The sequence below is a fragment of the Palaemon carinicauda genome, chromosome 5 (assembly GCF_036898095.1).
Source record: "Palaemon carinicauda isolate YSFRI2023 chromosome 5, ASM3689809v2, whole genome shotgun sequence".
Taxonomy (NCBI): domain Eukaryota; kingdom Metazoa; phylum Arthropoda; class Malacostraca; order Decapoda; family Palaemonidae; genus Palaemon; species Palaemon carinicauda.
The window spans coordinates 77,746,837-77,818,642 of record NC_090729.1 but is presented as its reverse complement, the minus strand read 5'-3'; the positions used below and the strand labels follow the sequence as shown (position 1 = coordinate 77,818,642).

General features: G+C 42.1%; 1 protein-coding gene across 1 annotated transcript; it reads left to right on the top strand.

Moving 5' to 3' along the window:
- Nucleotides 1-24,784: 24,784 nt before the first annotated feature.
- Nucleotides 24,785-40,107, top strand: LOC137641349 (uncharacterized). The gene is made up of 2 exons (XM_068373814.1): nucleotides 24,785-24,807; nucleotides 34,407-40,107. The coding sequence occupies exon 2, from the start codon at nucleotides 34,901-34,903 to the stop codon at nucleotides 35,711-35,713; it is 813 nt and encodes a 270-aa protein (XP_068229915.1). The 5' UTR covers nucleotides 24,785-24,807; nucleotides 34,407-34,900; the 3' UTR covers nucleotides 35,714-40,107.
- The last annotated feature ends 31,699 nt before the right edge of the window (nucleotides 40,108-71,806 follow it).

Genomic DNA, 71,806 nt, shown 5'->3' with positions numbered 1-71,806 from the left:
TGAGAGAGGATTTTAATTCTTTCATTCTACCTTGTTTTGAGTATTGTTCTCCTGTCTGGTCTTCAGCTGCTGATTCTCATCTTAATTTATTGGACAAAAACTTACGGTCCATTAAATTTCTTATTCCTGATCTAGATATTAATCTTTGGCACCGTCGTTCAATTAGTTCATTATGCATGTTGCATAAGATTTTTCATAACTCTGACCATCCTTTACATTCAGATCTCCCTGGACAATTCTATTCTGTTTGTAATACTAGGCAGGCAGTTAATTCTAATAGCCAGGCCTTCTCCATCATGAGGCTCAATACTACACAGTATTCTTGAAGTTTTATTCCAGCTGTTACCAAGTTGTGGAATGATCTTCCTAATCGGGTAGTTGAATCAGTAGAACTTCAAAAGTTCAAGGTTGGAGCAAATGTTTTTATGTTGACCAGGCTGACATGAGTCTTTTTATAGTTTATATATGACATATCTGTTTTTGACGTTGTTAATAGTTTATATATGACATATCTATTTTGACGTTACTGTTTTTAGAATAATATATTGTTAATTTGTTTTCATCATTTATTTATTTCCTTATTTCCTTTCCTCACTGAGCTGTTTTTCCCTATTGGAGCCCTTGGGCTTATAGCATCTTGCTTTTCCAACTAGGGCTGTAGCTTGGCTAGTAATGATAATAATAATAATAAGTTAAAAAACACAATAAACAAAACTGTATTATACTGTATGTACGAACGCACAATGCTTCTACATACAGTACGCTAATCAAATACGTAAGTGATTTATTTTTCTTTCATTTTGGTAAATAAGTAAGAGATTGTAATTTGTATTTCCTGTTAGTCTAATAGTTATTTATTCACAATTAATTTTATATCAATAAGTACATATTTAAGTTAAAAATCACAATGAACTGTACTGTGGCACATACAAATGCACAATGCTACTACGTATGCATATCAAACGCATTAGTGATTTATTTTTCTTTAATTTCGGTGAATAAATAACAAATCGTAACATATTTTTCCTTTTAGTCTAATGGTCATTTATTTACAATTAATTCTTTATCAGTAAGTACATAATCAAGTTGAGAAAAACATTGAACAGTACTTTCTGGTATGTACGAACGCACAATGCTACTACATATACATATCAAACACATTAGCAATTTATTTCTTTCATTTCAAGAAATAAATAACATCATAACATATTTCCATTTAATAAAACGTTTATTTATTTACAATTAATTTTATATCTTGGTTTTCATACATTTTGTTTAAAGCAATTATTATTAGTTATCATAGGAATACTCTCTCTCTCTCTCTCTCTCTCTCTCTCTCTCTCTCTCTCTCTCTCTCTCTCTCTCTCTCTCTCTCTCTCTCTCTCCAAAGTGTGTTAAATGCTACAGAACACATAAAATAAACTTATACTTTGCTGAAATCTATGTTTGATTGTAAACTAAGGCTTGAAATGCGGCATTGCTATTTCGTCAGCTGATTTCTAGTTCTAGTAGATAACGTTATTGCATTCTATAAAATCATACTTTTAAAGAATTTAATTGTTCTTTATAAAGCATTTTTTATTTGTACTATATTTTAAAATGAAAATATTTCAAAATATACTGTATCAAAACAATAATGTCTAAAGAAAATAAAAAATGGCCCTGTATGATAGGTGTGTAAGAATACTACCAGTGTATGTCCTGCTTGTTGTAGAAAGCGACTAAAAGTACAGCTTCTGTCTCATAGTCTTGCTTTTTAACAAAGGAATTGGCTCACTGCCAATTACTGTTGAAACTGCTGCCTTGCAGTTGGGCTATTTAGTCCAAGGCTTGTCGCATCACCAATAACAATAGTTGATGACTGCGATAATAAAAACCCTCTGCCAAATTATGAACCATGCCTGGTGCTATTAAAAATATGGATGCAGCTAGGGCATCCCCTGTAAGCGATGCGCGTTTGAACCCCCCTACTTGTGTGATAAATGAACGAGGGTTACCGCAGGGTTCACAACTACGGCCAAAGAAGCTGGTGACAAAATGAAAAATTAGACAGGGTAATTGGAATGTTGGTACACTAACGAGAAGATTTGAGGGAGATAGTTTATGTGATGGAGATGCGGAAGATAGATGTCTTGTCTGTGCAGGAGACTAAATGAAAAGGAAGTAGAATGCAAGAGATAGAAAATGGGTATAAGGTCTGTATTACAGCAGGTCATGAGATGAAAGAAACGGAGTTGGAGTCATATTAGGCAATAATTGTAAGGAAAAAGTGGTAGAAGTAAAGAGAATAAATGATAGGCATTTAAAGATCCCAATGATAATAGGGAATCAGATAATAAATGTAATTTCCGCATATACTCCTTAGATGGGTTGTCAAGAACAAATAAAAGGGATTTTGATGAAGGAAAAATATTTCTGGGCGAGAGACCTGTGCCGTCCAGTGAAATGCTCCTTTTGCATCATTTCTAAGGTATATAACTGCTATGAATTTACCAGAGAAAAAAGTTGCATAGGAATGCCAGGTTGAACCCAGCTCGCTCACCTATTTAAGGTGTCGGTATAATACTGGGGCGTGATAAATCACAACCAGAGGTCTCGCACCATTTAGATATCTCCTCTTCAATATCTCTGTTACAGCGAGGTGCCGTTCAACACCCACCACCGTACGCTACTACCACCAACTCAACCCACGCCAGTGACGTCACTCCTCATAGCACCCAAGTTTGGCCCCATGCTGGGAGGGAAGTGAGGGAGGGTTCACTGGGCGGCACAGGTCTCTCGCCCAGAAATAGATTTTTCCTTCGTCAAAATCCCTTTTCTGGGCTCTACCTGTGCCGCTCCGTGAAATTATACAAGAGAAATGGTCCCAAAACTTGAAACAAATACCTGAGGGGAAAGTAAATTAAAGTCAAAATAACAAAAAAGGGATTTTGACGAAGGAAAAATCTATTTCTGAGGAGAGACCTGTGACGCCCGGTGAAAAGTCCTTCTTTGTACTTTTTCTGATATAAATCTTCCAAATATACCAGAGAAAATTAAAAGCATGGAATGCAGGCCATAAAACGTAAGTGATATAACCTAGATGACAGAGTACCAGATGGGCAAAAATAACTAGAATATTTACCGAAGCGAACATAACCCAAAATCGCTTCCAAACTGAAAACCACCATATTGGAAACAGAACAAATGCCCGGTACTGTCATAAGCTGCCAAAACAAACTATGGTACTTAACATTGGTAAGGGTGAAGTAGCAACGTCAGTTATGTTGAAATAACGAGAAACTCTTCGAAAAAACACTGTGCCCAAAAAACTCAACTTGTTTGCAAGTTCCAAATCAGAAGGATGACCTGGTGAGCGCGAGTGGTAGGTGTCGGTAGGGTAACCCAACTGTATTCTCTAGGGCCTGTCACGGCCCTCCCCCTTTGATGAAGGGATTATCTAAATGGAAGACAGCCTGTGAATAGTGTTTTACAAACGCCCTTGTTAGATATACGACACCAACAAGGTGCTCGCGCGAGGGTTGTAACCTCTGCATTCCATGCTTTTAATTTTCTCTGGTATATTTGGAAGATTTATATCAGAAAAAGTACAAAGAAGAACTTTTCACCGGCCGTCACAGGTCGACCCAGAAAACATGGTTTAATTCAAAGAAATAGGACATACTAGGAATCCAGTGAACAAATACTTCCTTTTCATAAAGGATAGAATGGTAAGTAACAATGCAGCAAAAAATCCCAAACTAAGGGATGACAAGTGAATGCAAGGTAAAATAACAAACTGCAAGATCAAAATTAATTTTCAATCCTGAGGGTAAAAACAACAAAAATCAACTCTTGGGAGATTAAGGCTATAAATAGGCATGATAAAATAAAAATACACCATAAGGGTGTAGCTCAGGTAAAAACAAAACCAAAAACTAAAGTAGGGACAATAAGTAAGGCAGGTAGGAGGAGGGAGGATAGAGCAAGACATTGTGATTAAAACTCATTACCTTCAGGAGGAACCACATTCCCTGCTGCCACTGTAGCAAATTTTAGGGCTTACAAAGGTTTCAAATTGTGGCGTTTAAATACTGTCGGAGACTTCCAGCCTGTATATTTCGTAAGTTCATCAAACTTCATATGGTGAAAGTAATTAACTGAAGTAGCTACAGCTCGTATATCATGAACGTGTGGGGAATGATTCAGGGTTAGCCTGTTTAATAAAATATAGAATTTGTTGTCTGATTCCTTTCAGGGTGATGATTCCTCCGTTTTCTCTAATGAATAAGGGCCCCAAGGACTTGATGGAAGTTCTATTTAAGTAGGCTTTCAGAGTGTTTACTGGACATAACGATGGATCCTGAGGAAGTGGAACAATCTTCTAGGGGGACCATCTTCTGGGGGTCCTCATTTTTAGCTAAGAAAACTTTGTCAGGGGAGAGAAGGACTTCCCCTGACAAGAGAAATTCAATATGGCCTGAATCTCTAGTCAAGGCTGAAAGTTCTGATATTCTGGCACCAGAAGTTAGGCTTATTAGGAACAAGGTTTTCCTTAATAAAGGTATGTAATTACAAGATTCGTTAAGAGTGTCAGAAGCCAACTTAAGGACATCATTCAGAAACCAGGAAACTGAGCTAGGGCGAGTTGATGGTTTCAATCTGGCGCATGCTCTCGGGATTGATGAGAAGTATGAATCCGTAAGGTCAATATTAAAACCAATATGGAAAATCTTTTTCAAGGCTGATTTAATGGTAGTAATTGTATTGGCCGCTAGGCCTGATTCAAATAGAGTTCTGAAGAAGGTTACTGTCAGATTCATAGTCATCAACTCAACCTGTGAGTACCTTAAAAACTTTGCAAGTTTTTTAACAGCCGAATCATATTGTTGAAGGGTGGATTCCCTTTTATCCGATTCTAAAAATAGGGCATTTTGAGGATCAATATCTGCACCTCTTTGAGCTGCAAATTTCATGAAGTCCATAAAGTTAGGGTACTCTGAATTTTTGAGGAAGCTAACACATTGCGAGTTTGTACTACTTGTGTTAGTATTGGATTGGGTATCTGTCGAGGGTGGAGACCCAGTTCCACCAGCAGGGGAAACCAATTGCTCTTGGGCCAGTTGGGGGCTACTAGAGCAACCTGGCCTTTGAAAGTCCTGAGTTTGTCCAACACTTTCATCAACAGATTTATCGGTGGGAATAAGTAAATTTTCTCCCAAGTGTTCCAGTCTAACGACATTGCGTCTGTGGCATAAGCCCGAGGATCCAGGTTGGGGGCTACGTAACACTCTAGTTTGTGGTTGGACTCTGTTGCAAACAGGTCTACCTAAAGACCCAGGACCTGAGATAAGATCCATTTGAATGATTTTAGGTCCAGTGACCACTCCGACTCCAGCAGAGTTGTACTCGAAAGTGCGTCCGCCACTACGTTCCGCACTCCCGCTAGATGGACTGCTGACAGATGCCACTGGTTCGATGCTGCCATGGAAAATATTGCTAACATCTCATGGTTTATGTGGCCTGACTTGGAGCCTCCTCTGTTTATGCGGTGGACTATGACTTCGCTGTCTAGAACCAATCTTATATGTTGGTTCTTGGCTGGGGTCAGTCATTTTAGAGTTAGGAATACCGCCATGGCCTCTAGGACATTGATATGAAGTTGTCGGAATAGTGTCGACCATAGTCCTTGGACCTTCCTGTACTGGGAGTATCCCCCCCAGCCTGTTAAGGAGGCGTCTGTGTGAATGATGAGTCCTGGAGACGGGTATTGTAAGGGAACTGACTTTGCCAGACTTTTGACCTTTGTCCATGGCTGAAGTCTCTTCCTCAGAATTGGTGGAAGTCGAGCTCTTTTGTCTTGATATTTCTCGTTTGCCCTGGAGCGCCATACTCGGTTTATGTCTTTCAGTCTGGCCTTCAGGACAATATCTGTTACTGAGGCGAACTGCAAGGAGCCCAGGATTCTCTCTTGATTTCTCCTGTACGTCAATTTGTCCTTGAGAAAACGTTTCGTGTTCTTTGCTATTTCTGCCGTCTTGGCTTTGGGGAGACATAGCGTATGAGAACGTAGATCCCATTGTAATCCCAGCCATTGAAACTTGGTCTCCGGGACCAGGCGAGATTTCTCAAAGTTGATCTGGAACCCCAACTGTTGTAGGAATTTTATTACTCTGTTTGTTGCCGTGAGGCAGTTCTCGACGTTGTCTGACCAGATAAGCCAGTCGTCCAGGTAAGCTACTATTTGAATTCCTTGGGTTCGCAATTCTTGGATTACTGTCTCTGCCAGTTTGGTGAATATCCTGGGTGCTATGTTGAGTCCGAATGGCATTACTTTGAATGCATAGGCTTGGTTGCCTAGTTTGAAGCCTAAAAACGGACGTAAATGCCTTGCTATCGGAACGTGATAGTAGGCATCTGTAAGATCTATAGAGGTGGTGACGGCCCCACGGGGAAGTAAGGTCCGCACCTGAGAAACGGTTAGCATGTGGAACTTGTCGCATCGAATATAAGAATTCAAACGGGACAGGTCCAGGAAGTGGAAAAATGGGGGGTGGTCTACATATGTAAATATAAACTCAATATGTAATGACCACGATCATATCATTAAACCTTGCATTTTTAAGTGAAAAGGTAGAGATGGAAAAAATGCATTTTAAATATTTAATAAATTTAAATTTAAATAGTTAGACATTTATGAATACATAATTTAAAATTATATAAATTTCACTGTAGCAGCTGGTGGTGGAATGACGTAAACGAGTCTTCGAAGTGCACTATTATAAGAGATTTTAAGGTTCACAACTGCGAGGGCTTAACCTTCTTCCTTTCACTCATCCGCTAAAAAATACAAGGTAAAGGAGAATCAACCACGGGAAAAATCAGAACAATAAATACAACACTAACAAAACGTAACTAAAATAAATCAACAAAAATTTAACACTAATCAAAATATCAATTACTGTAATCGCCTCACTAAAATCTACAATTTTCATATAAATCAAAATCTTGAAATCAACGAATCACCGAAAACAGCAATTAACTAATCACGAAATCACTCACGTAAATATTTGCTCAAAACACCACTAAATCACAACAGCTCTCAAATTATCAGTAAAACTACTAGCAAATTTAACGAGTTGTCAAATACTTAAATAAATTTATAGACTGCATAGAAATCACAGGTTCAATCTAGTAAGAATTTAATTAATTAAAATACTTGAAATTATTCTCAAAACACTGGCATATAGAATATGTAACGCAAGAACAAGCATTAAAGCCCCTTATGCTTACCCTGTTGCGATAAAAGTTCTGGCGAGTGTGGAAAAAATCATTCAACAGACGATCATCGCGAAGCAGCGTCCGGATCCCATCCTCGATGAATTAGTATGTACTTATTTCCATGGTAGAGGAAAAATCCATAATAGTTAATCCAGCGTTTGTATAAATCCTAAAATCCACTTGAATAATGGAAGAGAGGGAAAGAGGGCTGCTCCTCCTCACTCCCGAGTAAGGTTGCTGAAGACTGTGTCTGTGTGAAAAAACTTCACAACGACGTTAACGGCAGGCAGATATAACTGGATATAACTACTGTATAGTAGTTACTATCTAAAGGCAAAGGGGCAATTAGCGACACTTCTGTATGCCAAATGTATAAACAATGAATATTCAAATTAATAATTTGAAGTTTTTTCAATCAGGATTACTCTTCGCTTGTCTGAGTCTTTCTTTGGCAAGCTGAACAAGCGACCTAGAAATTTTAAGTGATTTACCTCTTTGATTGCGTTCTTTTGCAATAGATCGTTTGCATATAAGGCTAGCTCCTTCTTTGGAAGTTGATGGAAACTGGTTGGTGGAGGGCGTTTGTAAAACACTATTCACAGGCTGTCTTCCATTTAGATAATCCCTTCATCAAAGGGGGAGGGCCGTGACAGGCCCTAGAGAATACAGTTGGGTTACCCTACCGACACCTACCACTCGCGCTCACCAGGTCATCCTTCTGATTTGGAACTTGCAAACAAGTTGAGTTTTTTGGACACAGTGTTTTTTCGAAGAGTTTCTCGTTATTTCAACATGACTGACGTTGCTACTTCACCCTTACTCCACCCCAGACCTTTGGAAATTATGCTGAAAGCCCAATTGCTGAACTTCCAACGATTCTGAAAGATGTAGAGTCTTCCCCCTACCCGAGGATTTTCAATGGTTCGCTGCGGATTTGCCTCCTCGGCCTCCGCGGAACCCTCTGCCTCGGGAGAAAGTCCTTCCGCCACCTCTGTTGCGAAAAGTACCTCTCGCACCCGAGTTTATGGCGCGTTGGTAACCTTGGAACGCACCTTGGGTTTCATAGGTGGGGTTAAAGGCAGGGGAGGTAGCATACGAGGTCGTTGCTACCTGAGCCTGAGGGACCAACACATACTGGTGTTGGGGTTGTCCCTTTGAAGTAGACGGTTGACTAGCCTGCGACATCGGGATGGTTTGGACCAACTGAAGTGGTTGTCAGTTTTGGGAGGATTGGAAGGGCCTTAACCTCTTCCTGCCTCGAGATTGGGTGCTGGCTGGCTCAAACTTTCGTTTGGGGACTAGGCCCCACCGAACCTTGAGGCTCTGGTTGACCCTGGCAGCCTCGCTGAGGACGTTGTTAACGAGATCGGGGCTTTAATGAGCTGCTTAGGCTCATGTCTGATGGTGGCCTCAGACAAGACGTGTCTACGGCAACGACGTCTGGCTGCAAGGAAGTCGTAGGCATCGGTTAGCAAGGTCTGAAGCAGGAATTTGGTCTGAACCTTAAAGAGGGGCTCCTCCTCGTACATTAAGGAGGTCATCTCAGCCATTGTAGCCGAGTTAATTGACCTGCTTAGCCTGGCCCGGGCTTCGAACTCGAGGCGGATCAAAGAATCCGGAAGCCTGGGAAGACGTTAGCTAAACTGTGTGGAAGCACAGTCAGCGCTTAGTTTGCCCGCTGTGAACGTGGCTGGGGCATTATGCCAACACTCGTGATCTCCCGGGAACAGGAGGGAGGTCAGGTCCGTTTCCCGCAGTTGCGGTAACGGTTTGTCCTCGTTGATGGCTTGATGGGCTAGGTCCATCATGTTGGTGACACACGGACTGGGGGTTTGCTCGTCTACCACGAATATCGTGTAGGAGTTTTTGTGGGGTGTGAGCATGGTATTCACACACTCCCACTCGTTCAGTGTCCTAACCCAGGTAGACTGGGCCTGTTCCTTCGGATAGATCACCGTCTCCTTGGGAACTTTATCCAGTCTAACAAGAACCTCCTCAGTTAGACGAGCAAAACCGGGGAAGGGGAATTGGAGACCCGGCGGGTAGAACTCTAAGTCCTCAATAGGCCGGGTGCCACATCCTCGATGGTCAGCATGCCATCTTTGAAAGGAGAGTGCTAAGCCATTCTCCATGGGTTGTTCTTAGTGAACTCCGGGAGCTTGGAGGTGTCCGGGATGGCGTACTGCTGTTGTTGCGGCAACCCCGAACGCATGAGGCTCTCCACGAGACACTCTTGGTTCTGCATTCTCTCAGTGAGGGACGTCATCATAAAACCGATCTGATCCAGTAATTTGCTGGAAAAGGCGTCCGGATCAAAGGAAGCCACCGGGATAGTTGTGGGGGCTGTCTTCGTTCTCGATCCATGAGAGGAAGAAGAGGCGACAGCTGAGTCTTTGGGGACTCTAGAAGAGGAAGCCTTGACTGACTTCGGGGATTTGGAAGACTTGCGGGTCTTCAGCAAAGGTCTACGTTGAGACTTAACCTTCGGGGTAACTGGACGTGGTCTGATATCAGCCCCGTGTTTCCCCGAGAAACCCTGAAAAGAAGAATTAGCTGAGGATGTAGAAAAAGACGGACTAAGGAGAGGAATCTTATCCCGGGACCCACCTGCCTCACCTACCTCCCTACCTAGCTCCGGCTCGTCGAGAGCCATAGGCTCGAAGTCGAGGTTGATGGCTGCGACGTCCTCCACGATTGCTTCACCCATCACTTCCTGGTCCTCAGATAGGAGCAAGACTTCATTAATGTTGGCTATGATGGGGTCCGCTACGTCCTTGGGGACCGCAGCCGAGGTCTTGGCATTAGGGTAAATCAAGTTACACATCTCCTCGGACAAGACATATGGTTTCTTGGCCTTGACGTTGCGGGCGAACCCGCCGACCCATACCTTAAGGGTCGCCAGGGCTGAGGTCTTAGACGACTGAGAGCTCTGAAAGAAAATAGACCGTTACTAATGGCAAAGTGACTTCGACGAAGGAAGTGTAAAAAACATGTAGGCCATGATAAAAAGGTTAATTCGATCAGAGATTACAATGGAAATAACAGGAAATTCCAGGGATTATATCAGAAGTAAATCAAATCTAGATAGTAACGACAGGGACACCTACCGAGTCCGAGGTGAGCATGGAGACCAGCCCGTAGCAGACTACGCAGTTGTCAGGATGCCAGACGATCAGGTCGTCCACCTGGACAGCACAGTGGGTATGCGACCTGCAAACATCGTGGCCGCACGCTTACTGGAGTATGGCCGCACAGGCTGTCATCCGACAGCGGACCACCTGTAATAATAAAGATACATAAGTATCCCATAGTAGGTTAGTATCCCAAGGGGAACCCGGGTGCTCCAGGTACTAAAATTAAACAGGTATAAAACCGGGATAGAAACTAAGAATAACATTCCGAACTGTTATAATAATCGGGGTGGAAAAAACTTAGCATAGGTAATAATGAAAAGTAAAACAAATCCGCATTTAGTTATGATCATTCAATAAAAGCATCGTCAAGAATGTGGGGAGATATACTATCCCGTCGGAACCGGGGAAGTATAGAATAAGTTATTATAATATTGACATTTTATACCGTTGGCTCCGGGGAGACAACTGAGGTGGACCCGGGGGCACCACCAGCCTACCAGGGTAGGCGAGTCAAAAAGGGAGGGAGGGAGAAGCCAGCCACAAGGACCTTAACGAACAGAGACAATAAGCAATAACAAAACTCAATAAAACTCAATAATTAAAAACTCTCAACGAGATTCCCCGCTAAAGAAAAGGGACTACTATCGTAGGGGTTCCGTGGGGTGCGGAACGTAACGGAGGGAATCACGCTGTATAACCCAATACACAGCCGAGATCTCCCCAGCCGACCGATGGCCAATTAGAGCGGCGGAGGTAAAATGGCTACGACATGGCATGTAAGTGAGCGTACTAGACTAAAACCTCGCTAGTTGTTCTCGGCTCCGACTAGGGAAAGGAGTCAGTAGGTATCCCGGGAGAAGGATGGGATGGGGGGAAGACTGGGGAACGAGAGGGCTCGACCCGTAAGGCAAAACAGCTGACTCCAAAGTCTCTGAGAGACGTGAGGTATCCCTGGAGTGGGGATGAGGGTATGGGGGGCCATACACCGATAGGGGGAGAGGGAGGATGCAGCGAGAACTAGCCAATAGGGGAGCTCGAGGCGATCACGTGGGACTGAGTGAGGACAGGAGTACCAACCTGACCGATGGAACCACAAAAATAACAAAACGGAATGATCATAAACGGATAATAAAATGTAAAATAATATAAAATAATGTGACACATTAAACTAGGTTATAAGGCATGAGTAAGCTAAAATAAAATAGTAAGAGAGGGACGCAGGGAGAGAATAACCAGCCGAGCCCTCCAGCGCGGGTAAGAACCGTGCTGGACAGGGGGGCCAACATAACTTCTACATCGGGTAGATGCCGATCGGTAGGATAACAAAACTAAAATAAAAACTGCCCAGCGAGAGTCCCACTTGAACTAAAGCGATAAACATAACTAGGTGGTAAAAGTAATAAACACTGGATAAAAAAACACCATAACGCGGTAGCAAAAACCATCTAGGAACGCGCCCGAAGGCAAGCAAGCAAGCCAACCTAAAGTTCAAAATCTATGATACGTAGTATAATATCATAATAACAAGGTGTAATCTGTGAGAAACTCCAGTGTAAAAGGTTCGAAACGAAAAACAATCAGTATAGAAGACTAATTGTAAGACGTTAAGAACGAGCGAAGGAGGTAGCAAGCCAGCATGCCTGCTGCGAAGCGGGGCCAACGAATGAAGAAAAAACAAAAACTTAAATTAAAGTAAAAATAAGGGCAATGCTACCTCCAAAAGATGGGGAGACATGGGAATCCGACATCTTGCACAAAAGCGGAGTAAAAACCACCGAAAACACAGCAACAAAAACACAACAGCGAAAGCTATGGTGCTATGAAAAGGAGGGACGTCACTGGCGTGGGTTGAGTTGGTGGTAGTAGCATTCGGTGGTGGGTGTTGAACGGCACCTCGCTGTAACAGGGATATTGAAGAGGAGATATCTAAATGGTGCGAGACCTCTGGTTGTGATTTATCACGCCCCAGTATTATACCGACACCTTAGATAGGTGAGCGAGCTGGGTTCAACCTGGAATTCCTATGCAACTTTTTTCTCTGGTAAATTCATAGCAGTTATATACCTTAAAAATGATGCAAAAGGAGCATTTCACGGAGTGGCATAGGTAGAGCCCAGAAAGAATTTATTTAGACATGAGTTTGAGGTATCTTTTAGAGCATTGAAAGAGGAGAAGAAGCTAATCGTAGGAACAGACTTGAATGGTAGAATGGGGAAGAGAAGGCATGGATATGAGAGAGCACATGGAGGCCATGGGTTTGGAATTAGTAGTGAGGATGGGGAGTATATATTAGAGATGGCTGAGAGTTTTGAATTGGCATATATGAACACCTGGTTTCAGAAGCTGGATAAGCATCTGATAACCTGTGAAAGTGGAGGAGTGGAAAGCCAAATTGATTATATATTGGTTAGAGAAGCAGACAAAAAAATATAATGAAATGTAAAGTGATTTTGGGGAAAGCATGTGTTAAACAACAAAGACTGGTAGTGATGAATTTTAAAATGAGAAGTAGAAAACCCAAGAAGAGAAAGAGGAAATCTAGAATTAAAGTTTGAGACTGAAGGAGAAAAGTGTGAGCAATTCAGGAGGACTGTGAGAGAGATAACTGGAAAGGTTGAACTTAGAGATTGAGCAGGCAAGGGAGTGGAAAATATCTGGGTTGGTATAAATGAAATGTATGTAGGGAAACAGGAATTAGTGGGAAGAACCAGTGGATGTTGTGTGTCAAAAGGAGAAATGTGGTGGTGGGACAGATAGTTGCAAGAATCAGTTAAAAGAAAATCAAAGCTATTTAAGGACTGAAAAGTAAGATAGGCACAGGGAGCAGAGCAACAGTACAGAGAAGAGGAAAAAGATTCTTGGAGTAAAGTAGGTATAGCTATTGGAAGAGTGGTAGAGCAGTTAAATGAAAGACCTAGAACAAAGGAAGGAGAAAGAGATATATCTAAGATTTCAAATGTAAGGAAAAGGCAAAGACAGGATTTGGGGCAATTGGTAGTCATCAGGAATAGAGATGGAAATATATTGCATAGGGATAATTGCATTAAGAGAAGATGGAGAGAATATTTTGAGAAACTATTGAATAGTGAAAATAAGAGAGAGGAGCGGGGGGAAGCACAAAGGTGGAGGGGCCAGTAATGTAAATACTATACAGAATACAGAGGTTAAGCAGGCATTGAGTAAAATAAAGAATGGTAAAGGACAAGGTCCATTCGAGTTTCAAGTCAAAAGGGCCAAGATACTAGTTACAGAGGGGGAAGAATGGTTGTTGGATTTATTTAGAGTAATATGGGAAGAGGAAATAATGCCTAAAGACTGGCAGGAGAGGCTAATTGTATCTATATTTAAGGAGATAGGTGACATCATGGAATTTGGTATCTACAGGGGAATTAAACTAACAGAGCATGGTTTAAAATTTAATGAGAGGGTACTAGATGTGAGATTGAGAGACATTGTAAAGATTGGGAAACGGCAGTATGGATTCATGGGGGGTGGGACTGTGGATGCCATTTTTATAGTAAGGCCCTTACAGGAAAAGACTAGAGGGAAACCAGAAGCTCTTCTGTTCTTTAGCAGATTTGGAGAAAGCTTATGATAGAATACCAAGAGAAGTTATGTTTTGGTCCTTGAGGAAGAGGAAAGTCCCAGAGAAGTTGATTAGAATGGTAGAGATGTACACAAGAACAAGGTCAAAAGTAATAACAGCTGTTGGAGATACAGAATTCAATGAGGTAAGTGTTGGATTACTCCAGGGGCTAGCATTAAGCCCATTTTTATTTGTGCTGTATTGGATGTGTTAAGCGAGGAGACCAGAAATATAGAGTTGTGCGACTTGCTATATACAGATGATTTGGTGATTACTGCTGAAAATGAAGAATTACAGGGAAGGGTTGTAGAGTGAAAAGAGACTTTAGAAAGGGGTGGCTTGAGGGTAAATTTGGAAAAGACTGAAGCTATAAGGAGTTTAGGAAAGTAGGGACAGTATACCCATACCTGAAAGTAGAGACTTATAAAACAGGTAGAACAATTTAGATACTTGGGATCTACTGTAAGTCAGGAGGGGGTATGTGAGGCTGAAGTTGAGAATAGGATAAAAGCAGCATGGGGAAAGTGGAGGGAGGTAGTAGGATTGGTATATGGTAAGAAAATGCCAATCAAGCTGGAAGTCAAGATCTGTAGCACAGTAACAAGACCAGTGTTAATGTATGGATTGGAAACTTTGACTCTGAGGCAAAAAGAGGAAGCAAAGCTAAAGAGAACAGAGATGTGAATGCTAAGGTAGATTATGGAAATATCACTGCTTGAAAGAATGGAAAATGATGAGATGAAATAAGAAGAATGACAGGCGTAGTAAGGATTACAGAAATGATAAGAGAATCATAACCGAGATGACATCGGCATTGGTTGATTATTGATGGTGGGGAGGGGTTGGGAGGAATCTGTTAAGGGGAGAAGATCAAAAGCGAGGTAGAGAATCAAGGTAACGAGATGAAGTGAAGGATGATATGGGGAGAAGTGTTTTGGTGGAAGAGGATGCCTTCAATAGAAAGCATATACCTCACCATCCTGTTGTTCGTGAGAATAGCAATTCTATTAAGGTTAGGCCTGTGGTTAATGCCTCAACCATTGGCTTTGATATTTCCGTAAATGACTCTTGAATGTGGTTCTTCTCTGAATCCCAATATTGTTGGAGTATTGTTAAGATTTAGAAGATGGAAGGTAACCTTAACAGCAGACGTTACTAAGGCTTTCCTTGAGATTAGGTTTCAGAGAGAGAACCAAAATATGCATAGATTTTTATGGAATTGTGATGGTACTGTATGTATTATGAGATTTGTTTGTGTCCCCTTTGGTAATATGAGTAGCCCATTTTTATTAATACTACCATTAAGCATCATTTGAAAAATTATCCGCATTCTGAAGTTGTTAATTAATTATATAACTGGTATATAAATGATTGGTTGTCCGGTGCTGACAGTGATGCTAATGCATATGTTGAAGTTCAGTGAGCCAAGCAAAATTATGGCTGAAGCTGGTATGTCATTGTCTAAAGGGAATTCCAATAGTAAAGGTTGAAAGAAGAGATTCCTTGAGTTTTTTTTTTTTTTTTAATTATCTGGTGAAGATGAATCAGTAAAAATTCTTGGTATGAAATGGCTTTCTGGAGAAGATTTTTTTTTACATTATATGAGCTTATTTTTTAATCTCTTTTTGAAGTGATATCTACTAAGAGGAATGTCCCAAGAGACATAGCTAGATGCTTTGATGCTTTTGGTTTGATTAGCCCATTTATCTTGCTTACTAAAATTCTTTTTCAGGATATACAGTGGAACCTCTACATCCGAATTTTCCAACATCCGAAATAAAATTCGAGCAAATTTTGACTCTACACCCGAATTTTATTTCGACACACAAAGTAAGCAATTTTCGTCGTACCGGTTGTATCCAAATTTTTCGACACGAGAAGTACAATTCGAACACGTTCCTACTCAACACCCGAATTTTTTTTTTTCGACACCCGAAGTAAACAATACTCATACGCGTAGTCGGTGCTCATAGCGCCTGAAGTGTTTTTTATTTCCGCCGATAAGAAGGCAGCACTTCGACCTCAGAGGGACCCTCAATTAGCACGGCTTGGGTCAGTCCTCTGTTCTTGTCGGCTTCTTGCGGTTGTGCCCTGTGCGTTCTGCTATTAACTGTGTTTTAATCGTGATTTTTTATGTGCATCCTTTTACGGTAATTCACGTAAAGTATGGGTCCTAAAAGGCTTAGTTTTGCAAGTGGTAGTGGTAGTGGTGAGAAAAGGAAGCAGGAAATGCTTTCTTTAGACGTAAAGCAGGAAATTATTGAAAAACATAAGCGTGGCGTCCGCGTGAGTGAACTTGCTATACAGTATGGCCGTAATATGTCGACGATCTCAACAACCCTTAAACAGAAGGAAGCTATTAAAGCAGTGAAACCTTCTAAGGGGATCACCATTATTTCAAAACGCCGTAGCCCTATCATAGAAGAGATGGAACGACTTCTGCTAGTGTGGATCAAGGACAGAGAGATCGTTGGCGACACCATCACCGAAACCGTCATCAGCGAGAAGGCGCACGCCATCTTTACGGACTTGAAGGAGGAGAGTTCTGGGGGTGATGCTGGGGAGAGTTCAACCAAACCTTCCTCAGACGATTTCAAGGCATCTCGTGGCTGGTTTGAGAAATTTAAGAAACGGTCCGGGATTCATTCAGTTGTTCGCCACGGAGAGGCTGCTAGTGCGGACACAAAGGCTGCAGCTGACTTTGTCAAGAACTTCGAAAGGATCGTGCTGGAAGAAGGCTACGTAGAGCAGCAAGTGTTTAATTGTGATGAAACCGGGCTGTCTTGGAAGAAGATGCCCAGTCGAACCTACATCACCGCCGAAGAGAAGAAATTGCCTGGGCATAAGCCAATGAAGGATCGGTTGACTCTTGCCCTATGTGCCAACGCTAGCGGGGACTTTGAAGTCAAGCCCTTACTGGTTTACCATTCGGAGAACCCTAGGGCCTTTAAGGCACACAACATCGATAAGGACCAGCTTCATGTTTTCTGGCGATCCAACTCGAAGGCCTGGGTCACAAGGCAGTTCTTTGTGCAATGGGTTAACCAAGTTTTCGGCCTTCCGTGAAGAAGTATCTTCATGAACAGAAATTGCCTTTAAAGTGCCTGCTATACCTTGACAATGCACCCGCTCACCCCCCCGGACTTGAAGATGATATCTTCGATGAATTTAAGTTCATAAAGGTGCTGTATCTTCCATCGAATACCACCTCTATCCTCCAGCCCATGGACCAGCAAGTCATCTCTAATTTTAAGAAGCTGTACACCAAGCACTTATTTAAGCAGTGCTTTAATGTCACGCAAAGCACCAACTTAACTTTGCGTGAATTTTGGAGGAGCCATTTCAACATCGTGCACTGCTTGAAGATCATAGATCAGGCTTGGGAGGGATTAACTCGACGGACCCTCAATTCTGCCTGGAAGAAGCTGTGGCCTGATGAAGTTTCTCCCCGAGATTTCGAAGGTTTTAACCACGAACCTGATCCCGTGGTGGGTGCAGCAGAAGACGTAGAGGAAATCGTCTCCCTTGGCAAGTCCATGGGTCTGGAGGTCGACGCAGATGACGTTACGGAACTCGTCGCCGAACATCTCGACGAACTTACCACAGAGGAGCTCAAGGAACTCCATGCTATGTCTGAGCACGAGTGATGACAAGGAAGGGAGCGAGGAGGTAGAACATGTGTTAGGTTCGGCGCATATAAAAGAGGCGTTAGGAAAATATCAAGGCGTGGTCGACTTCATCGACAAATACCACCCAAAAAAATTGCAGGTTTGTTGTGTAGTTTCGCAGTTTGATGATGTTTGCCTAACTCACTTTCGAAACATTCTGAAAAGCCATACCAAGCAACTATCTATCGATAATTTCTTTAAAAAACTACGAAGCGAACTCGTGATGAAGAGGATGTAAGTGATTCAAAGAAAACGGCAAAGAGTGAAGCGGAAGAAAGTGAAACAAAGAAAACAGCAAAGAGTGAAGCGAAAGAAATTCAATCAATTTTAAGCGTAGAGAGTGAAAGTGATTAAAATTAATCATCAAAAAGAAAAAAAGAAAATGTAAAAGAAAATATAAAATATAAAAAAAAAAAAAAAATAAGCTAAGTTATGTTAAAATTCACTTAGTGTAAGTTAGAATAAGTTACGGTAGTGTACGTTTATCGTAGTTAACTTCTCTACCTCCTCGCTGCCCGTCCGTCTCCTCTCTGCGTAGCAAGACCAACAACACCTGCGCTGGAGTTTCTAAGGTAAAGTGACGCTAAAAACCCGTTTCTTATTTATCATTTTTACTAATTCTTCTTTTTTTCATGTCTATTATCTAATTTAGTGTGCATTATTCTCATGGGAAATTATGTGTAGTAGTTTATTAAGAAGTTATCATAGGTTTTTGGGCTCAACCACGGATTAATCCTATTTCAATGTAATCTTATGGGAAAATTCGTTTCGACATCCGAACATTTTCTACATCCGAAGTTGGTTCTGGAACGGATTAAATTCGTATGTAGAGGTACCACTGTATTGAGGCTTGGGCTTAACTGGATGAGGTATTACCAGAAGAGGTGAATTTTAAATTCCATCATTGATTGAAGGCTTTCAAGTTACTTGACTCCATGAAGATTCAATCAAGTTATTTTCCTAGTCTACAATGTTAGGCTATAAAGGCTTTAGGACTTATTCCATTGAGGGTGCATCTGAAAGGGGCCTGTGTGTATGTAAGAGCTCCTTTGGGAAATTATCTTTTTCAGGTTTCTATTGTTTTGAGAAGAGGTAAGGTAGCCCTTTCAAGAAAGTTTAATTGCCTGGTTTAGAGTTGTTTGGTGCATTATCTTGTACATGGTTGTTGGTATTTGTGAAATCTATGGAAGATGTGTCTTATTACTGTTGGAAAATGTGACTGTTACTTTATCTCTGATGAGAGGAGACCCTATTAGATGGAAGATATTCGTAGCAAATAAGAGTTGCTGAGATTCAGACGTTAACCTCTCCTAGTTGTTGGTATCATTGCCCAGGTAAGGAGAATCCTGCAAATCTCTCTAGAGGGGTAGCTGCTCTGAAAATTGTGCTTTCTGATACTGTACAGTATTCGGTATTTCAGTCCAGCTTGGCTTAAAAGGTTCTTAGCTCTCCAACATAAACAAGTGGAAATGTCTTCAAATGATGATAGAAAATGTAATGAAACTAGTAGCTTGTTTAGTAGTAGAACCTTTTCCCCAAGTTTTTTAATTTTTCAGATGGAGTAAATATCTTAAAGCTCTCAATATTGTAGCTTGGACTTCAAGATTTATTAAGAATTATAAACTTCAATCTACCAAGTACTTTGGTCCACTGACTTACGATGAATCAACTATGGCTAAGACTAAATTGTTTCAATGTGTAAAGGGAAGCATATCCTCAGAAATCCTAGCCTTAACTCAAGGTAATCAACTTAACAAGGGAAGTCCTGTAAATAAGTTGACCCCTTTTTGGATAATGGTATTCTTTTGAGAATCAAAGGTTGTTTAGAGTACTCAGTTCTCTGCTATGAAAACAAGCATTCTATTATTCTTCCCCAGCTCATACAGTGAAGGTTTTATTTCGCTTCCAACATGCTGATGCATCTACCCTTAAGTCTTCTTTGAGAAATAGTTATTGGATTGTTCGACTTTGGAGGTTAGCCAAGGCGTTTTGTAGAGAAGATTCAAAGGCCTGTCGTCAGCCAATTGTAGCTCCTCTTCCTGAAATATGAGTTACATCTGCTCCTCTCTTTACTGTAAGTTGTTTGGATTGTTTTGGTCCATTTTTTTTGTGTTGGCTTGCCCTCCAAATAGTTATATATGTTACTTTTTACAAGTCACGAAAAATAAATAACTCGTAAGTTATCATCCACCCAGAGGGGGAGAGGTGAGGGAGGGAGAACCCGTTGAACGCACAAAACGGAAAACGGGAAATCCGCTCCCCCACCGAAGCTAAGAAAGAAAACGAGAGAAAGGGGTAACTCGTGACTGCGAACAGAAAACGGGGACCCCAAGCTCTCGCTCTCTTGGACACAAAAACAGGACTAAAAATCACACAACACTATTATAAACGTATAAAATAAAAATGTACATCCATATAACACTACGATCGAAGAATAGCATCTGCAAAACTTGAAATAAATAGCACAGTCGAGTGACGAACGCCTCGGAGGGGCGGGTACTAAACAAATACAAAGCTAGATCGCTATCTCGTTCGTAGGCTGGACTTGCTAGCAAAAAGTACCATGAGCATAAATACACAAAAAATAATAACGGTTCTAAAGGCATAAGGCCAGGGACTTAACCAAGAACCTAAGTGACAGAGTACTAAACGGGCAGACAAAGATGAATTCCCAAACAAGTGAACAAACAATGGCCGCCATGAAAGGCCAGACAGGAATAATAAAACAGACTATACTGGATATAAAACAAAAGCCCAGTACAATAAAAAAACTGTCAAAACAAACTATGGTACTTAACATTGGAATGTGTGAAGATGGAGCTTCGGACATGACAAAATAAATCCACGATTGATAAAAAAGACCGAGAGCACCACAAAAAAATACAACACTTAAGATTCCAAAAAGAAGGATGATGTTCAGATGGCGCTTGCATCGTGGCGTGGGTGGTGTGGCGCTGGGGGTTGGCTAGGGCCTTTGTATCGGCCCATCCCTTTGACGAAGGAATTAACTAAATGGAAGACAACCTGTGAATAGTGGATTTCACGCGCCTTTGCTTTATACACGACACCCAAAAGGTGCTCGCGCGAGGGTTGTAACCTCAGCATTCCATGCTTTTATCTTTCTCTGGTATAATTGGAAGGTTTTATCAGAAAAGATATATAAGAAGGACTCTTTTCACCGGCCGCCACAGGTCTCTCCCCAGAAATAGATTTTTCCTTCGTCAAAATCCCTTTTATGTACATTTAGAGCTTAGTGTTTCTCTATCTCTGCCAGATTGTCTTCTTATCATCTGTAGATTTACATTAAGGCTTGATATTCCTTAAACATTTTATTCTAACAATGCAAAAACATTTTTTAGGGCTTCTCATGTATTACAACAACATTATGGCCCACTAGCTCCTTAGTGGAAGTTTATTGTGCCCATGCTCCTAGTGGGGAGATTGGTGGTAGCATCTGATAAGATCAGTTAAGTCGGCTCTCAAGGAAACTTTGAGTACCAAATGCCTGTCTAGACGTGAATTAGAAACTACACTGCATGTAGTTGAGGCTTGTATTAACTCTAGACCTTTAACCTTTGTGGGTGAAAAATTTTATATTTGTAATTCATTGACTCCTTCACATTTTCTTATTGGTCTTACTACTGGTTTTCAGCCTAATGATACAAATGAACATTCTTGTGTATCTTCTAGAGATTTGTGTATGCAAGAATGCACCCCCCCAAAGGCAGTTAGATCATTTTAGGAGGAATGGATTTTGAGTGTAAAAAGAAATTTGTCCTTTAGTATTAAAGGTTTTGTGTTTTAATGTAATTTAAAGAAACGCTCTTTGGTGTTGATCATTGAAGATAATGTTCTTAGGCTGTTTTGGTCAATTGAAGTTATTATAAAAGTGTATCCTGGTAAAGATGGTTTTATAAGAAGTGTTGATGTTAAAACATAAGGGTATCAATAGACATGCAAAAATTGCATATCTTGAGATTTCAAGCACCTCTGACCTAGTGTCGGCATGTAATGTACCTTATTGTGGTATTTATGCGGATTCTAAGCCTTTGTCTAAACCGGTTTCGGTTGATTCTTGTGACGATGAATTTAGTACTGGACAACCTGTTGTTGAACCTATATTGTCTTACACACGCAAGGGTCATGCTGTAAAGTCCCCTGTGAGATTGAGTGTGTTGTACTGTACCTTATATATGCATTTAATCTTTGTGTATATAGATGTATTGGTAAGTACTCCAATGGTGGGGAGGATGTTGGATATGACTAAAATCCTATTCGATTGATTTTTATTTCATGAATATTTTTCTTAAAATTTTTCTTAACTGCTTTTATTCATTAGGATGGATATTATGTTTATTTCTATTTGGACCATTGATATTTATTTACTAAGCGATCTGTGAATTTTGCACTTGAACTTGACAAAGGAAAAAAAATTAGAAGAGCTCAGAAAGTGGCATCTTTCTTTGCTCCCATTTAAAGGTTTAAAGGCCACCCATGAATGGCAGAGGCAACGAACAGTGATGTTGCCTTATCAAGAAGGACAATGCCCAAGAGACTGACTATATATATACATATGATCAGCACTCAAACCCCCTCTCTACCCAAGCTAGGACCAAGGAGGGCTAGGCAATGGCTGCTGATGACTCAGCAGATAGACCTATAGACTCTCCTAAAGCCTCAATCCTGAGCTCACAAGGATGGTAAAGTTGCAGCGACCAAAGGAAACAACAAGTTTGTGCGGGACTCTAACCCCAGTCTGGTGATCACCAGGCAAGGATGTTACCAACAGGCCACCAGTGAAACAAAAAATTTGGTGAACCTTTCTAAGTAGAATATCACAAACATCATCTTGCCTTTTTATCAGGCATTGAGTACACCATTCCTGATGTCTTTGTTAAAAAGTTGTGGAGGACTAGTGGACACAGAGTTGAAAATCGTGACCCTTGCTTATCAATATTGCATCATGGCTTTTATGTGTCCTTCCTTTCTTTCTGTGGAGGATGGAGATGATTTGTGACGGTGCCAGGCCTCAGACGTCCTCTCAAAGACACCAGTATTTTTTAACGATGCACATTTTTCACTGACATTATTTCATGGTAGATGATAGCCCATTGTGTAATGTATTGCTTTTGCTTAGCATGACCGATGACATCATTGCTGTACTTTGATGATAGTTTGATTGCCTGTTCCAGCTTTTGATCACTGCCAAGTGCTGAAAATTTACCAGGTTTTTCCATGATTGAGAAGGAATAGCCCTTATAGAAGTTTCTGAAGACTGTTGATGTAGGGGTGGATAGGTTCTTAGCATCTTCAAGTATGCTGAGCCCTAGCGAAGATAAGTTGTTGAATCCCGAGCAGAAAATTTGGAGAATGCACATTGCCTTACCTCTAGATGCAATTCCCAGGACCCCTCTCAATCTGCTCGCAACAGATCAAGTACAGTTGCATGGCATTCCGGGAACTAATACTAAAATTTGAAGTTCTCATTTAAGGCCGATCGTCTATCAATAAAGGCGTTCATTTCTTCAAGTTTCTTAGATGATATCTGGAACTAGGCCAAGAGACTGACTTTCTGATATACCTTTCTTGAGTTTATCCACTATTTCTAGTTCCCCAGTAATTTGAAACTTCTCATTTCATCAGGAATTCCTTTACAACAGGCATTGCATTGTTTCAGCCAGTAGTTGTTGACATTCCAGTGAGCAACTATAGTGGCCGCCATTGAGGAAAGAGTTCTAGATCACTATTGATCCAAACATCCGAGTCTCAAGCCATACATATTCTGCCCCATTTCCATCTAAATATTTTCCAAATTTTTATGGTAATTTTAGATATAATTTGCATATTTATGACATCCTAATGAATCAAATCAAATCAAAATTATGATATTTGTAATCCTTGACCTCTAAAACATAGGATTAGGCACCTTATTTGATAAAATCGGGTTGGAATGGGCAAAACTGTCAGAAAGAAAGATTTTTTGTGGTAGTCAAGCGCAAACTTCGTGGGGGTCTATAGAAAAATGTCTGTTGATTTGGGCAGCACCCAAACTTTTATAGATCTTGATATGCTCAGCAATAAAACCATGGGTTACTTAGTACATTTGAGATGAACGTGATCTCTCCCTCAGAACCTAAATTACAAGTAACCATAGTAAATAAAATAACCTGTTTGTAAAATTTGTATTTTGCTTGACCACTGATAATTTGAAGAAACTTTTTACCAAAAGGTATCCTCATAAACAAATAGAATTCTCTCCCATTTCCTACAGTTACTACACATTCAGGTATCCTCATAAACAGATAGAATTCTCTCCCATTCCCCACAGTTACTACACATTCATAGTCCACAGAAAAAAATAAAGAAAGTAATACATTTGTCATGGGAAGTCCCAATTATCTTGTGACACCTGTTGTTAACAGCTAATCAACTATTGTTTTCTTTCCCCTTCATTATAATGAGTAAATATAAGTTTGCACTTATGAAACACTATAGAATAGATTGAAACACTATAGAATAGATTGAAACACTATAGAATAGATTTTGGTGATTTGCATTCGTGCTGGGAAAACATTAACAAGTATTCAATCCTTGGAAAATGTTCAACCATTCATGGCCACATAATTTTCTGTACAATATCAAGCTTATATAATTTGGTTTCTCCATCTCCCTGTGTATTGCTCTCAATATGAAAGAATCTACTGCACAAATCTAATTGAGATAGTGATGTGATAATATGGTACACACTTTTCCCTTTTTTCAAAAAAGGGCCTAGTAGCCGTGTTGCTTTCTTGCATTTATTAGCTCCCTTATAGTAACTTGCAGAGTTTCATATACAGTATATATTGATGGTACATGTTCCCTTGTAATAAAATACTTTTTAAACCATTTGTTGTTTATACGCACTGCACCTTTACTATTAAAGTTATTGCAGTGAATATCTCTTCAGAATTAAAATAATCATTACTCAGCAACTTGATATCTATAATTTCAATAATGTATTACATATTGTCATTACATGAGTGTCTGCCTAACATTACTCACAGTCTGGAATGGCTGATTATGAGTTGACTGATCTTTTAAGTAAATATAGTTTGCATTGTTTTAATAAATTTTATTGTGTGCATTATTTTGTAACAGGACTCGGCCAGGCTCAATGGTAGGAAATATTATTTGTGATATAATGTATTTTAACAATGCATGAGCTGTGAATGTGTTTGTGTTCCCTTTTAACATGTACCTAGTACAATGAATGAAATACACCAGTTATGCATTTTAATTTTCCCAGTTTTATATATAGTTTTAATTTGCAAATTCCAGTTAAAATTTCACAGAAAATAATTCATTTTATTACAAATGAATGTTAAATTTAAAAGTACTGTATGCATCAATTTAGAATGCTAAAACACTTACCAGCACCATATATTTATTAGCATGAAAACTTCCCGTTTCAATAATATAAAAGTACCAGCTTCAATTAAGTTTTCAACTTTTCCTTCGTGCCTAGTTGCAGATTTTATGCTTATATGCTAACTGTCATTATTTTTTTGCCATATACAGTACAGTATGTATATATATATATACTGTATATATGTTTATATATATGTATATATATAAATATATATATATATATATATATATATATATATATATATATATATATATATATATATATATATATATATATATATATATATATATATGTGTGTGTGTGTGTAAAGTAAAGAGGAGAACAAAGAGTCTGGACAACATCTCTCATATTTATTGGTGTCAACGTTTCGGGACTCAACCCATTATCAAGGCTGAAAAAGACATTATAAAATATTGTAAGTAAAACTCAGTAAAATATGAATCACAAAACAGTTTAAAATTATATTTGTATATACAGACTCAAGTAAAAACAGTAAATTAAATGAAGTAAATAAAAGAAAAGTATCTTAAAAAAAAGAAAAAAAAAAACAATAAAGTTGTCTTAAAAGTCCAACCTGTCTTGACCAGACCAGAGAACTGAGTGACTATCGGAAACATTGACACCAGCATATATATATATATATATATATATATATATATATATATATATATATATATATATATATATATATATATATATATATATATATATATCTATATCTATATCTATATCTATATCTATATCTATATACATATCTATATCTATATACATATACATATACATATACATATACATATACATATACATATACATATACATATATATATATATATATATATATATATATATATATATATATATATATATATATATATATATATATATATATATAAAATAGTTTGTCTTCCAGTTAAAACATGTTACTTAGTAACATCTACCTTTTATATTCTGCTCTGTCATGTATCAGTTTAACAATGCAATGTGATTACCTTTGTAAGTATTAATTGTTTGCTTATTTTTTTTATTTTGTGCAGACTGGCTTCACACTTAAAAGCAATTTGAAGAGAAGAATGCATGGCTAATTCATATTTTTATATACATTTCTTTCATTTTTAGTTACTTTTTCTTTCCATATTCTCTTAAATTTGTTTTTTTAAATATTTCAATTTACAAATGAATAAACAGAATTAACAACTTCTTGTAATAAAGCTACATCATTGGCAATTGGCTTGGTTAAGTAATAACCCTCAAAAAAGTTGTAGAGTGGAATCTGGTGAAAAGATTGTATTAAACAAATATGTTTATCATTTGATTTTTCAAAAACAAATGTAATATATTCATCTGATGTTTTTATATTACATTAGTTCTTGCAGTCAGAAGGTAATAGTGAATATTACAATTGTTAGTAACCTAATTAATGTTATAAAATTAAGTATTATTTTTAAATTTTTGCCTGGAACCTTGTATATTAAATCAGAATGTTTTTTGAAAAAATTCTGTTTTTCAATATTAAACTTAGCCGGTGATTATATAAGCTGCAGCTCTGCTGCTCAACAGAAAACTCTACGTTCAAAATCCGCCAGCGATCGCTATGCAGGTAGGGGGTGTACTTCAACAGCGCCATCTGTCGTGCAGGTACTCAGTACTCAATGTAAACACAGAACTCAATTTTCTCTCTGTCGTGCCACCGGCAAGACCTACTAATTCGCTGTTGCTAACTGGATTGGTTTTCACAACTTTTTGGTGAAGTACACGTTTCTAGTTTTGAGCTTTCGCTTTGCAGGCTTTATCTTCAATACATCCTTGCATTCTTTTGTTGATATCGGATTATTTGTTGATGACTTTGGATAGTTTTTGAATTCCCCTTTGACTAATTCAAAATGGCTGACCTTTCTCAAGTCCCTAAATTCAGGAAGTGTAATGCTAGGGACTGTTCAAGGCGTCTTCCGAAGGCCTCTATCGATCCTCACACCGTTTGTTCCAATTGTCGGGATAAAACCTGTCAATTGGAAGATCGGTGTGAGGAATGCGTTGGGCTTTCGGAATTCGATTTTATCGAATTCCAGAAATATACACGTAGGCTAGAGAGAGATAGAGTCAGGAGAAGTTCATCTCGCTCCGTTGAATTTTCCTCTCCTCATGCCCCACAACCTATTCCTTCCCCTGTAGTGGTCGCTCCTGATCCCCCTTCTAGCACTCAAGAACCTTCGATGGCAGATATGATGCGTGCCATCCAAGCTCTGGGTGAAAGAGTCGAGTCCTTGGCTAGTGACCGTAACCAGCTCATGGCAGACGTCTAGGAGCTGAAGTGTAAGAGTGCAGTGGGTAGTGATAAAGTGAGTGATAGTGTTGTGGATAGTGTTGCGCTTGAGGGTTCGTCTGTTCGTGCCTGTCGTCCTCCCAGTCCGGGACCTCTTGCAAGCTCCCAAGTCCAGGGGAGAAGCAATGTCGTACGACCAAAGGGTTCGAGAGGCTTTAATCAGCGAACAGACGTTCCCTCCGTGGTTTCGGGCGTATCTACCCAAGATCGCCCCACCCACACAAAGACGAGAGAGCCCATTTATTCCTCGTCTGCGGAAGAGGTTTCTCGTAAGAAACCATGGACCAAGGTCTCGCGGCCTCTTAAGCGCAAGTCGGTCCCTTCCGCTCAAGTCCAACGGCCCAGTTGTAGCCACTGGGTCAGCTCGGACTCGCTGCAGTCTTCCGACGACTGCTCACCTCCTAAGAGAGGCAAAGCGGTACCGCATCAGGCAGTCACACCGTCTGTTGCCGCACCTGCTCCTGTAGACCCTAAGTGGTCTTTGCTGCAGACCATGCAGTATCAGTTAACGTCATTGATGCAGGACTTTCATGCGGAGAAGGTTGACGCTGCACCAACCTCTAGCCTACAACCACCCACGGTTGTGCGTCCTGTGGACGCTGAGGCGACCTTCTGCCGCACTCCAGCTGAGAGAGTCCCGCCACCCATGCGTTCCAGTGTACCCTGCCAGCCGCATGTTGACGTTCAGCGACGCACAGAACCTTCCGTTGACGTTCGCGAGGTACAACAACAGTCTAAGTTGTTTTGTTTTGACGCGGTGCGTCAACCTCCGCAACCCAGTGTGGTTACCTCTGCGCGCCCACATCAGACTAGACAGTCTGGAGTAGACGCTATGCGTCTCCGCGCTGCTATGGTTGTTGCCAGTTCACAGACTGGGCAACAGTTCCATGACGTTGCGTCCGGTTCAGTCACGCGTGCACCCGTGCTGCCGGACTCAGCTGACCAGCCGATTCCTACTCCTTTTCCGCTTCCTCCTCAATTCTCGGATGATGGACTCTCTGATGATGACGACGCGGCACACATTGATGACCCACATTTGGACCTTGACGAACCCAAGACCACGCAACCCTCTTTGGACTTTAGAAAAGTTCTTGCTCTGTTCAAAGAGATGTATCCGGACCAGTTTGTGTCTGCGGCTCCACGCTCTCCTCCGTCAGAGTTTGCTTTAGGTACGCAGTCATCCGCGCCTGCCTTTACGAAACTCGTACTCGCCCGCTCGTCCAAGAGAGCTTTACGAGTTTTAGGAGATTGGATGCAGTGCAAAAAGAACCTAGGGAAGACAGCCTTTACGTTTCCCCCTGCGAAACTCTCTTCCAGATCGAGCGTCTGGTATGCCACGGGAGAAGTTCTCGGCTTGGGAGTTCCTGCCTCTGCCCAGGGCGACTTCTCAAGTCTGGTAGACTCTCCCCGCAGGCTAGCCATGAGACGCTCTAAGATATGCTGGTCTCCTTCGGACCTAGACCATCTGTTGAAAGGAGTATTTAGAGCCTTCGAGGTCTTTAACTTTTTGGACTGGTGTCTGGGAGCTTTGAGCAGGAAGATCTCCCCGTCTGACAAGGAATCTTCCTTGCTCATAATGTCCTGCATGGACAAGGCCATACGTGACGGATCTAGTGAGCTTGCGGCTTCGTTCGTATCCGGGGTCCTCAAGAAACGGGAGAACCTTTGCTCTTTCCTGTCAGCTGGAGTAACACCGTGTCAAAGATCAGAACTTCTTTTTGCTCCTCTCTCAAAGTGCCTTTTTCCAGAGGACTTGATTAAGGAGATTGCTGCCTCTTTGATTCAGAAGGACACCCATGACCTGGTTGCGTCCTCTGCCCGCAAAGCCACCCCTTTGCCTACCTTGTCAAGACCCAGGATGGACACTCCAGCGTCCAGATTCATTCCGCCCTTTCGTGGCAGAGCCTCCAGCAGAGGAGGTGCTCGTGCCGAAGGGAGATGTGGGAAGAAGAAAGGTACCAAGTCCTTTAAAGGCAGAGTCTGACTGCCACCTTCTTCAGACAGCAGTGGGAGCCAGACTCAAGATCTTCTGGCAGACCTGGGAGAAAAGAGGCGCAGATGCACAATCTGTGAAGTTGCTCAGAGAAGGGTACAAGATCCCGTTTGTACGAAAACCCCCTCTAGCAACGTCTCCCATCGATCTCTCTCCCAGGTACAGAGAGGAAGACAAGAGACGAGCTTTGAAGCAGGAGGTGTCTCTCTTACTAGAAAAAGGAGCGGTAGTCAAAGTCCGGGACCATCAATCCCCGGGCTTCTACAACCGTCTCTTCTTAGTGGTAAAGAAGACAGGAGGGTGGAGGCCGGTGCTAGACGTCAGTGCGCCGAATGTCTTTGTCACAAAGCAGACGTTCGCCATGGAGACCACAAAGTCCGTTCTAGCAGCGGTCAGAAAGGAAGACTGGATGGTCTCTTTAGACCTAAGGGACGCATACTTTCACGTCCCCATCCACCCAGACTCCCAACCTTTTCTGAGATTCGTTTACGAAAAGGTTGTCTACCAATTTCAAGCCCTGTGCTTTGGCCTAAGCACAGCTCCTCTTGTGTTTACGAGGCTGATGAGGAATATAGCCAAATTCCTTCATTTAGCGGACATCAGAGCCTCCCTCTATTTGGACGACTGGCTTCTAAGAGCTTCTTCCAGTCGTCGCTGTCTGGAGAATCTAAAGTGGACTCTAGATCTGATCAAGGAATTGGGTCTCCTGGTCAATATGGAAAAGTCCCAACTGGTCCCATCCCAAACTATTGTGTATTTAGGGATGGAGATTCACAGTTAAGCTTTTCGGGCTTTTCCGTCGGCCCCCAGAACAAGTCAAGCCCAGGTATGCATCCAGAACATGCTGAAGAAGGAACGATGTTCAGTCAGACAGTGGATGAGTCTGATAGGGACACTATCATCCCTGGAACAGTTCGTTACGTTAGGAAGACTACACCTCCGTCCCCTTCAATTTCACCTAGCTGTTTACTGGAAAAAGGACAAGACGCTAGAAGCGGTCTCGATCCCAATTTCCGAGAAGATAAAGTCGTCCCTGACTTGGTGGAAGGACAGTATCAGCCTCAGAGAGGGTCTGCCCCTGGCTGTTCAGACTCCCAACCACGTTCTCTTCTCGGACGCATCGGACACGGGCTGGGGTGCGACATTAGACGGTCGGGAATGCTCGGGAACTTGGAACTCGAGTCAAAGAACGTTACATATCAACTGCAAGGAGCTACTGGCAGTTCATCTGGCCTTGAAAAGCTTCAAGTCCCTCCTTCAAGGCAAAGTGGTGGAGGTGAACTCGGACAACACCACGGCTTTGGCGTACATCTCCAAGCAAGGAGGGACCCATTCTATGACGTTGTACGAGATCGCAAGGGACCTCCTCACCTGGTCAAAAGATCTAAACCTTTCTCTAGTAACGAGGTTCATCCAAGGCAACTTGAATGTCATGGCAGATTGCCTCAGTCGGAAGGGACAAATCATTCCAACAGAATGGACCCTACACAAGGATGTGTGCAAGAGACTGTGGGCCACATGGGGCCAGCCTACCATAGATCTCTTCGCAACCTCGATGACCAAGAGGCTCCCAATATATTGCTCACCAATCCCGGACCCAGCAGCAGTTCATATAGATGCCTTTCTACTGGATTGGTCACATCTAGACCTATATGCATTCCCCCCGTTCAAGATTCTCAACAAGGTACTGCAGAAGTTCGCCTCTCACGGAGGGACAAGGTTGACGTTAGTTGCTCCCCTCTCGCCCGCGAGAGAATGGTTCACCGAGGTACTTCAATGGCTAGTGGACGTTCCCAGAACTCTTCCTCTAAGGGTGGACCTTCTACGTCGGCCACACGTAAAGAAGGTACACCAAGGCCTCCACGTTCTTCGTCTGACTGCCTTCAGACTATCGAAAGACTCTCTAGAGCTAGAGGCTTTTCGAAGGAGGCAGCCAGGGCGATTGCTAGAGCAAGGAGGACATCCACTCTTAGAGTCTACCAGTCGAAGTGGGAAGTCTTCCGAAACTGGTGCAAGTCAGTATCAGTATCCTCGACCAGTACCTCTGTAACCCAAATAGCTGACTTCCTCTTATACCTGAGGAAAGAAAGATCTCTTTCAGCTCCCACTATCAAAGGTTACAGAAGCATGTTGGCATCAGTCTTCCGTCACAGAGGCTTAGATCTTTCCAACAACAAAGATCTACAGGACCTCCTTAAGTCTTTTGAGACCACGAAGGAGCGTCGTTTGGCTACACCTGGTTGGAATTTAGACGTGGTACTAAGATTCCTTATGTCAGAAAGGTTCGAGCCACTACAATCAGCCTCCTTTAAAGATCTCACTTTAAAGACTCTTTTCCTGGTTTGCTTAGCCACAGCTAAAAGAGTCAGTGAGATTCACGCCTTCAGCAGGAACATCGGATTTTCATCTGAAACGGCTACATGTTCTTTACAGCTTGGTTTTCTAGCCAAAAACGAGCTACCTTCTCGTCCTTGGCCGAAATCGTTCGATATTCCAAGCCTTTCAAATATGGTTGGAAATGAACTAGAAAGAGTCTTATGCCCTCTTAGAGCTCTTAAGTTCTATTTAAGACGAACTAAACCTTTACGAGGACAGTCAGAAGCTTTATGGTGTTCTATTAAGAAACCTTCTTTGCCTATGTCAAAGAATGCCTTATCCTATTATATCAGACTGTTGATACGAGAAGCTCATTCCCATCTGAGTGAGGAAGACCAAGCTTTGCTGAAGGTAAGGACACATGAAGTTAGAGCTGTCGCAACTTCAGTGGCCTTTAAACAAAATAGATCTCTGCAGAGTATAATGGACGCAACCTATTGGAGAAGCAAGTCAGTGTTCGCGTCTTTTTATCTTAAAGATGTCCAGTCTCTTTACGAGAACTGCTACACCCTGGGACCATTCGTAGCAGCGAGTGCAGTAGTGGGTGAGGGCTCAACCACTACATTCCCCTAATTCCATAACCTTTTTAATCTTTCTCGAAATGTTTTTTATTGTTGTTTTTGGGTTGTCCGGAAGGCTAAGAAGCCTTTCGCATCCTGGTTGATTTGGTGGGTGGTCAAATTCTTTTCTTGAGAAGCGCCTAGATTAGAGGTTTTGATGAGGTCCTGTAGTATGGGTTGCAACCCTTGATACTTCAGCTCCTAGGGGTCGCTCAGCATCCTAAGAGGATCGCGAGGCTCCGTAAGGAAGACGTACTTAAAAAGGCAGAGTAATTGTTCAAGTCGACTTCCTTACCAGGTACTTATTTATTTTATGTTTGTTATTTTGATAACTGCTAAAATAAAATAAAAAATCCTTAGCTCATAATAATGTAAACATTTATTGCTGGTCTCTACCCACCCCCCTGGGTGTGAATCAGCTTATATAATCACCGGCTAAGTTTAATATTGAAAAATGTTATTTTTATAATAAAATAAATTTTTGAATATACTTACCCGGTGATTATATATTAAAGGACCCTCCCTTCCTCCCCAATAGAGACCCAGTGGACCGAGGAGAAAATTGAGTTCTGTGTTTACATTGAGTACTGAGTACCTGCACGACAGATGGCGCTGTTGAAGTACACCCCCTACCTGCATAGCGATCGCTGGCGGATTTTGAACATAGAGTTTTCTGTCGAGCAGCAGAGCTGCAGCTTATATAATCACCGGGTAAGTATATTCAAAAATTTATTTTATTATAAAAATAACATATTGTACAAATGCTGTTCCTCATTGTAGGAAAGCCTTGAGAAATTTAGAACACCCTTAATAGGGAAAATCATTGGCATTCAGATCTTTCCAGACTGTACCATCCTGTGTATAGTACTAGGTATGCAGTTAGTTCTAACAGCCTTGCCTTCTCCATCCCAAGGCTCAATACTACACAGATTCTAGAAGTTTCTTCCTTACCAGGCAGTTGAATCGGTGGAACTTCAGAAGTTCCAACTTACAGCAAATGATTTTATGTTGAACAGACTAAGTCTACAAGTCTCCCTCTTCCTATTTTATATATTACATATCAATTTTAATGTTGTTACTGATCTTAAGATATTTTTTATTTATCCATCACTTTACATATAATTTATAAATTGCCTTATTTCTTTTCCTCATTGTGCTATTTTCCCTGTTGGAGCATCCTACTTTTCTAACTAGGGATATTTCTTAGCTAATAATACTAATAATAATAATAATGATGATGATGATGATGATTATAATTATAATAAAGTGAAGATGCTGATAAAATCAAAGCTGCAGTTCCCATAAACATGTAAAATTTGTAACCATTCCTGTCAGTGATTATTTAGCATCCTTATAACATATCATCTTTCACAAATAGAAGATGTTATTAAATGAATTTGGTTACAGGAAATTAGAACATTAAACTTTTTCTTACCAAAGTAAAGTACTGTAATTTTAACTCTTCTTGGAATATTGAACTGCTCTTGGAATAGGTAACACCCATTTTACCTACATATATTTTATGAATAACCTTTATAACCCTGTGCCTTTATACAGAAAATATCATTCTACAACAACAATTGACGATATTTTATGTTAATGACAAAACTTAATTTTTTTTTTTTTTTAGAAATTGTCAGAGAAATGCCATGAGAATCCTATTTTTTATTTTTATTTTTCCAAGTATCTAGCTTTTAAAAAATTCTGAGATATATTAGAATTTTGCTATTAAAAAGAAACCACCAAGGTCAGCCCTATTAGAGATGAGTATTCTAGCTCAATGATCTTGTTGCACTGCTAAAATGGATTGATGATTTTCAACTTTTATTTCTTACTTCCATAAACTTTATACTGTATATTTTTGTGAATGTTTTCCCTTCACCATTGCTTACCTTTATTTTTTGTGCTCTTATAACATTTAGAAGTTAGGTATTTACCAATGACTAAGTGATTACACAAGGCTCACACATTCATGTTGAGAGAAATAATCTGATAATGAGCTGTTAATTTTTATTTTGATGTTGGAATTTAATCATTGTATACTATTAACAAAAAAAAAAAATTGTGACCATACAAGTATTCTTACTTTGTCTTACAGCATCACATCGTAACGGTGGTGATCGCATCATCCTTGGAGCATCTGCACCCCGTCCCACTGTGATTGGTCGTGAGGATTTGTTTCTAAGGTATGGCGAAAAAGAAAAAGCTGCCCTGCAGGAATTTGAATTCTTGTGTGACTTTTCCACATCTCATTCAGATCTTGGATCACAGGATATCCTAGGTGCCTGTAGTGGGCCAAAAGAAAATGACCCCAGTAGTTCATTTTTTCTGTCTAATGTGGGTAAAGATGTTGGTGCTGTTCCTAATAATCTAGAAAAATATATTCATTATAAGAGTAAAAAAGATGAGAGTAGAACTTCAAAGATAGCCAGTGTTAATACAGCCAACCCTAGAACATCTAAGATTGACTCGGCTAATGCTAGCTTCGTGGAAAAAAATTTTGCCAGTGACAATGGTGTAGATACCAGCAGCATTTGTAGTGTCAAAGCTGTAATTCGTCAGCTCAACAAGAATATTAGTCCCAACTCAGGAATGAAGCAACCTGCCACAACACCTATCCCAGCTAATAGAAGTGCTTCCAGTACAAGCTATAGCAAAATCAACTCCTCCAGTAGTACAAACAAACAGAAACCATGGCACTCGGCAAGAAGTAAAGTGATTGATGGGAATTTTACAAGCAATGTCAAACTTAAACCAATGCATACTTGGCAAGGAAATTCCACTTCCAGTCGTACTCCTTCTCCTCAGCTCAGAGTAAAGGACAATAATAAGTGTAATTCAGGGGTTGCAGGTAGTGTATGTTCAAACTTGGTTGATAAGATACAAGGGTCCAGTAGAAGAACCACTAGTAAACCCAAAGTCAGCAAATGTGCAACCAAATCAGGCTCTCCAACTCGTATCCCACGCATTCAGGCTCCACCTACGTCTTCCAAGAAAACACAGATAGATTCTCAAAAACCTCAGGCAGGAGAAGAATGTAACAAAGATCCCAGTAGTGAACTTTCCAAACAGTCAAGACAAAGTAAGAGGGCCTTACCTCCAAAGGGATTCTCCTTCCGAGCATCCAAGCCTTCACCTCGTATACGTACTTGTGTGTCTCTTCAGCAACGGCATTTACTGCGATCACAGCAACAGAATCAGCAGCTGGGTGTGGGAAAAAGTCCAAGAGTTAATAAGTTAAGAAAAACAGACCCTTTAGATTCTTTTGTAGGTAAACCTTTGTGTGATAGTGGATCGAGTGAGGGTTCTGAATTGTGTGGAGGGAGGCTGTCCCTTAGTGACTCATGTGCAGAAAACTTTTCACCTCTTGACAGTGGGGAAGAAGTTTTTGAGAAAGAATGTTAACAAGCTTTTGATTGTTATGTTGCATTATCTCTCGCCAGATATGGTGCTTAAAGGAATCTGTTTAATAGGTTCAACCATCATTTTGTGTTCAATACGCATAAATGTCCCAAGGAAATTATCAAAAAACTCTGGTGTTATTTATTTTCTTTATATCACTTTATCCCAGTATGCTATCTGTGAATAAAGTACATTCCAGTTTTGTGGCCAAGACAGTGTTAGATGAATGGTGCATTTAATAGCATTTTTGTTATCCCTGTTTCATTATGTATAATGAAGTTGTCTTCCACAGTCTTCTTGATACAATGATGATGATACTGCTTAAGGTTATTTAAATCTGCTTTTTCGTTTGGTAATTTGCCAAATTATATGAGATGTACTTCGATATGTGTTATATTTCTTGAAGGTATATTAAAGTGCAGTGATGTGTTAACACACAGTGTCAGGTTTGATGCAAAACTAGTTTTCTCTTGAGGGGATTGGTTTAACAGATGGTGTTTTATAGGAAGGTTAAAAATTTTAAATAGAGGGCTGCACTTTAGCAGTACTGTAACCCCTAAGCATTTTGTGCTAGTCACTATCTAATAGAATGCAGTTTATTGAGTAAATATATATACATGTATGCAATAAATAACATTGTTATATACTTCAAACTACCATCACAGATTATGCAGAATCCTCTGGTGTCTGATCATGAACTATTTTAAGTAATGTAGGAAAGTGCTAAATTGTTTTTTCATTATTGAGCACTGTGACATGTCATTTTGCCTTATGGCCCAGTTGCCAAATATTATTACTAGCCTCAACATTACCTCAGGTTTTGCAGTTGCATTGATTTGCACAGCTATTTATGAGTATTATTTTAGTATTTAACATACTGATATCCTTTTGAATGATGCTCAACCTGTATGTGTAGAATTCCAATTATTGCAGTGTTACCTAATTAATATAGCATTTATTTTTTTTTTCTAGAAATTGGTTCATTGCATTTAATTCAGTATTGCTGTGTAAATGTAGATTAATGTACAGACAGTCTGGATTGTAATGTTGTAAAGTTAGTACCATCTGATTTTTCTTGGCTGTTAATCACATATTGGAAGTACCAGATAGCAATGAGAAATTTTGTCAAATGGTTTACCATTTAAATTATCAGTATATATGTGTTGGGTAAAGGTTATCGTAAATATTTCTCGAGGTAAAAGAAAATTGCACTTTGGTTATATTATTGAAATTTTTTGGTATTTATTGGAAGACATGTTACCTCGTAGTTAGTACTGTTTTTCCCATTAATGTGTTTTTATTCAAAACAGTGTAGGAAACATGAATAATTTTGTAACTCAGCCATGTATACTAAGATTGAAAGACCACTTAAAATTCATCACAAATATGTTTTTTTGGTTTCATTGAAGATTTCTCAAGGTTTTAAATAAGCATTTAATGTATCCACAATAGAATATTGATATTTTATGTTTGTGATATATCTTCCTGTTATGTATTATTGTCAAAAGGAAAGTTTTTATCAATAGAATATGTTGCAGTACTTTCTGATATTTATTTAATAAAATGTTGCATTTCTACTCTATCGATTATGCATTTTTTTTCTTTATTTTATTTTGAGAGAGATTCTAAAATAACCTTCTTTAATGTAAGACTTTCTTTAGAATTTGTAGACTGTTTTATATACCATTATACCTTACAATGATCTCATATCATTGTGTTCATTATGATGGTTTGGATGTGAATCTTTTCAGAATTAAGTGTGCAATATTATTGCTGGTTCATTAAAAGAACAAGAACTTGAGAAATCATCGGTGAACTCGGATAGTTTTCTGGGTAGTACAGTATTTTATTGCTTTTAGGAATTTTCAATACTTTAAATGTGCTGTATATCTTAATGGACCAGGATAACAAATAATTTTTTTACATAAATACTTCATTTTAATTGTTATTACTGTGGTTAGTAGTAAATGGTGCAACCTCTGATAAATATGCATGATAGTTGGGGACGATAGTTGCCCCTATTTCTGCGAGTTTACAGAACATAATGGCTGTTGTGAAATATGCCCCAGTGAAGTTATTCCTTCTTGTGATTAATCAGTGGTTTCCATTTATCATATTCTACCATTTTTATTTTAGGTTTTAACTGGCATTCCTTTTATTAAAAGAAAAAAGTTTGTTTATTTAAAGCAGGTTTCACATCCTTGATGAATCATACTGTACAAGAAAGTAGTATAAAGTCATCCCCATGCCGAATATTCCCTTACTATAGAAGAACAATGCCAGTTATAGGAATCTTTAACTCCTGTTTTCATATTCTTCCTTTTCCTGCTTTTCTGTCCAACATCTTTTGAGTAGTCTCTCCTTAGTAATTGCATCTTTAATTTTAAAGCATTCATTAATTCTATGCTGGATAATATTTTTTCAAATGAATCATAATTTGGGTTCCTATTCTACCTCTTCTATTTTATGAATTGTTCTCCCCTTATTATTTTGGCAAGTCACATACTAGACCAGTGTTTTTTGGGAAAGCCGCACTTGCTTAAAGAAGTTGGGACAATTTAGTGGAATGACTATTGCATATTAAAGTGCAATTTAAGAACATTTTTTTTTTGGCTGTTACAGGCTTCAATAGTTAGTATAATGTCTAACTGTAGAACCATTCATGTATAGAATGTAGGTAAAATAAAACAATTTATTTTTAGGAAATTCCTTGATTGCACTAGAAATATGTGATCCTTTTCAATTGTTCATTGACCTCTGAAGTCCGGTGCGTTGGTTATACAGTAACTCCTTTTTTTCTGTAACTACTCACAATTCTGTCATTCCTGAATGAATGCCTACCATGAATCTCTCCATGTTAAAGGACTAAAGTCTAATGCTTGTTGTTTTTATGTAACCTCAGTCTTAGTCCGTCTTAAAACTCGTTGCCTGTAACCTCTTGCATTAGGGATCTAATTTCATGGCAGTCAATTTACCATTAAAGATAGTTTTGTGAAGGGGTTAGCAATAACTTTGATGATTATTTTCTGTTTGTGTGTTAATAATAGAGGAATATGAAAGATAGCCTGTTTGGTAAGAATGTGAATATTGAAAGTGCTACTCGTTTTTTATGAAAATTTTTGAGAGTTAATAGTAAAAGCTGCTCCTTAAAACCATAGGTACATACAGTATATGAACAATGGTGCATTTCAAATCAGTATGTTAATATGATTTTTATAGATAATAGACCATTCCAGATTCAACTAGCAATCATAGCTTTAAGAGTACAAGGAATGATTGAGTCATTGTTTTACTCATGAAATTTATTTATATATTTTTTTTGTTAAGTTGAAGAAGAGTAGGTTCTAGGATGAAACATTCACATTTTATATTTATAAGATTTGCAAGTTTCAGAATGCCTTTGTATGATCCGGTTAAGTATGGCCTTATGCAGCTAGTTTTGTGATTATTCTTTTTGGAAGGTATCAATAAAAATGACCAGTTCTGCATTTAAATTAATAGATTCGGCATTATCATTTTATTTTATACAGATTGTGTTTTATTAGTGATAGTGTTTTTTTGCAATATAAGTATTATACAATAAAATCCCATTTTGGTCACATTTTCAAATGTAATTAATTTCCTTCTATCATTTACTTTGATGACAGGTAATATTTTTTAAACAGAACTTTTTTTTATTAAGAATTTGTCATGGAGCTGATGAATTTAATAAGTGTTTTTCCTAGATGACATGATATTTACTTTCAAAAAAATTATTTTGTTAGGTAAAGCGAGGGAATGTTGAAATTTTATTTAAATTTGTATGTTAAAGGTGCTCACAACAATTTAGATAGATATGATATTTATAGTTGTTTTGTACATAATTATAACAAAGAATTACAAATATATTGCTTAGAGAAAACACTTTAAAAATGTAAGTGACACATTTGCATAGATTCATAAAAGGAAATTATGTTCTCTTATTCACTGTTGATTTTGCAAGTAACTCTGCATCCGTTAGTCAGTTTTTTAGGTAAATTGCTTGCACTTTAACAGTCTGTGATGGAATGTAACATCACATATCAGTCACCTGTCTTATGTTTTGCATTTTCATTATGTCTTTTCCTTGTCAGTTTTGTGCATGAAGTGAAGGCATCATGTCTTTTTTTCAATTATTTTTTATATTGTATGTTCATATAACACAAATTTCCTGCCTTCGTATTGATAGTTTATAACTTTGTTTCAACCATGATTCGCAGTCTCTTTGAGGTAGATCTCAAATCTTTTATAACAATCATGAAATGTTTTGAATCAAGTGCATTTCATTATGTAATTAACTTATGTAAGATAGTAGGCAATTAGTGTAAATAGATTTTGTAGTTTCTTAATTATTATATCAATATAGTCAACATTTGTCATTTTTTAGTATCATTATCCTTAAATTTGAAAGTGGTTGAGTCTAGTGTAATACCATCTATCATAGTGTAATGTTGTACTGTACTGAAGTTGCAAGACTATAAATACAGTAGGTTATCTAATTGAGGGGCATTGTCATTGCCTACAGCTGTACCTAATGTTGCATACTAAGAGTGTGCTGAATGTTGTTTGCTGTGTTTTCTCATCCCCAGCTACAATACTTTTTATCGTGTAATTTCCAATCTCTTTTCACACCTTGATATGATCAAAACCTTTAAACATCAGGGGATGATAAAGTGGATGACATTTTTCTGAAATATCCTTATGCTCAAAATCCTTCACAAAGATCATGTGTATGATTATAATGATAGTTCAAAGTAAATAAAAAATGGCAGTGGATGGGGTATATGTAGTCCATAATGATGATTTATATTTAACTAACTTATATGACTGTGCCTCTGTAATTATGGCATAAGTAACAGCATTATTTCTAACCTCTTGAAAACGATTTTGTCAATATTATTCCAAAAGTGCATTTGATGCACATAATTTTTGATAGCCTGTACATAGTTTAGAAAGCTTTAGAGTGGCTCTTTTAAGGATCCTGTCACCACAAAACTGTTCTTTGGTACAGTAATTTGCAAAATGAACAAGCAGACAGGGAAACAAAAGAAGCTACCTTGAATAACAATTACAAATTGGATAGTTTTAATAACTTCATTTTATGAATAGTACTTATCTGGCAGTTATATATATATATATAGCTTAAGTCTCTGACTTCCGGCAGAATTTATTCTAAAATCGCGGCAACCGCCTTGTGGTGGTTGTGCGGTTAGGTGGTTAACAACCCTTACAGGGTGGTACCTGGAATCATTCCCGTTTTCTGTTCTTCAGATTAACTCTGCCGGCCAGATCGACAACATCGTTGGTCCGCCTTTAAGAGTTTTTCGAATTGCTTTCCCTACATCGCTGTTTTGGACTTCGTTTGGTGAAGTACACTGTTTTGGGATTTGGCAATTGTGTTTTGTTATTATTTTTGTATTTTTTGCTTTGTTTATCATGAGTGAAAAACTTCATATTCGTGTGTGTGCGAGTGATGTAGGCCTATGCAAGGTGAGGTTACCGAAAGTGTCGGTTGACCCTCACACAGTTTGTATGGGTTGCAGGGGGTTTGAATGTGCACTAAATAATAGGTGCAAGGGATGCGAGGGTTTAAATGAAGATGATTGGTTAGCTATGAAGCGCTGTGTGTGCAAACTAGAACTCGATAGAGTTAGGAGAGCTCAATCAAAGTCAAAGTCTGCTAGTGAAGCTAGTTTAGATTTATCTATTGACCCTTTAATTGTTACCTCTTTGGAAGTTGTTCCTTTCCCGAAGGTAGTAACTCCTGCCCCTTCTACAGGATCTGCGACTGCGGATGACCCTCGGTATGCCAGGATGGCTGCTGAGTTGGAGGCCATTAAATTACAACTTGCGGCCTTTAAAGGTAAGGGTGAAAGTGATATTAGTCTTTGTGAAAGTGCAGTGGAGGTGGCGGCTGATCGAACCTGTCTTACCCCTAGGTCTAGACCTCTAACAAGCTCCCAGGACCAAGGGAGAAGGTACGTCGAAAGCCGAAAGGGGGTGAGAGGTGCTTATCCTCGGTCAGTCGTCGCCTCAGACAGTCCTGTTGCGACCTCCCAGGCTGCTCTTGACTGCCGTAGAAAAGGCGTGTCGGATACGTTTGTGTCTTCACCTGATCCTTCTCCCAGACGCAAGTGGCAATACGAATCAAGACCGACGAAGAGAAGGTGGGACCGGGATGTGCAGTCTCGCTCTCCCTCTCCCGGTTCGAGTAGCCGAGAACGTTAAGAGATCGTCTTCTAAGAGGGAACAGAGTATCTCTCCAAAGAAACCTCTGCACACTTCGTTGGCCGTACGACAACGCACACCCTCTTCATCGGCTCGACGCCAGGGCGATTCCGCCTCGCGTTTTAGGCAGCAGGCCGAATGCAGCCTACATTATCAGGACGAATGCAGCCTGCCTTGTCAGGACGATACCGCTTCTCGTCATCAGGATGATACCTTTTCTCGCCACCAGGACGATAGCAGCGCTCGGCGCCAGGACGCTTCCTTCTCTAGGCGCCAGGACGCAAGCAGCTCTCGGTGCCAGGCTGCTTACAGCCCACTTCTTCAAGATGTTGACCTTGATCAGGACCTCGATGATGTATCGGAAGAGGAAGAGAAACCTACTGACTCTGCTAGTGACTATAAGGTTCTGTCTCTCTCCCTTTTAGAACTATATGGGGAGGAATTCCAACCTTTGGCGCCTCGTTCTCCTCAGTCACAATTCACCAGGAAGAAGGCTACAAAGCATTCGGCCTTCATCAAAATGAAACTTTCAATGTCTGCCAGGAAAGCACTCGCTAAGGTGGGTGATTGGATGAAGGAACGGAGGCAAGCGGTCAAGACCACCTTTTCTTTCCCACCATCTTGGCTCGCTTCCAAGGATGGTATGTGGTATGAGACAGGGGAACCTTTGGGTCTAGGAGTGCCTGCCTCCTCCCAAGGTGACTTCTCTGCTCTTGTGGACTCGGCAAGAAGACATGCACTGAACTCTGCCAAGGTGATGTGGTCCATGTCTGAGCTTGATCACCTCATCAGGGGAATTTTCAGGATTTTCGAGGTTTTTAGCTTCCTAGACTGGTCTCTCGGGACTCTGGCCAGGAAGACAGAACTTCTGGAAGGCACAAAGGATCTGACGAGTATCATGTCCTGCATGGACAAAGCTCTAAGGGATGGGGCTAATGAGTTGGCTTCCCATTTCTCAGCAGGGGTCTTGAAGAAGAGGGCCCTATTGTGCTCCTTCATCTCTAGATCGGTGACTGTTGCCCAGAAGTCGGAGCTGCTTTACGCCCCTCTGTCGCACCATCTCTTTCCCGAAGCTCTGGTCAGAGATATCTCCCTTTCTTTGGCACAAAAGGCTACTCGGGACCTTTTATCTCGGTCTGCTAGAAAGCCTTTGCCTGTTACTCCTGCTCCTCTGAAGAAGGAAGAGAAGAAGTTCCAGCAGCCCTTTCGGAGTAGGGCTTCCTCGAGAGCAGATTTCGGGGGGAGAAGACAAGATTCAGGGCCAAGGACCAGCAGAGGTGCGTTTAGGCCCCGTTCCAAGAAATGAGATGGAAGTCCTCCAGACAACAGTAGGGGCAAGACTGTCTCGTTTTTGGCAGTCTTGGAAGAGGAGAGAGGCGGACACCTGGTCCCTCTCGATCATCAAGGAAGGTTACAAGATCCCCTTTTTAAAGAAGCCTCCTCTCTCAGACACTCCCCTAGCCTTAGTGGCTCAGTACGCCGACACGGGGAAACAAGAGGCTCTTATGGAGTTAGTCGACCAGATGTTGGTCAAGGGAGCAATAGAGCCAGTTAGGGACCTTACCTCCCGAGGCTTTTACAATCGCCTGTTTCTGGTTCCCAAGAACTCGGGTGGATGGAGACCAGTCCTAGATGTCAGCTCTGAACGCCTTCGTGGAGAAAACAAAGTTCTCCATGGAGACGACCCAGTCCGTGCTGGCAGCAGTTCGTCCAGGCGACTGGATGGTATCTCTCGACCTGCAGGACGCTTATTTTCACGTCCCCATTCATCCGACTTCAAGGAAATATCTGAGATTTGTGATTCAGGGCAAGTGCTTTCAATTCAGGGCACTTTGCTTAGGTCTCAGCACGGCTCCTCAAGTTTTCACCAGGCTAATGGCGAACGTGGTAGGCTGGTTACATCAGGAGGGGATAAGGGTATCCTTCTATCTGGACGACTGGCTGATCTGATCACAGTCGAAAGGAAAATGTCTGGAGGACCTACAGAAGACGTATACGATGACTCAGGACCTGGGACTCATCATCAACAGGGAGAAGTCTCAGACCGAACCGAATCAGACTATTCTCTATTTGGGGATAGTTCTGAATTCAGTTCTTTTTCAGGCTTACCCCTCCCAGGAAAGGCAGACCAGGCGCCAAGAGAAAGTCAGAGGATTTTTAAAGAAGCAGGAATGCTCAGCGAAGGAGTGGATGAGTTTGCTGGGAACTATATCCTCCCTAGAGCAGTTTGTCTCGTTGGGGAGACTGCACCTAAGACCTCTGCAACACTTCCTCGCAAAGGTATGGAAAAGAAAGACCCAGGAGGACTCCTTTTCTTTTCCCATTCCCACAGAGATCAAGGATCTTTCAATGTGGTGGCTGGACCCAGCTCTGTTAGGAGAAGGGATCTCCTTGTACAAGAAGAACCCCGACCTAGTGTTATTCTCAGACGCATCAGAGTCAGGCTGGGGAGCAACACAGGGAACAAGGAGGTCTCGGGCATTCGGGAAGAAAGTCAGGTCAGTTGGCATATCAACAGAAAGGAGTTGATGGCAATTCTGTTGGGACTAAAGGCCTTCGGAACCTCGGTGTCAGGGAAGACTGTGGAGATCAATTCAGACAACACCACAGCTCTCGCGTACATCAGGAAACAAGGGGGAACTCACTCCCTTTCTCTGTTCAGAACAGCGAGAGAGCTTCTCCTTTGGGCGAGCGAGAACAGGACTCAGCTGTTGACGAGGTTTGTTTAAGGGCAAAGAAACATCAAGGCAGACATGCTCAGCAGGAAGGGACAAGTTCTTCCCACAGCGTGGACTCTCAACCCGCATGTCTGTCTGAGCCTCTGGAAGTTGTGGGGCAAACCTGTAATAGACCTTTTCTCCTCCAACTTGAACAAGAGGATCCCCAACTACTGTTCCCTAGTACCGGACGAGGAAGCGGTAGCAGTGGACGCCTTCTTGATGGATTGGACGGGGATGGACATGTACAGTATGCGTTTCCTCCGTTCAAAATCATCAATCTGGTCGTCAGAAAATTCGCTCTCCTCGATTCGGGACGAATGATCCTAGTGGCTCCATTCTGGCCTGCAAGGGAATGGTTCACCGAAGTGGTGGGCATGGTGATGGACATCCCAAGAAGACTCTCGGCAAGTCCAGATCTTCTCAGACAGCCCCACTTCGAGAGATATCATCAAAACCCCCTTTCTCTCAAACTGACTGCCTTCAGACTGTCGAGAAGCTCGTTAGATCTCGAGGTTTTTCGGCACAAGCGGCGAAAACTATTGCCAGAGCAAGAAGGATCTCGTCACAAAGAGTCTACCAGTCTAAGTGGGAGACCTTTAGAGCTTGGTGCAGGCGGCACAAGATTTCCTCGACCACTACCTCTCTGAGCCAGATTGAATACTTTTTATTGTACCTCAGACAGGATGCTAAGCTGGCTGTATCTACCATCAAAGGACACAGGAGTATGCTCTCAACCGTCTTTAGGCATAGAGGCCTAGAGTTGTCTCAAGATAAAGATTTGCAGGACCTCATTAGGTCTTTTGAGATGACAAAACAGGTACAATTAAGACCCCCATCTTGGAACCTGGATGTGATATTTAAGTTTCTGTGCTCCAAGAAATTTGAACCTATCTCACAAGCCTCTCTTCGAGATGAAACAAAGAAAACCCTCTTCTTTATGACTCTAGCGACTGCCAAAAGGGTCAGCGAGGTCCAGGCGATTGAGAAGCGTGTAGGCTTCAATCAAAATGGAGCGGTTTGTGCCTTAAGGTTCGACTTTCTCGCCAAGAACGAGAACCCTTCGAAACCCTGGCCCAGGACGTTTGAGGTCCCTAACCTCACGAACCTAGTGGGTCAGGAGCAGGAAAGACTCCTCTGCCCAGTTAGGGCCCTCAAGGCTTATTTGGCCCACACTAAGAACATGAGGGGTGCATCCAACTCGTTATGGTATTCAGTGAAGGATCCTCAAAAAACCCTGTCAAAGAACACTTTGTCCTTTTTCCTGAGGGAAACTATTAGGGAAGCCCACCTCTTATGTGAGGAAGAACACTTAGCCCTGTTGAAAGTACGGGCTACCTCACTGGCATATCAGAAAAATATGTCAGTTAGGCAAGTCATGGACGCAACGTTCTGGAGAAGCAACTCTGTCTTCGCTGTTCATCTCCTCGAGAGGTGAGAGTAGACTATGACAAGCGTTATACCTTGGGCCCATATGTAGCTGCGGCTTCTATATTAGGCAAAGGAGTTACTACCCCCACTCAACCGTAGTTTGTATGCATGTATGAAGGTTTGTGTTTTTATGGTTGTCTGAGGACCTCGTCTTGTGGTACGGTTCCCTCAGTCCAGATAGATAGTTTATATCTATTTCTGCAAGGTTAGGTGGTTAGTTTTAGTAAGGTTGCAGGTTTTTATTATTTGGGGCGAAGGTAGTTTCTGAAGTCTAGTCAAGTTGTTGGTCTTACCCCTTTGACAGACTCGATTGAGTTGTTTGCAGCATAGCAGGTCTACTCCTGGCTGAACACTCCTAAGGGAAAGCGACTCAGAGGCAGTAACCTTTGAAGTCAGCTACCTTAGCAGGTAAGGAATCAAGGTGTTTTTCCTCCTACAACTCTTTTGTTGTTTCTCCAACAATGTTTACTGTCTGTTTCCTTCCTCCAAATGTGTGAATCAGCTATATATATATATAACTGCCAGGTAAGTACTATTCATAAAAATGGAGTTTTTATGATAAAACAAAATTTTATGAATACTTACCTGGCAGTTATATATATATTTTAAAGCCCACCCACCTCCCCTCAGGAGACAGGTTGGGCAAAGATAATCTGAAGAACAGAAAACGGGAATGATTCCAGGTACCACCCTGTAAGGGTTGTTAACCACCTAACCGCACAACCACCACAAGGCGGTTGCCGCGATTTTCGAATAAATTCTGCCGGAAGTCAGAGACTTAAGCTATATATATATAACTGCCAGGTAAGCATTCATAAAACTTTGTTTTATCATAAAAAAAGGGATCTTGGCGAAGGAAAAATCTATTTCTGGGCGAGAGACCCGTGCCGCCCAGTGAAATGCTCCTTTAACATCATTTCTAAGGTAAAAACTGCTATGAATTTACCAGAGAAAAATTTGTATAGGAATGCTAGGTTGAACCCAGCTCGCTCACCTTAATAAGGTGTCGGTATAATACTGGGGCGTTGAATATATCACAACCAGAGGCCTCGCACCATTTAGATATCTCCTGTCAACATCCCCGAACAGCGAGGTGCTGTTCAACATCCTACTACTACTAGCAATCCCACGCCAGTGACGTCACTCCTTATAGCACCCCAGATTGGGGCTCAAGCAGGGAGGGACGGGTGGGTTCACTGGGCGGCACGGGTCTCTCGCCCAGAAATAGATTTTTCCTTCGTCAAAATCCCTTTTCTGGGGTCCGACCCAGTGAAAACGTACCAGAGAATGGGGACCCAATATGGCTAACTACCTGAAGAGGGAATAACACAAAATAACAGAGTTGATGAGTTTAATATAAAAAAAGAGGGATGTGGAAACCCGTAAAAATAGATCGTGTATATGACAGTGATAAATAGACATGGTAAACAATCAATAATGAAACCCGTAGGTAGAATTCAACAGATATGAATAGTGGGAATCCAGCTTGGTAATCAAAAATGCAAAAAATCAGCTCGGGGATTAAGAACAAGTGTAATGAAAACAATTCGTGAAATTGAACAATTGAATAATAAAATAATACACCATAAGGGTGTATAGTAACAAAACAGGTAGGAACAACAGGTAAGCCAGGCAGGAGGGAAAGAGGACAGAGCAAAACGTTGTGATTAGGACTCAGTACCTTCAGGAGGAACTATATTCCCTGCAGCTACTGTGGCAAATCTAAGAGCTTCTAAAGGTTTTAGGTAGTGGCGCTTGAAAACTTTAGGGGACTTCCAACCCGTATGTTTTGAGAGCTCATCAGATTTCATATGGTGGAAAAAATTAATTGAGGTAGCCACAGCTCTAATATCATGGACATGTGGGAATGATGCAGGATTAGCTTGTTTAATAAAATAAAGAATTTGTTGTCTAATTCCCTTAAGGGTAATAGTTCCTCCGTGTTCTCTAATAAATAAGGGCCCTGTGGTTGTAGTGGAAGTTCTACCTAAGTAGGCTTTCAGGGTGGTAACTGGACACAGGGATGGATCCCGAGGAAGTGGAACAATCTTCCAGGGAGACCACCTGTTTTGGGGGTCTTCATTTTTAGCCAGGAAAACTTTGTTAGGAGAGAGAAGAACCTCACCCGAAGAGAGAAACTCTATATGACCAGGGTCTCTAGATAAGGCTGACAATTCTGAGATTCTAGAGCCCGAGGCGAGGCTCAAAAGAAAAAGTGACTTTCTTAACAATGCCATATAGTTACAGGATTCATTTGAGGTGTCAGAGGCTAGCTTAAGAACATCGTTCAAAAACCAGGAAACTGCGCTAGGGCGAGTTGAAGGTTTTAGTCTGGCACAAGCGCTCGGAATGGATGAGAAATATGAATCCGTTAGATCAATGTCAAAACCAATATGGAAGATCTTTTTCAAGGCTGACTTGATTGTAGTAATGGTATTGGCTGCCAGGCCAGATTCGAAGAGAGTTCTGAAGAATGTCACAGTTAGGTTCATCGTCATTTTCTCAACTTGGGAATCTTTCAAGAACTTAGCTAATTTCTTGACAGCTGAGTCATATTGACGGAGAGTAGATTCCCTTTTGTCAGATTCCAGGAAAATAGTATTCAAAGGATCGATGTTTGCACCCCGTTGGGCTGCGAACTTCAGGAAGTCCATAAAGTTAGGGCATTCAGAATCCTTGAGGAAGCGAACACATTGCGAGTTTGCACTGTCTTTGTTAACACCGGACTGGGAATCCGCCGGGGGCGCAGACCTGGTTCTAGCAACAAGGGGAACCAATTGCTCTTGGGCCAGTTGGGGGCTATGAGAGCCACTTGACCTTTGAAGGATCTGAGTTAGTGCAGAACTTTCAGCAGGAGGGTCACCGGAGGAAACAGATAAATCGTCTTCCAGGTATTCCAATCTAGAATCATAGAGTCCGTGGCATAATCCTGAGGGTCCAGGTTGGGGGCTACGTAACAATCTATTTTGCGATTGGATTCCGTCGCAAACAGATCCACCTGGAGACCCGGGACTTGAGATATCATCCACTGGAAAGATCGATTGTCTAGTGACCATTCCGACTAGCGGGGTCGTCCGGGAAAGTAAGTCCTCTACCACATTCCGGACTCCTGCTAGATGGACTGCTGACAGGTGCCACTTGTGCATTGCCGCCATGGAGAAAAACTTCAACACGATGTGGTTTATTCGGGGTGATCTGGAGTCATCTCTGTTGAGGCAGTGTACTATGACTGCACTGTCGAGAACCAGTCCGATATGGAGATTCCTGGCTGGATTGAGACGTTTTAAAGTGAGGAAGACTGCCATGGCCTCTAGGACGTTGACGTGCATTTGTTGTAAGACCGGTGACCATAACCCTTGGACTTTCTTGTGTTGTAAAGGAACCGACTTGGAAAGATTCTTGATCTTCGTCCAAGTCTGCAGACTTTTTCTCAGGGTTGGGGAAAGGCGAGCACGTCTGTCTCGGCGTATTGTGGTTGCTCTGGAGCGCCACACTCTGTTTATGTCCTTGAGTTTGGACCTCAGGACGACGTCTGTCACGGAGGCGAACTGTAAGGAACCTAGGATCCACGCTCGGCTCCTTCGGAAGGTCAACTTTTCCTTGAGAAATTGTTTTGTATTCCTCGCTATCACCTTCCTTTCGGCTTTGGGGAGGCACAGCGTATGGGAGAACAGGTCCCCTTGTAGTCCCAGCCATTGAAACTTGGTCTGTGGGACCCGGCGGGATTTCTCGAGGTTGACTTGGAATCCCAGTTGCCGAAGGAAGGTGAGGACTTTGTTCGTTGCTACGCGGGAAATCTGGGCATTGTCTGACAAGATTAGCTAATCGTCTAGATAGGCTACTACCTGTATCCCCTGAGTCCGAAGCTCTTGAATTACTGTCTCTGCTAGTTTGGTGAAGATTCTGGGTGGTATGTTGAGCCCCAATAGCATCACTTTGAATGCATAGGCTTGTTTGTCATAGCTTGAAGCCCAGAAAAAAACGAAAATGCCTTGCTATTGGAACGTGATAGTAGGCATCTGTAAGATCGATGGAGGTGGTGACGGCCCCACGGGGAAGTAAGGTCCACACCTGCGAGACGGTAAGCATATGGGATTTGTCGCAACGAGTGAAGGAACTTAAACGAGACAGGTCCTGGATTACTCTTCGTTTGTCTGAGTCTTTCTTTGGCACGCTGAACAAGCCTCCGTGAAATCTTGAGCGACGTAAACTTTGGGTTGCATTCATTAGTAGCAGATCTTTTGTGAAGGAACGTAGTTCTTCCGTGGACTGAGACCGGTTGAACTACTTGCAGAGGTTGCCCGAATTGGGAAGATTGGAAGGGCCTCAATCTCTTCCTACCTCGAATTGGGGTACTAGTAGGCTCATATCTCCTCTTTGAAACCAGGCCCCACCTAACCTTGAGGTTTTGGTTGGCTCTAGCTGCCTCGCTAAGGACCGAGTTAACTAAGTCCCCTGGGAAAAGATCTGGGCCCCAGACTGGAGCTTTGATGAGCCTATTAGGTTCGTCCCTAATCGTGGCTTTGGATAGAACGTGTCGTCGACAATGGGTCCTGGCATTTGCCAAATCATAGGCGTCAGCCATAAAGTTTTGCAAAAGCGACTTAGTGAGGGCCTTAAGGAGGTCCTCCTCGGTGTAAGTGGCGACAGTCAATTCAGAAAGGGCAACTGAATTAAGGGATCTGCTGAATCTACATCTCGACTCATATTCCAATTTAATGAGAGACTCCGGGAGTTTGGGAAGCCATTCGCTGAACTGCGTCGAGGCACAGTCCGGGCTCAACTTACCTACCGAGAAGGTAGCTGGGGCGTTCCGCCAACATTCACCGTCTCCCGGAAAGAGAAGGGAGGGTAAGTCGGTCTCCCTGAGGTGAGGTAAAGGCTTCTCTTCCTTGATAGCCTGAAAGACTGTCTCTATGATCTTGGTCGCACATGGGGTAGGGGTCTGGTCGTCGGCCACAAACATAGTATATGAACTTTTGTAGGCCGTAATCATTGTGTTCAAGCAATGCCACTCATTGAACACGCGGACCAAGAGAGACTGTGCCTGTTCTTTAGGAAAATTAACAGTTTCCTTTGGGACCTTATCCAATCGAATCAGAGCCTCTTCCTTGAGGCGAGCGTAGCCCGGGAAGGGGAATTCAAGACCCGGCGGGTAGAATTCATAATCCGCAAGAGGCCGGGTACCGAAATCTCCGATTGACAACATACCCTCCGAGAAGGGGGCATGCAATGCCAACCTCCAAGGGTTATTCTTATGGAAAGGAGGAAGCTTGGAGGCGTCGGGGACGGGGTATTGCTGTTGTGGCGGTGGCAGCCCCGAGCGCATGAGTCCCTGAACTAGGCTCTCCATAGAAGCTATTCTCTCTTGTGATTGTCGCGTATGAGACGATAGTATCGACTCAAAACGAGCAAACGTCTTCTCGGAAAAATCCACCGGGTCAGAAGATTCCGCCGGGGGGGGAAACAGGTGCCGGAACGGAGACTACTCCGTGAGAGGTTGAAGGCACAGCTTAAATATCTACGTATATATATGTCAATATCATGATATAAATCTTTTATATATAGCCATAAAGTATATTGAATGAATGTAAGCAAATCGCGACCCGGGGGGTCCGGAGTGCTTAAATATCAATATCAAAATAACTATTTTGATTGTAAAAGGAATTGAAATCAAGTCAGACCGTAACCGTGATCATATCAAAAGAGGGAAGGGAAGGTCGAGAACAAGGATCGTATATATAATATATATATGTGACTAATAAAAAGTTAATCCAAGTAAGAATGAGTAACGTTGGCTCCAGAGGCGCAACTAAACAACTCGACCGGATGGTAATGTATAAAAGCTACTTCCGGGGATCCCGTAATGAAATCTTAATATATATATATATATATATATACTGTATATATATATATATATATATATATATATATATATATATATATATATATATATATATATATATATATATATATATATATATATATATATAAGGTCCATGAGGTGCGTGACACTAGAGGGGGAAAGGGATCTTTAACGGGTCCGTGACGTGCGGGACCGGGGGAGTAGCACGTACAAAACTTAATAAATAATATAACATAACAAGGTACCACGGACCGAGCCGAAAACTTCCCGCCGGTCGTTGGCCAAACGAGCGACGGAAAGAAAACGACTATGACCGGGTAGAGTAGTGGAAAGAGTAAGTAATGTACGTTAATGTATAATAATAGTATGCCTCACAGATCAACGGGAACCGTCCGTGCAAAGCAGATGCCCCCGGGAGGGGTACATAGCGCTATAAAGTGACTCAAACTCGATCGGGAGAGAGAGAGGGAGGGAACCCTGGGGTGGGGTATCGGCGGGAGGAGGCTAGGAGTGGGGCGATAGTAGGTATACCAACCTGCCAGACCCACGATTGATATGATCACGCGTAGGGACTAATAACACTATAATAAACATAACGCATGGTAAAATAAGATAGGAAGGCATGCTGGATGATGATAATAATAAAATTAGCTATACATCAATCGTAAAACCAACGAGGGAGCGAACATGAGACAGGAGAAAATCAAGCCTGAAGGCGCTGGGAGTAGGCAGGGCTACCAACATAACATAGGGTCAGTGAAGTGCTAACAAAAGGAAAACTAATACAGTATGTAATATCTGACTCATGAAAGCCCCTCGAGCTAATGCAGCAAACGAATGACGTTAAAATGATAAGCAAGTCCGTGGCGTGCAAACGTAAATAATCCAAGTAATAATATGTGAAATAGAACGCCGAAGGCGATCAGGCATGCCAACCTACCGAAACTACGCACACGTATATGTAATAACTGTTATCATAAAAACCAGGACAATATAAAATTAATACGGTGTGTGAACCGTGGATATCCGTAAGGTTCATAACGAGAAACAATCAGTATGGAGGACTTATTGAAAATCGTTAAGAACGAACGAGAGAGAGAGAGGAGGGAGCCGAGCGCCATGAGAGACCCACGCAAGGTCGTGAATAATAAAGCTGAATAATATAAACAAAAAGGGGCAAGGCCCCCTCCAAAATCTCAAAACTCATAGATCTGGTACTTAACTTAGATGGAGGGACAGCGGAGTCCGACATCTTGAGGTAAATCCAGAAAAAAAAAAACCAGCGAAATTCACACACAAGGTAAAATACGGCTAGCAAACTGCGTGCTATTAAAGGAGTGACGTCACTGGCGTGGGATTGCTAGTAGTAGTAGGATGTTGAACGGCACCTCGCTGTTCGGGGATGTTGACAGGAGATATCTAAATGGTGCGAGGCCTCTGGTTGTGATATATTCAACGCCCCAGTATTATACCGACACCTTATTAAGGTGAGTGAGCTTGGTTCAACCTAGCATTCCTATACAAATTTTTCTCTGGTAAATTCATAGCAGTTTTTACCTTAGAAATGATGTTAAAGGAGCATTTCACTGGGCGGCACGGGTCGGAGCCCAGAAACTCCATGTTTGAAAATACTGGATAATCTTGTATTTTAAGGAAATAGCAAGAGGGAAGACCATCTCCTTTCCTTAACAATGATACAAAATATAAAAGTTTCAGGACTAATCTTACCTCATGGGTTACAATTTTTTCAACAAATGAAAGGTGAGAGCTATTTTATTTTAACAAGACTAACGATCAGTCATGCCCATATCACATAGAAGAATATTTAAAATTAGAAGGTAGTAGTGGATCAATGTGTTCGTTGTGATTGATTACTGTCGGTTGAACACAGTCTGTTGTGTTACTCAAAATCTTTTTATCAGCTCTGGCGATGCAATCTCAAAGGTGAATCCATCAATGAAATTTTAGGAATCTTAATGAGGAGGCTTTTGTAGGGTGTTTGTATGAAATTTGTATTTTTTCAATATTAAACTTACCCGATGATCATATAGCTGTCAGCTCTGCTGCCCGACAGAAAAACCTACGGGCGGAATACGCCAGCGATCGCTATACAGGTGGGGGTGTACATCAACAGCGCCATCTGTCAAGTAGGTACTCAAGTACTCGATGTCAACATAGAACCAATTTTCTCTCTGTCGTGCCACTGGCAAGACCTACTAAATACGCTGTTACTAACTGGATTTGTTTTCACAACGATTTGGTGAAGTACACTATTCCAGTTTTGAGCTTTCGCTATGCAGGGGTTTTATCTTCATTTCAAAACTTGAACTCGTTTTGGATAGATTTAATTATGGTGACGAAGAGAGTATGGACTCTCTTTCACTTTTAAATGGCCGACCCCTCCCTTAGACGGAAGTGTGTTTAGGTTTTTGGTAATTTTGCTTAACACATTATAGATCTATATATTTTATATCTCTCCGCCTTTATAGGCCTCTTCGATTAACTTTCCATTTATTATAAACATATAACAATAAATTTTTATGTTTGTTTATATGCGACCTTTCCTGATTGTAGGCGGTCCTAACTTGGAACCGAAGTTAATTAACATTGAGCCCGTTATATCGTATTTAACCTTTAAAGAATTTTATACTTTTTAAATTTTAATGTTTTATGAAAGAATTTCTTTGATAGTCTCGTACTGTTTTCAAAGATGAACTAACGTTTAGTTTTTAGTCTACGCAGTTGAGGACGTTCAACATGCGCTCTATCGTTACGATAGAGAGAGAGTGTATCACGGTTTCACTTTGCAGTAAGAGTAAACCGATTCTGGCGTTTCGTTCATTCTTTCTTAGCTTAAATGGTTTAAATTCTAAATTAAAGGAACTTTTTATTTGGAAAACCTTTCAGTTTTTTCCTTTAGCAAATAACATGTTTTAACGATATATAATTGGGCTCTTCTCTCAGGTGCGAAATCAAGAGAGAAAGAGAGAGAGAGATAGAGACGGAGGGAGAGAGAGGAGAATAAACGTTTCGTTCAAGCTGGTAACGTTGTTCTCGTTTTTTACTCTCCTCCCTAGTCGCTGTAGGGGAAGAAGGTAAAACGTTTCTAGGGTTTTATTCTTGTTCCCAGGCTATGTGCGGTGAGAGATTGTAAACGTAGTTTATTTGATCTAGTGTTTAGTCTCTTTCCCAGCCACTGAATTCTTTATCTTTATTTATGTTTTCTGTTGCATTGTACGACTGTTTTCGCAATTACTACCTTTTAATGAAGGATAGGATTGCGTGTTTCAGGTAGAAATCAGTTAAAGTTTCGATTTCAGTGAAATAAGTGCAAAACAGAAAATCAAAGTGATAAAGTGATATGCGCAAAGTGTTACAGTGTTGCGTCCGAGGGTTCGTCTGTTCGTGCCAGTTGTTCACCTAGTCCGGGACCTCTTACAAGCTCCCAAGCCCAGGGGAGAAGTAATGTCGAACGACTTATGGGTTCCACAGGCCTTGATCAACGAACAGACGTTTTTCCCTCCGTGGTTTCGGGCGTATCTACCCAAGATCGCCCCACCCACACAAAGACGAGAGAGCCCATTTATTCCTCGTCTGCGGAAGAGGTTTCTCGTATGAAACCATGGACCACATCTCGCAGCTTTTTAAGTGCAAGTCGGTCCCTTCCGCGCAAGTCCAACGGCCCAGGTGTAGCCACTGGGTCAGTTCGGACTCGCTGCAGTCATCCGACGACTGCACACCTCCCAAGAGAGGCAAGGTGGTACCGCAACAGGCAGTAACTCCGTCTGTTGCCGCACCAGCTGTTTTAGACCCTCAGTCACAACGGACAGTAGCTCCGTCTGTTGCCGCTTTTGTAGACCCTAAGTGGTCTTTACTGCAGTCTATGCAGACTCAGTTAGCTGCGGTTATGCAGGAGTTTCGTGCGGAGAAGGTTGACACTGCTCCCGTTAGCCTACAACCTGCCACGGTTGTGCGCCCAGCTCACGCTGAGGCTGCCTGCTCCCACACTCCGGCTGCGGAGAGCTCCACCACCGATGCGCAGTCGACCCTGCCAGACGCATGTTGACGTTAGCCGACGTGCGGCACCCTCCGTTGACATGCGTGAGCTACCGCATCAGCAGTGGGAAGGTGGAGTCAAGCTGCCGTGTTTTGACGCGATGCGTTAGTTTCCGCAACCCACGGCAGTCCCCTCCACGCACCACCACTCCGCTTTGGTTGTTGCCTGCTCCCACACTCCGACTGCGGAGAAGGTTGACGATGCACCCGTTTGCCTACAACCTGCCACGGTTGTGCGCCCAGCAGACGCTGCGGCTACCTGCTCCCACACTCTTGTTGTGAGAGCTCCTCCACCCATGCGCAGTCGACCCTGCCAGACGCATGCTGACTCCCACAGACACACGGAGCACTCCGTTGCCGTGCGTGAGCTACCACAAGCTGCCGTGTTTTGACACGGTGTGTCAGCCTCCGCAACCCACTGTGGTTACCGCCACTCGCCCGCAGCAGACTAGTCAGTCAGGAGTTGAGGCTTCCCCACACAGCTTTGGTTGTTGCCAGCTCACAGACTGTCAAGCAGTTACATGACGTTGCCTTCTGGTTTGCTACTAATGCACCAGTGCTGTATGTCCTCACGCACCTGTTGTGGTTGACAGTGCAGTTTTTTGACAGTTCTCAGACTGTCAGGCAGTTACATAACGTTGCCTTCTGGTCTGCTGCTAATGCACCAGTGCTGTATGTCCTCACACACCTGTTGTGGTTGACAGTTCAGTTTTTGACAGTTCACAGACTGTCAAGCAGTTACATAACGTTGCCTTCTGGTCTGCTGCTTTTGCACCAGTGAGACCCTCACTGAGATAACCTAGCTTTTCTCGGACATGGTTCCTGTAGATGAGAAAGTGCTGTTCTCCCTCCTACTGATATTCCTTTGAGGACTCTGTCATTTGGAGAGGAGCCTTAAGCTGCTTAGCCTCCTATGGACTTTAATTAAAGCATAACAAGGCTTCCAGGGATGGTAAATGGTTCCGCTTCAGTCGCTAACCCCGTCTGTTGCCACACCTGCTCCCGTAGACCCTAATGGGCTTTGCTACAAGACATGCAGTCCAAGCTTGTGTCCTTGATAGAGGATTTTTTTTACGGAGAAGTACCTTCTGGCCAACAACCTTCCTACCGGTTGGTTGTGCGCCCTGTTGACGCTGAGGTATCCTACTCGCGTCCGCCAGTTGAGGTGGTTCCTCCACCGATGCGACCCAGTGTGGGTTGCCAGTCGCACGTTGACGTTAAGCGACTCTCGGAGGTGGTTGTGGACGTTCAGTGTGTCACTAGGAAGACGTTCAACAACCAGCAGAGGTGACTTGTTGTGACGCAGTGCGGCAACCTCAGCAACCCGGTAGGGGGTTGACTGCACAACCCAGACAGTCTAGACAGTTTCGGGTTGACGCTGTACTTCCTCGCGTCCCCATGGTTGACAGTTCACAGACTGTGCAGCAGTACCATGATATTGTGTCCGGCTCCGTCACGCATCCACCAGTGCGACCGGATTCAGCGAGTCAGACGTTGCCCACTCCGTTGCCGTTTCCTCATCAGTTTCGGATGAGGAACCCTCTGATGAGGACATTGCTGAACAAGACGATCAACCCCCAGCCCTGCTATCCATCCAGAAGATGCTGAAGAAGGAACGCTGCCCTGTCAGGCTGTGGATGAGTCTGGTTAGGACACTGTCATCCGTGGTTCAATTTGTGTCACTTGGAAGACTACACCTCCGTCCTCTTCTGTATCATGTAGCTTTTCACTGGAAAAGGACAAGACGCTAGAAGCGGTCTCGATCCCGGTTTCCGGAAAGATAAAGTCTGGTCTGACTTGGTGAAGGACTTTTTCAACCTTTGAAAGGGTCTTCCCCTGACTGTTCAGACTCCCAACCACGTTCTCTTCTCGGACGCATCGGACGTAGACTGGGGTGCGACATTAGGCGGTAGGGAATGCTCGGGATTATGGAACTCGAGTCAAAGGACAATGCATTTCAACTGCAAGAAGCTACTGGCAGTACGTCTGACCTGGAAAAGCTTCAGGTCTCTCCTTCAAGGCAAAGTGGTGGAGGTGAACACGGACAACACCCTGCTTTGACGTACATCTCCAAGCAAGGAGGGACCTACTCTCTGACATGGTACGAGTTCGCAAGAGACCTCCTCACCTGGTCAACAGGTCTAGACTTTTCACTAGTAACGAGGTTCATCCAAGGCAACTTGAATGTCATAGCAGATTGTCTCAGTAGGAAGGGACAAATAATTCCAACAGATTGGACCCTCCACAAGGATGTATGCAAGAGACTTTGGGCCACCTGGGGCCAGCCAACCATAGATCTCTTCGCAACCTCGATGACCAAGAGGCTCCCAATAGTTTGCTCACCTATCCCGGACCCTGCAGTAGTTCATATAGATACCTTTCTACTAGATTGGTCACATCTAGATCTTTATGCATTCCCTCCGTTCTAGATTGTCAACAAGGTACTGCAGAAGTTCGCCTCTCACGAAGGGACAAAGTTGACGCTAGTTGCTTCCCTCTGGCCCGCGAGAGAATAACTCACCGAGGTACTTCGATGGCTAGTAGACGTTCCCAGAACACTTCCCCTAAGGGTGGACCTGCTACGTCAGCCACGCGTAGAGAAGGTACTCCAAGGCCTCCACGCTCTTCGTCTGACTGCCTTCAGACTATCGAAAGACTCTCGAGAGCTAGAGGTTTTTCGAAGGAGGCAACCAGAGCGTTTGCTAGAGCAAGGAGAACATCCACCCTTAGAGTCTACCAATCGAAGTGGGAAATCTTCCGAAACTGGTGCAAGTCAGTATCTGTATCCTCGACCAGTACCTCTGTAACTCAATAGCTGACTTCCTCTTATATCTGAGGAAAGAACGATCTCTTTCAGCTCCCACTATCAAGGGTTACAGAAGCATGTTGGCATCAGTCTTCCGTCACAGAGGCTTAGATCTTTCCAACAATAAAGATCTACAAGACCTCGTTAAGTCTTTTGAGACCACGAAGGAGCGTCGTTTGGTTACACCTGGTTGGAATTTAGACGTGGTTCTAAGATTCCTTATGTCAGACAGGTTCGAACCGCTTCAATCAGCCTCCCTGAAAGATCTCACCTTTAAGACTCTTTTCCTGATATGCTTAACTACAGCTAAAAGAGTCAGTGAGATTCATGCCTTCAGCAAGAACATCGGATTCTCATCCGAAACGGCTACATGTTCTACAACTTGGTTTTCTAGCCAAACACGAGCTGCCTTCTCGGCCTTGACCAATATCGTTCGATATTCCAAACTTATCGTATGGTTGGAAATGAACTAGAAAGAGTATTATGTCCTGTAAGAGCTCTTAAGTTCTATTTTTCAATATTAAACTTACCCGATGATCATGTAGCTGTCAACTCTGTTGCCCGACAGAAATCTACGGTCGGGATACGCCAGCGATCGCTATACAGGTGGGGGTGTACACAACAGCGCCATCTGTGGTCAGGTACTCCAGTACTTCTTGTCAACAAGACCTCAATTTTTCCTCTGTCGTGCCACCGGCTAGACCTACTTGGATACGCTGTTGATTCTGGAGTTATTGTTCACGATTTGGTGATGTATTTGCTCTAGAGTTTAGCTTTCGCTATTCAGGAAGCTTTATCATTAGCTTAGCTAGCTTTTGGAATTAATTTGATTTAATTATGGTGACGAAGAGAGTATGAACTCTCTTTCACTTTTAAATGGCCGACCCTTCCCTTAGACGGAAGTGTTGGTGTCGAAGAGAGTATAGACTCTCTTTCTTAATTTTGCTTAACAAAGTTATAGATTTATTTTATATCTCTCCGCCTTTTATAGGCCTCTTCGATTAACTTCCTTTTATTATAAACTTATAAAAATTAATTTTTATGTTTGTTTATATGCGACCTTTCCTAATAGTAGGCGGTCATTACTTGGAACCGAAGTTAATTAACATTGAGCCCGTCATATCGTTTTTCCTGTTAAGATTTTATGCTATTTTAATTTTAATGTTTTTGAAAGAATTTCTTTGATAGTCTCGTACTGTTTTTCAAAGTTGAACTAACGTTTTGTTTTGTCTCCGCAGTTGTTGACGTTCAGAACGTTCAACTTGCGCTCTATCGTTACGATAGAGAGAGAGTATTCACGGTTTCACGTTGCAGTAAGAGTAAACCGATTCTAGCGTTTTGTTCATTCTTTCTTAGCTTAAATAGTTTTAATTCTTATAAAGGAACTTTTTATTTGGGAAATCTTTCAGTTTTTTTCCTTTAACAAATAATATGTTTTAACGATATATATAATTGGGCTCTTCTCTCAGGTTCTAAGTCAAGAGAGAGAGAGAGAGAGAGATAGAGACGGAGGGAGAGAGAGGAGGATAAACGTTTCGTTCAAGCGGGTAACGTTGTTATCGTTTTTGCTCTTCTCCCTAGTCTCTTTAGGGGAAGAAGGTAAAACGTTTCTAGAGTTTTATTCTTGTTCCCAGGCTTTATGCGGTGAGAGATTTTAAACGTAGTTTATTTGATCTAGTGTTTAGTCTCTTTTCCAGCCACTGAATTCTTTATCTTTCATTATGTTTTTCTGTTACATTGTAATACTGTTTTCGCAATTATTAACTTTTAATGAAGGATAGGATTGCGTGTTTCAGGTACAAACCACTTAAAGTTTCGAGTTCAGTGAAATAAGTGCTAACAGAAAATCAAAAGTGATAAAGTGATAAGCGCAAAGTGTTACAGTGTTGCGTTCGAGGGTTCGTCTGTTCGTGCCAGTTGTTCGCCTAGTCTGGGACCTCTTACAAGCTCCCAAGCCCAGGGGAGAAGTAATGTCGAAGGACTTATGGGTTCATCAGGCCTTGATCGACGAACAGACGTTTCCCTCCGTGGTTTCGGGTGTATCCACTCACGTTGCAGACGTGATCACCCCACCCACACAAAGACGAGAGAGCCCATTTATTCCTCGTCTGCGGAAGAGGTTTCTCGCAGAAACCATGGACCAAATCTTGCAGCTTTTAAGTGCAAGTCGGTCCCTTCCGCGCAAGTCCAACGGCCGAGGTGTAGCCACTGGGTCAGTTCGGACTTGCTGCAGTACGACAACTGCACACCTCCCAGAGAGGCAAGGTGGTACCGCAACAGGCAGTAACTCCGTCTGTTGCCGCACCAGCTGTTTTAGACCCTCAGTCACAACGGACAGTAGCTCCGTTTGTTGTTGTCTTTGATAGACCCTAGTGGTCCATGCTGCAGAATATACAGTCTCAGCTTGCTCCTTCATACAGGAGTATCATGCTGGAAGGTTGACAATGCAGCCTGTTAACCTACAACCCGCCGAGGTTGTGCGCTCAGCAGATACTGCGGCTGCCTGCTCCCACCCTCCACCTGTGAGAGCTCCACCTCCGATGCGCAGTCCACCCTGCCAGACGCATGTTCTTGCTGCGCCTCCTGCTTTCATGCGTGAGCTGCCGCATCGGGAGTTGCCGGGTTCCAGCACTATGAGGAGCCTCATGCTATGCGGCAACCTCCTCAACCCATGAGGCAGGAGCCTCATGCTATGCGGCATCCTCCTCAACCCATGAGGCAGGAGCCTCATGTGAGGCAGGAGCCTCATGTGAGGCAGGAGCCTCATGCTATGCGGCAACCTCCTCAACCCATGAGGCAGGAGCCTCATGCTATGCGGCATCCTCCTCAACCCATGAGGCAGGAGCCTCATGTGAGGCAGGAGCCTCATGCTATGCGGCAACCTCCTCAACCCATGAGGCAGGAGCCTCATGCTATGCGGCATCCTCCTCAACCCATGCGGCATGAGCCTCTTCCCATGCAGCATGAGCCTCATCCCATGCAGCATGAGCCTCATACCATGCAGCATGAGCCTCATCCTATGCAGCATGAGCCTCATCCCATGCAGCATAAGCCGCATGCCATGCAACATGCTCTGCATACCTTACAGCATGCTCTACATACAGCATGCTCTGCATACCTTACAGCATGCTCTGCATACCTTACAGCATGCTCTGCATACAGCATGCTCTGCATACCTTACAGCATGCTCGGCATACTTTACAGCATGCTCTGCATACAGCATGCTCTGCATACCTTACATCATGCTCTGCATACAGCATGCTCTGCATTCCTTACAGCATGCTCTGCATACCTTACAACATGCTCTGCATTCCTTACAGCATGCTCTGCATACAGCATGCTCTGCATTCCTTACAGCATGCTCTGCATACCTTACAGCATACCTTACAGCATGCTCTGCTTACCTTTCCGCATGCTCCTCAATCACACATCTTTGGTTGTTGCCAACTCACAAGACTGTCAAGCAGTTTCATAACGTTGCCTTCTGGTCTGCTGCTTTTGCACCAGTGAAACCCTCACTGAGAGAACTTAGCTTTTCTCGGATATGGTTCCTGTAGATGAGAAAGTGCTATTCTCCCTCCTTCTGATATTCCCTTGAGGACTCTGTCATTTGGAGAGGAGCCTTAAGCTGCTTAGCCTCCTATGGACTTTTATTTAAGCATAACATGCTTCCAGGGAGGGTAATAGTTCCGCTTCAGTCGCTAACCCCGTCTGTTGCCACACCTGCTCCCATAGACCTTGAGCTTTGTTGCAAGACATGCAGTCCAAGCTTAGTCCTTGTTAGAGGATTTTTGTTTACGGAGTCAGTGTGTCACTGGGAAGACGTTCAACAACCAGCAGAGGTGACTTGTTGTGACGCAGTGCGGCAACCTCAGCAACCCGATAAGGAGTTGTCTGTACTACCCAGACAGTCTAGACAGTTTCGGGTTGTCGCTGTACTTCCTCGCTTCCCCATGGTTGACAGTTCACAGACTGTGCAGCAATACCATGATTTTGTGTCCGGCTCCGTCAGACGACTGGCTTTTAAGAGCTCCCACAAGTCGTCGCTGTCTGGAGAATCTCAGATGGACTATGGATCTGACCAAGGAACTGGGCCTCCTGGTCAATTTAGAGGAGTCCCAGCTCGTCCCATCCCAGACCATTGTCTACCTGGGTATGGAGCTTCAGAGTCGAGCTTTTCGGGCTTTTCCATCGGCCCCAAGGATCTACCAAGCCCTAGAATGCATCCAGAGCATGCTGAGAAGGAACCGATGCTCAGTCAGGTAGTGGATGAGTCTAACAGGGACACTTTCATCGCTGGCCCTGTTCATCGAGTTAGGGAGACTCCACCTCCGCCCCCTTCAGTATCATCTAGCTGCTCACTGGATAAAGGACATGACGCTAGAGACGGTCTCAGTTCCTGTTTCCGAAGAGATGAGGTCTACTCTAACGTGGTGGAAGAACAGCTTTCTTCTCAAGAAAGGTCTTCCTTTGGCTGTTCAGAACCCCGACCGCCGTCTCTTCTCGGACGCATCAGACACGGGCTGGGGTGCGACATTGGACGGACAGGAATGCTCGGGAACATGGAATCAGGAGCAAAGGACACTTCACATCAATTGCAAGGAGTTGTTGGCGGTTCATCTGGCCTTGATAAACATCAAGTCCCTCCAACCTAACAAGGTGGTGGAGGTGGACTCCGACAACACCACAGCCTTGGCTTACATCTCCAAGCAGGGAGGGACTCATTCGAGGAAGTTGTTCCAGATCGCAAGGGACCTCCTCATCTGGTCAAAAGATCGAAAGCTCACGCTGGGAACGAGGTTCATTCAGGGCGATATGAATGTCATGGTAGATCGCCTCAGCCGGAAGGGTCAGGTCATCCCCACAGAGTGGACCCTTCACTTCCATGTTTGCAGCAGACTTTGGGCCCTGTGGGGTCAGCCAACCATAGATCTGTTCGCTACCTCGATGACCTAGAGGCTCCCGTTGTATTGTTCTCCGATTCCAGACCCAGCAGCAGTTCACGTGGATGCTTTTCTGCTGGATTGGTCCCATCTCGACCTGTATGCATTCCCGCCGTTCAAGATTGTCAACAGGGTACTTCAGAAGTTCGCCTCTCACAAAGGGATACGGCTGACGTTGGTTGCTCCCCTCTGGCCCGCGAGAGAATGGTTCACAGAGGTACTGCAATGGCTGGTCGACATTCCCAGGATTCTTCCTCTAAGAGTGGACCTTCTACGTCAACCTCACGTAAAGAAGGTACACCCAAACCTCCACGCTCTTCGTCTGACTGCCTTCAGACTATCGAAAGACTCTCAAGAACTAGAGGCTTTTCGAAGGAGGCAGCCAGAGCGATTGCCAGAGCAAGGAGGACATCCACTCTCAGAGTCTATCAGTCTAAATGGGAAGTCTTCCGAAGCTGGTGCAAGGCCAATGCAGTTTCCTCAACCAGTACCACTGTAACCCAGATTGCTGACTTCCTGTTACATCTAAGGAACGTAAGATCCCTTTCAGCTCCTACGATCAAGGGTTACAGAAGTATGTTGGCAGCGGTTTTCCGCCACAGAAGCTTGGATCTTTCCACCAACAAAGATCTACAGGACCTCCTTTGGTCTTTTGAGACCTCAAAGGAACGTCGGTTGTCCACTCCAGGCTGGAATCTAGACGTGGTCCTAAGGTTCCTTATGTCATCAAGATTTGAACCTCTCCAATCAGCCTCTTTTAAGGACCTCACATTAAAAACTCTTTTCCTCGTGTGCTTGGCAACAGCTAAAAGAGTAAGTGAGATCCACGCCTTCAGCAGGAACATAGTTTTCACATCTGAAACGGCTACATGTTCCTTGCAGCTCGGTTTTTTTTTTTTTGCTAAAAACGAGCTTCCTTCACGTCCTTGGCCTAAGTCGTTCGAGATCCCAAGCCTGTCCAACTTGGGGGGGAACGAACTGGAGAGAGTACTTTGCCCAGTTAGAGCTCTTAGGTACTATCTAAAAAGGTCAAAACCTTTACGAGGACAATCAGAAGCCTTATGGTGTGCTATCAAGAAGCCTTCTCTTCCAATGTCTAAGAACTCAGTTTCTTACTACATCAGGCTTCTGATTAGGGAAGCACATTCTCATCTGAAGGAAGAAGACCTTGCTTTGCTGAAGGTAAGGACACATGAAGTGAGAGCTGTGGCTACTTCAGTGGCCTTCAAACAGAACCGTTCTCTGCAGAGTGTTATGGATGCAACCTATTGGAGAAGCAAGTCAGTGTTCGCATCATTCTATCTCAAAGATGTCCAGTCTCTTTACGAGAACTGCTACACCCTGGGACCATTCGTAGCAACGAGTGCAGTAGTAGGTGAGGGCTCACCCACTACATTCCCATAATTCCATAACCTTTTTAACCTTTCTCTTGAATACTTTTTATGGGTTGTACGGTCGGCTAAGAAGCCTTCCGCATCCTTGTTGATTTGGCGGGTGGTCAATTCTTTCTTGAGAAGCGCCGAGGTTAGAGGTTGTGATGAGGTCCTTTAGTATGGGTTGCAGCCCTTTATACTTTAGCCACCTAAGAGTCGTTCAGCATCCTAAGAGGACCGCTACGCTCAGTAAGGAAGACGTACTTATTAAAGGCAGAGTAATGGTTCAAGTCGACTTCCTTACCAGGTACTTACTTATTTATTTTTTATTGTTATTTTGAATAACTAATAAAAATGAAATACGGGATACTTAGCTTCTTTGTTAACATGTATACTGGTCTCCACCCACCACCCTGGGTGTGAATCAGCTACATGATCATCGGGTAAGTTTAATATTGAAAAATGTTATTTTTATTACTAAAATAAATTTTTGAATATACTTACCCGATGATCATGATTTAAATGACCCGCCCTTCCTCCCCATAGAGAACCAGTGGACCGAGGAGAAAATTGAGGTCTTGTTGACAAGAAGTACTGGAGTACCTGACCACAGATGGCGCTGTTGTGTACACCCCCACCTGTATAGCGATCGCTGGCGTATCCCGACCGTAGATTTCTGTCGGGCAACAGAGTTGACAGCTACATGATCATCGGGTAAGTATATTCAAAAATTTATTTTAGTAATAAAAATAACATTTTAAAAACCTTTACGAGGCCCGTCTGAAGCTTTATGGTGTTCAGTTAAGAATCCATCTTTGCCTTTGTCAGAGAATTCTTTATCCTATTTTATCAGACTGTTAATACGAGAAGCTCATTCCCATCTGAATGAGGAAGACCAAGCTTGGCTGAAGGTAAGGACACACGAAGTTAGAGCTGTCGCAACTTCCGTGGCCTTTAAACAAAACAGATCTCTGCAAAGTATATTCGACACAACCTATTGGAAAAGCAAATCAGTGTTCGCGTCTTTTATCTTAAGAATGTCCAGTCTCTTTACGAGAACTGCTACACTCTGGGACCATTCGTAGCAACGAGTGCAGTAGTGGTGAGGGCTCTACCACTACAATTCCCTAATTCCATAACCTTTTTAATCTTTCTCTTGAAATGTTTTATTAATATTTTTGGGTTGTCCGGAAGGCTAAGAAGCCTTTCGCATCCTACTTGATTTGGCGGGTGGTCAAAGTCATTTCTTGAGAAGCGCCTAGATTAGAGGTTTTGATGAGGACCTTTAGTATGGGTTGCAACCCTTCATACTTCAGCTCCTAGGAGTCGCTCAGCATCCTATGAGGATCGCGAGGCTCAGTAAGGAAGACGTACTTAAAAAGGCAGAGTAATTGTTCAAGTCGACTTCCTTACCAGGTACTTATTTATTTTATGCTTGTTATTTTGAATAACTGCTAAAATGAAATACGGAATACTTAGCTCATAATGTCAACATGTAATGCTGGTCTCTACCCACCCCCCTGGGTGTGAATCAGCTATATGATCATCGGGTAAGTTTAATATTGAAAAATGTTATTTTCATTAGTAAAATAAATTTTTGAATATACTTACCCGATGATCATAAATTAAAGGACCCACCCTTCCTCCCCAATAGAGACCCAGTGGACAGAGGAGAAAATTGGTTCTATGTTGACATCGAGTACTTGAGTACCTACTTGACAGATGGCGCTGTTGATGTACACCCCCACCTGTATAGCGATCGCTGGCGTATTCCGCCCGTAGGTTTTTCTGTCAGGCAGCAGAGCTGACAGCTATATGATCATCGGGTAAGTATATTCAAAAATTTATTTTACTAATGAAAATAACATTTTAATTGGATTTAATTTTTTATTTTAACTTATTAGTTTTAAGGCATTTGAATGTGTTTAATTGTTTTCTGATCAGATTATATATTTTTACAAACTTCCTCTGATGTTCATGTTACTTTGTCCTTGAAGCTGACTTAACAGTGACATTACCCCCTAGAAATTAAAAGGTCACACCTCTTGACCACCAAGATGACCTCTGCTGAATAATGGCAACTCTAGGTAATGCTTGGCCCTACCTGCTGCTCTGTCAGTCTCTTAACATCGCTAAAATTGGTGGTGTTTATCCCATATTAATAGCTCCGGGAGTTTCCAAAAGATTTTGTAAACCAATTTTAAAGTAACACCCTTGGTCGAACGCCATTTTTCTTGTTACAGTAAGCTGAAACTAAAGTAGTGTAAGGTGTTTACAAAGCACTCATCATCAATCAGTTACTAACTATTTAATTATGACTTTGATAGAGATTATTTGGAATTGCCTCTGCAACGATTTGAGAATTTCCTTTGTAGTTTTAATTTAACTCCTAATTGGGTTGTCTTCTGTAATTGCTTTTTATGTTGGTGAGAATAGCGACTCATCTTTGAGGAGTTGTATCGGTTTTATGTTTGGAGGAGTTTATTCCCATACATTTCTTCTTCAGTTCTCTTCTGCTAATAGCTGACTGCTTTAAACTTTGTATGTATATTAAGTTGACATTTTGTGTACACCTTAAAGTTTTGTACTCCTTTTATACATAGGGGATCTAGAGAAGGCTTGCATAAAGATATTTGCTTGCATATTGCTAACAGAAGCTTCCAGCTTGGACCGTTGAACCTCCGGTTCTTGAGACCGTAGCAGATTTGAAGCTGTGAGAGTAGGCGTCAATGATCATCCTCTTTTCTATATGATATGAATTTTGTATGGTTTTGGTAGATTAGAAAAAAATTTCAAAAGTGTTTTGAATAAATTTCAGTATGTTTTGTCAGTTTAATCATGTTTCGTTTGACAGTGAACCCAGTTCATGCAGTCTCGAGACATTGACTGTGTTTACTTTTAATGAATAAGTAGTATTGATTGCATTGAAGTTAGAATGTCCATTATATAAAAAAATTTGTTCAATAAGAAAGAGGCAATGAATGCAGAAGAGCTCTGCTGAGGAAGTATTTAATCTCGAAAGATACTTGCTTTGGGAAAGATGTCCAACTATACTAAGTTACTCAAGGTCAGTTTTAATACTTATTGTTCAATGTTGTCTCTAGAAGTCTCTAAGATGCCTTCTCCTCAACACATTCATAATATTATAGGTCATTGTCCCTAAATTATTAGTTTCAGTGCAAGGAAAGTTTCTCATTCTGGTCCCGTTAAGTTTTAAAAACTTTTCTCTTAACCCTTGGTAATCCTTGCTGTAACAAAATCGGTCTGCCTCATAACTTTAGACCAGGGAGAAATGACGGGCATGTGTCAACCTACTTATACTGACTTTTATCACCGTAACTAACAAAGGAATAAAGATAGAAAGAAACTGTAAGGTACATTTGAAAGCTGAATAAATTTTGTACATAGCACTTATGAGAATAAAATCTAATTGTCTGGCGTACTCAATAATTAATTTAATGAAAGAAAAATGGGCAAAGGCAGTGCATGTAGACAACAAATTTCCTTGACAAACAAACTGGAAGGTTATGCAGATCTGTAAATAAAATGTACATAAATTCTAATGTATAATTTGCATCCAAGATCAGACAAGTAATGTATCCTAGAATACGCTGTTCTAGGAAATAGGAACTATTTCATCTAGACAGGCAATTACTACCAAAAAAAGTCTATCTGTTGTGACTTATGACTTCCCAAAGAGAGATCTTGATATATAGGATAGAAAACGGAGAGAATATCTAAAGAAATCAAAGAAAGAAAACAGAAAAGGGTAACTAAACTATATCATGCATGAGCTAAATAACATATAGATGAAAATAAAGTGAAGATAATTTTCACATCTGTGCTGAGTGTAGGTTGCAGTGGTGGGCTGGTGGCCTTTGCCTTGAGGGGTAGGAATCAAGTAAGGCATTCAGTGCGGTTGGACTTGATAGCACATAAGATAATTCCAGTTAGGTCTTTCACTACTTCCGTCAACTTGGAGCAGTGGTTGTGGGTACATCTGGTGCTATCGCCCCTGTGCATACACCCCAAGATAGGTCTTGGGCGAATACCTGCAGAGGTCTTGCAGTCCTGGGATCTACAGCAGCAAGTTTTCAGGTTTGCTTTTATGGGGAACCCCTATTGTTCGCTGCTCCTTCAGAAATTATAAATTTCTCACCCTTGGCTGTTGGGCAGTCTGCTGATAACGAGTGACCTAAGGAAGTCGTGACTTCCTTAAGTAACCCCAGTACTTTCACTTGTGTCTCAAATGTTCCTAGTGACACCAGTGGTGAGGGGAGTGGTGGTTCTCCAAGTGTCAGGGAGTCCAATGCTGGCCCCCCTCCCATTTAGTCCTAGAAGATGGGTGAGTTAATTAGGTAGCTCTCCGGCATGGCAGGTAAGGTACTGGTGTCAGAAGCCGGGTCCCCACTCGGGGCCTTGGAGGCAGGGTAGGCTAAGGTGAGTGCTATCCCTATCCCCGGGATTCGCAATTTCTGTCCCAATCATCCCCACCCCTTCACCTGTGGCAGATACCCCGATCTTTGTACCAAGATGTCCAGGGATGAATTTGGCCCTCCTATCAGTGTCAGTAGTTATGCCTCCAGCCCGTGTCGTTACTGGGTATGCGGAACATTATGAGTGTGCCTTCTCTTACCTCTGTGATAGTGTGTTCCTGTGTTTTGGCTCCTATTAGAGCTAGAACAGGAGTTATATGAATTTAATTACATTCTCATTAGGGTATTTAGGGAGAGCTTTATTAGATGTAGTTTTGGGTGTAGAATCCAAAAATTGAGTGCTTACAAGCAAGAAATTGGAGAATTTTGAGATACTGTAGTTAAATTTTTTGGTGTTTTGGACCTTCAAGCTTTTTGTATTTCTATCTTATAATTATGTTTCTTTATTAATTATTAGCAAAACTAAACACTTTCTAAGAGTAAAAGTGTACAATAAGTCCAAGCATGAAAAGAAAAATATGCTATCCTTGATGTTTTTTTGAGTAAATGCCATAGTTGTATTTTTCACATACTGTAGAAAGCAATTAATGAGTAAATTATCGATAAAAATTAGATGAAGTTGAAGTCATCATATCATTGTCACTGTTATCTGAATCTGAATCTTCTAATATGCTTGAATCCTTATTGGCATTTTCATTGTTTTATTGGTCTACTTCCAGAGGATACAGCAGCTGAGATCCTTAACCCATTTGGCACTTATTGGTCTACTTCCAGAGGATATGGCAGCATAGATACTTCAAACCAACTTGGCACTATCTTGCCACTGAGCTCTTTCCAGCTATAGTTTAAGGGCAACTCCTTGGCAGGCTTAAATTCATTTGCACATTTCCACATCCTTGCAATGAAATTGACTCAATATGTGCTGGATAAAAGCTGCCTTACAAGGAGGCATTGATGTAGGTTCCAAACTTTTTACTTTACGCAGAGGCCACACATCATCTGTTGGCATAAACTTTGTTTCAAAAATATTTTTTTCAGGCTTCATTGACACAATGAAATAGCCCGTTTCATATATTGCACATACAAATTAATCCATTGCAGCTTTGGTAGCAGAGCCAACACTCATAGAATTGTCTAACTCTGCTAGTGCCTGAAGGAATTTAGGGTATTTCAAAGCAATTGAGAGTGGTCTAGTTTTCAATATTAAACTTACCCGATAATCATGTAGCTGTCAACTCCGTTGCCCGACAGAATTCTATGGAGGGATACGCCAGCTATCACAATACTAGAAGGGGGTGTACTTACCAGCGCCACCTGTGGCCAGGTACTCAAGTACTTCTTGTTGACACCTCCTCAATTATTCCTCTGTCGTGCTTCCGGCAAGACGTTCTGGGATACGCTTATGATCTTCGAGTATTTTCACGGCTAATTGATGAAGTATTCTCTCAGATTTCGGCTGTCGCTTTACTGGAAACCTTCTTATATTAGCTAGATAGCTTTTATATAGTCCTGATTAACGGTTAACGATCTTTTGTTTGATTTTGAAACCCCCTTTGGCTAACTCTTTGGATTCAAGATGTCTGACATTTCGCAAGCCCCCTCCCATAGACGATGTAGGTCTTGCAATAGGCGTATTCCGAAGGCCTCGGTAGATCCTCACACCGCTTGTTCTGACTGTAGGGACAACCCCTGTCAGTTAGAAAATCGATGTGAGGAATGCGCCGGACTTTCGGAACTGGAATTTGTCCGTCTTTTGAAATATTCAACTAAGTTAGAGAGAGGTAGAGTTAGGAGGAGTTCTTCTCACTCTTCACTTTTTTCCTCACCTCATGATTCCCTACCTTTTCCTACCCCTGTAGTGGCTACCCCCGAACCTACTGTTTGCCCTCCGCCTGATATGTCTGTTGTTTTGCGTGCTATTTAGGCCTTAGGCGATAAAGTAGAGTCAGTGGTAAGTGATCATAAGTCTCTGATGGCCGAAGTCAAGGAATTTAAGGTCAAGAGTGCAGTGGGTGGAATTAGTGCCAGTGCTGTGACGAGTGCTAGTGTCAGTGCAGTGCCAAGTGCTAGTGTCAGTGCAGTGCCAAGTGCTAGTGTCAGTGCCAGTGTGGTGCGTGAGGATACTTCTGTGCGAGCCAGTCGTCCTCCCAGTCCGGGACCTCTTGCAAGCTCCCAAGCCCAGGGGAGAAGCAATGTCGAAGGGCATAAGGGTTCGGCAGGCC

Coding starts and splice junctions, on each gene's coding strand:
- LOC137641349 (XM_068373814.1), top strand. CDS start 34,901: ATGAAGCAACCTGCCACAACACCTATCCCAGCTAATAGAAGTGCTTCC.